Genomic DNA, 70,222 nt, shown 5'->3' with positions numbered 1-70,222 from the left:
CACACACACACACACACACACACACACACACACACACACACACACACACACACACACACCACACACACACAGAGTAAGTACATATAATAAAAGCTATAGGACAGTATTTTAACTTTCTCAGACTCAATATTTCATATTTTATGTGAAATAGTCTTCTGGTTACAAATGAAAATCTCTGCACAAATAAAATTGTCATATTCTATTTCATTAAATTAGAATTCAGGATATTTTAAACAAAGCATCTCAAAGATTTCTTTGAAGAAAAAAATCTCAGCCTCTTCCAGATAATGCTTCAGGAGTACAATGGGCCAAGGTTTTGCTCAATGGGATGTAGGTAAGAATTCTAGTCACTCACCTAGGGCTAGAGAGATGGCTCAGCAAGCAGTTAAGAGCCCTGACTGCTCTGCATTCCCAACACTCACACGGTGGCTTCCAACTGTCTATAACTCCAGTTCCAGGGGATCTGGTACTTGCACACAGACATCTATGCAGGCAAAACACCAAAGCACATAAAAATAAATAAATCTTAAAAAAAAAATCTAGTCTGTCACTTAAGTCTACATTTAAAATGGGATATAGGGTCAATGGAAGAGATAAAATGCATATTAAAATGTTCACTTAAACCCAGAAAGAACAAGAAGGGGAGGGGTAGAAAGCAATAGCAAGTACGGTGACTAGGACCTTCTGGCAAGACAGTAGAATTTATGCTAATGATATCCCTAATCTAAATGTAAGTAATATCCAAACACACCATTTAAAGATTTAGACTTCTGAATGGTGTGTGTGTGTGTGTGTGTGTGTGTGTGTGTGTGTGTGTGTGCGCGCCACACGTGTGCAGGTGACTACAGAGGCCAGGAGAGATCATCCCATGTCCTAGCATTAGAGTCACAAATGATTGCGGGCCACCGAGATGGGCGTGAGGAAGGGTCCTCTGCAACAGCAGCGAGGGTTCTTCACTACTGAGCCGTCTCTGCAGCCCTCACCCCAACCCCCAAATACATCATTAAAAACAAGTCCAGAGATTACCTAATTGAATTAAAACAAGGCCCGGCTACACATCATCTAGAACAAACCCACGTTAAATCGGAAGACTTGGATGGAAAGCAGGACAGAACAAGATCTGATGTGAGAACACAGAGTGGAAGCATGAGTGGTTGGTTATACTCAGACCAGTGGACCCCAGAGTACTAAAGATCACAGGGGTGGCTGCCCATGGTGAAACACCACCGTAATCCCAGCACTCAAGAGGCTGAGGCAAGAGGATCAAAAGTTCAAAGCCAGCCTGGGCTACACAGTAAGAGCTTGTCTTAGTCAATCAATAAATGTAAGTGTAAAGAGACCTTTTCTTGAGTCAGGGTCAGGCTATGTAGCTCTGGCTGCTCTGGAACTCACTGTGGAGACGAGGCTGGCCTGCCTTTTTCTCCCTAGTGCTGGTATTAAAGGCATGTGCCACTATTCCCAGCTTAGAGAGACTTTCTTTTTCAGTGACAAAGAAGTCAGTTCTCCAAGAACACATAACAACACTAAACTGTACATTCCTAACAACAGACCTTCAAAACAAGCAAGACAAAGACTGACAGAAAAAAGCACAGAAAGGTTGGGGAAACGGCTCAGTCAGTATAGTGCTTGCCCTATAGGAGAGAGGGCCTGAGGAGTAAGCTCCACTCACCCCCATAAAAACCTAGGTGCAGAGCCTGGGCTTGGCTCAGTGAGTAGAGGCACCTGCCAACAAGCTTGATGACCTGAGTTCAAAACACACAGCGGAAGGAAAGAATTGAATCCTGCCAATGGCCGTCTGGACTGCACAGGTTCACAGTGGCATATGCACAGCCTTTCCACCCCAAACAAATAAAGGATTGTAATTTGGGCCTGGCAGGAGTTGGGGTGGAGAGGGAGAGCTGCTGGGATGGGGGAGAAAACGCTGGGGGCAAGGGCACACACTGTCATCCCAGCACTTTGGAGGGGGAGATAGGAGCATGCCTAGGCTGAGTTGGTCATCTGGTCTAGCCTAGAGAGCTAACTAACATAAACCATGCTCTGAGCTATAAAACAGATCTCATCGACATGAAGGGATGAGAAATCACATAAAATCTGTCAGGAGAGCATGATGGAATTAATGTGGATGAAGAAGAGAAAGCTATCTGGAAAAGCCTAAGATATTTTGAAGTTAGAAGACACATTTGCAAGTACCATGTAGGTCAAAGCGGGAAGGGAAGACCTACCTAGAGGGACACCAGGACAGGGTGTGGCCCAGAGGAGCTGCCATAGCTTGTCTGTAAAATAAAAACAGAAGCCAGGTCCTCAGGGCCCCCAGGGAGAGGCGCTTAGACATGAGGCTTAGGTAAGAGAGGAGATGACTGAGGACTGGGGCAGAGTTGGGGGTCCAAGACCCTGCGGAGACCCTATCTCCCCAGTGTTCCACAACTGCTCAGCTTCTCTTCTTCTATGTGACCTCTTTACAGAACATAGTAGCCACAGTGCATCGGTTCCCAGGAAGAAAAAAGCCAAAGGGCAGGGCCCAATTTTCAGGATACAATGCTAAGTTCTTTGTATTTGATCTCTTCCTTCCAGTATTTAAAGTACCCTCTGCTTTCCCCCACTGAAGTTAAATCTCAAAATGAAAACTATGGCTTGTTTCCTATGAGGCAGACATTGTGCAAAGCATTTTGAAAATTTCATTTTATTTAATGGACACACACACACACACACACACACACACACACACACACACATCACACACATATATCCCTCCTGTCAGAGAAGTATCCTTACCCCTGTCATGGGGGGATAAATGAATATGCAAGAAGATTAAATAGGTGAACAGCCTATAGACAGGAAAGCCGGTACTTTGTTCCTATTTTGTTTGATAGAAGTGGAGCGTAATGAGAAAGAACATTTGGTGTCAACTTCAGACCACACACACACATGAATGAATAGACACACACTTTCAGACACATATGTACCCCATTCATATGGAAACAAATACAAACAGGTACTACACACATACACACACACACACACACACACACACACACACACACACACACACACACACACACCAATAAAACCATCTATGAAATAGTTCAAGGCCCAAGGAAATTTGGGACAAAATGTTGACTCCTTTTCAAGACCCTCACTAAGTGTACTTTCCCCATGAATCCAAAGAATGAACCTTTGCTCTCACCAAACACTGAGTAATGACTGCTTAGCATTCACTGCATTTTAGGTAGTGCACAGACCGTCGTTTGTATGGAAACATCTCAGGATCTCCTTGACAACAGGGATGTGGTCTGGTTCATCTTTCTCTTTGGTCCTTCCCTGGTACTCCATGATTGGCAAAGGAGTTCAGTGACAGTTGGGTAACACTGGAAACTTGGCTGGCACTAAAGCAATGTTTGTTAGGTTGGGCCAAACTGAACTGATATGAGAAGATTGGGCCCGCCCAGGAGAAAGGAGAAGCTACCCTGAGGTAGTGCCATGTATCTGAATGGAAGGCAGCCCTGTGGTGCTGTTTGAGAGGTAACAAAAGCTTATTGAGTCTATTGGGGTGCAAATAATTCTTTAGGAAATATGATCTGGCCAGCCTTCATATCCTAGGCTCCAGTTGCAGTCTGTCTCAAGGGCAGAAGATCTCTAAGAACCACGTGGGTTGCTTGACTTGCATAAGTTTGTGTGAGCTAAAGCCAACTTTTTAAAATGGCCCGTGTTTTACTTGTTCATTCAATCCACTGAAGTTGAAAATGATACACGTATGCTCAGTTCTGTTATGTGCCAGACAGAGCAGAGCCAAGAAGTCAGATGCAATCTGTAGGGTAGCCATAAATCTTGAAGGTCTGACCCAAGAAGCATATCTCCAGTGCAAATGAGCACATGGACACACAGGGACACTCAAGCACACAGGAATCCCCAACATATGCACAGCCCCAGACTGTCTTTGTCAGAATTCACGTTCTCAGACATAGACATGTGTCTGCATAATGTCACACATACTCTGCCAGACATGGTGTCTTACATATTCACATACACACACACAGAGACTCACACACACGCACTCACACAGACTATATAAATACACACACACACACACACACACACAGATACAGATACACAGACACACACTCACATACACACTCTCATACACACAGAGACACACAGACCATACACACACAAATAGATACAAATACACACAAAGACACACATACAGACACATACACACACTCACAAACACTTATAGTGATTCCTCTGTCAACTGTGCTGCTGTCTGGGGACAGTGACCAAAAGGGATGGGCATTATCACTATAAGTGAATGGCTTTCAGTATCTGACTCCTAAACCTGAAGTTTCTCATTTTTAGGCTAGTCTGTTAAAATCTCCCACAGTGTTTAAAATGTCTTGCATGGAAATTTAGAGACTCTGACTCGGCATGTCTGGGCAGAGCCTTGAGTTCTTAAATCTTCATTTGACAGCCAGATCAATAAGAGGAGACCTTTGGATCTAATGACATGACTGCTTTTTAAGGTCAAGTAGAACTACTTACATTTTAGCATTGAACCAATGAGACCTCAGTGGATTTTGTAGCTTAGACATGGAGGTCTCTGTAGCCTGGTTGTCTTCTTCTGGAGGCTCTGGTGTGGCTCCCACATTTCCATCATAGGGGCTAACTTGAGGAATACCCTGACACAGTTATACCTGGATAAGCATAGATGTTCACAAATAGTATAGGTCAAGTGTTCTTCTTCTGAAATGTGTGGGACAAGAAGCACTCTGGCTTTTAGATATTTTGATTTGGAGATATTTATATTTATACAATGAGATATCCTGTTACTGAGTTCTAGGCCTAAAGATAAAATGTATTAATATCTCCTATTTGCCTTGCATCTGTAGACTAGTGGTAATTTTACACAGTGTTTTCAGTGGACCTGGCTCTGTATATGGATGTATGTGTTTGTATACATGTTTGTGTGTCTGTATGTGTATATGTGTTTGTGTTATGTGTTATGTGTAAGTGCATGTGTATATTTGTGTATACATACATGTAAATGTTGTGTGTGTGTGCACATGCACACTCGATTGTGTAGGCCAGATGAATACATTAAATGTCTTCTTTCATCTCCATTTTACTTCTTGAGATAGGGTTTCTCATGGAACCTGGAACTCACAGATTTAGGTAGACTGGTTGGTCAGGGAGCCCTGGGTCTCCTCCTAGCCTCACCTCCTTAGTGTTGGGATTGCGGGTATACCCTTAGTTGTTACCTGGCTTTTTAAGTGCTGCTGCGGATCCAAATTTAGATCCTCTTTTAGATAGCTCTTTACTGAGCTATCTCTGGACCCTGAACTTGTGCTCTGCTTAGAGCACATCACATGAGGCTACAGTGGAACTTTCCTTAAGGACATTTTAGGCTTTTAAATTTCTAGTAAGAGTGCTTTATTTACGTGTTGGCAGAGTGAGCATTTGAACACAAACTTTTCTTTTTAAAGACAAGATCTCATCATGTAACTCCAGTTAGCCTGGAACTCACAGCAACCCTCTTGCTTCAGCCTCCAGAGTGCCAGGACTATGGGCATGTGCCACCGCACCCAGCGGAACCCAAATCTTCTGATGCTGCCAAACCTAACATATGCGTCTCACTGAACCATAGGAGCCTCATAAGATGAAGTCTTCGTGGCAGTTGATAGTAAAACACTTGGCCTCGGAGCCCCACCTACCAATGATGATGGGAGAGCATCCCTTAAGAGGATATCACGGGGGATTCAGGCTCCTCATTAGGGAAAGGAAAAAAAAAGCAAATCACTTCCATCCAATTTCCAGGAAATGAGGACAGACAGACAGAAGATGGTACAAAAAATATAATGAATGTAACATGTAATGAATAACTATGTGTATTGCTCTTTCCTTGAGTCCAGATAGGTGGCTGAATTACAAAATTGATTCTCAGGATGGGACTTCAGCTCAATAACAGAGCAGTTGTCTAGCATGCACAAGACATGGATTTGATTCCCTGATATAGACAGACAGGCAGGCAGGCAGGCAGGCATGCACCCCCCGCCCTATGCCCAGGGGGGTGGGGGTGGGGGCGGGGAAGAAAGGAGTGGGAGGGAAAGAGAGAAGGGGGTTCTTGAATGAATGTAAAACTAACGATACTTTCCCCCCTCCTACATGTTTCAGATTCACAGTCTAGAGAGAGTCTTGATGTCTTAATTCATGACTATCCACGAAAGAATTTAGCTAGCAATTATTACTATGCTCTTAAATTTTCTTACTACAGTGTTCCTCTCCTCCCTGGGCTAAGACACAAACACCTGATGAGACCAGCAGCCAGCAGCGGAGAATGCTGGGAATGCCTGCAAGGGTAACTCATTATGTTTGAACTAAGCTCATAGTTTTGCCTGGATTCAGCCCAGGTCAGCTGTCCTTGACCTTCGTCAGGAGCCTGCAAAAGTCCCACGTGAGTCCCACGTTCTTTCCCAGCTGTGTAGCCAAAGCTCCAGTCCTCCGTGGGCCCCCACAGCCCCATCTCTACCTTTTCCACCTGATCGCCCCCCCCCCCACCGCGGGTTTTATAGTGAGTGTTTAATGCTCAGTCCTTCACAGTCTGCGGTTCTTCTGTCTTTTGTGCTGAAGTGAACTTATTTTGTTTTGTTAACGGCGGTTTCCAGGCCCCTTCCTTTCTTTGTATAACTGTTGTTGTAAGTACTCCATCCCAGAGCACTTAAAATGATTTCTAATTTCAAATCATGTCATTCTGATTTAAAATCCCACACTTAATTCAGCCATGCTTAATAACCATGCCCCCAAGGTATTTAATGTAATTGGAAAATATTTTGTTAGGGCCTCACTTCCCTAAAACCAATTCCAACACCACTCATTCAAGACGCCAAAATAGAAGCTTGATCTTCGAATTAATTAGGGATTAACACGGAATCTTAATTTTAAATGTACCAAAGGAAGGAAAACAATTTAGACCCCAGTGTACATCAAAGCAGAATTCCATCTGGCAAGGTACAATGGCTTTCGCTGCTGCCTAATCTCTCACCACACCCTAAGGCTTCCATGACTACCGCTCCAAGGAAGCCCGGACATCTCTGGTCCTACTTCTTCACCCATGGAGTTCTTGGAGGCTCTGTGGCTGGGATTTCGATAATTACAACTGTTTATAAACTCGCAGATGCTGGGGGGGGGCCCTAGCGGAATAATCTCTACTCTCTCCTCTAGCAGTGCCTTTGGCTGCCATTGATGAACGCAAGGCCTCTGATAACGAGAGCGGAAAACAGAAGGAACTGGTGTGGATTTGGCTTAGGGTTGCCCAGCTTGCCATTTCTGCAGTAGGAGAGGCTGGGGCACTGGGCCAGAGGCTGAAGAGAGAGCCAGTCTGAACAGGGTGGGAGAGAACGCAGAGGCCAGCAACCAGCTGCCTTCAGGGTTCAGAGCAGTGTCAAATGTCAGCACTCTGAAGCCAGGAGATTCCTGTGCACAGCCCTCTGGTAGGCAGGAGCTTACCTGCACTCTTCTCTTGTGCCACAAAGAAAAGGATTACGCACCGGCAGTGTTTCATTTTCAAATGTTTTTGTAGAGGGTTTTTGCCTCTCACCAAAACGGTGATCCCACAGTGCGAGCTTCCTCGTAGAGGGCGGGGAGGAGGAAGGGGTCATGTAAAAATTGAGCAAGTACCATAAAGTCAAGAGTGTTGGATGCCAGTGTCTCTGGAAAAGAGACTGCTGAACATGGAGAGGCACTCACCCGTTTTATTTAGGGATCAAGTTCTTCTGAAAATCACTCTCTCAACCTTGAGTCAACCTGCTTATAATTTGAGCCTTCAATAAGGATGTTGGAGAACCAAATTTTTATTTAACCAGAATGCAAACATTTTAGGTGTATTTTGCTGTCTGACCACAGCTCCTAAAAAAAAAAAAAAAGTGAATCTTTTCTATTTTTCTCCATCTTCCTCCTTCCCCATGTTCTCCTCTTTCTTTTCTAATAAATAAGCAAAGGTTTAAAGTTGTCCCCAGTACAACTAGGTGGCTTTCCATCCTCTCTGACCTTGCGAACACCCAGCTTCCAGTGAAGTACACGACTCCGCTGCTCCTAGAACAAGATGAACATGAGGCCCCCTTTTCTCTCCCCCCTCCCACCCAGAAGTCTTTCTCATTAGGATAACTGGTCCCTTATCCAGAGCTAAAGCAGTTACTGGTGCTGGAAACAAGACCTAAACGCTATCTGCCTGGACCCAGGCAAAGAGATGTTTCCATCCCTAGGAAGAGTTCTCAGTTTGAACTGATAAACTAAAAATATGTTGTTATATTCTCCGGCAGTATAGTATATCATCCAAAGCACTTTTCCTAAGAAGGAAATGGTCAGCTCTTGATAAATGAAATTAAACTCTACTCTCAAAGATAAAGGGTTGCAATGAGAACTCTTTCCTACGGTCAGATCCCGGTGCTAATCTTTGTCTCCCGGAGGTAAAATTCCCCAAACTGCTGAATGCATCCCATGCTTCTCAGACCTTGTTTTGGAAAGGACATGGGGTTCATCACCAGAGAGTGAGTGGTTCACCCTATCAGCCTTTCCGTGGGGCCTCGGAGATCTCTAAGCAATGTCATTTAAGTCTCCGGAACACCCAGAAGCAAGTCCTGGGTGTCTGGAGGGGAAAAAAACAAACAAAACAAAACAAAACAAAACAAAACAAAACAAAACAAAACAAACAACAAGAAGCCATTTTCATATTAACAAAGCAGAGAAAGACCAAGGCAGTAGTTCAGTTCAGATGAGATTGGAGATCTGAAAGGTAAGTTGAACTGCAAACGAGTTCCCTGTACTGGTAGAGGTCTGGCCTCCTTACCCCTCTCCCAGAACGCTCAGGGGTCAGAGGAGGTCCCGACAGTCTCTTCCTAAGCTTTGCCGAACAATGCAGTTATTCTTTCACATTTACAGATATTTTAAAATCACATCTTATCTTTCCTCTGAACATAAAAAAGTGGTTACCTACACTCAATGCCGTCTCTAGGCTGTTGGTAAGGAAGCCGCAGAACCGTCAACTTCAAGGGGACTTCCTTTCTAACTCTTTATTGCTCCTGTAATAAAGTTATACAAAAATTATACAAAGTTATACAAAACAGTTATACAATGAAAGAATACATAAAGAATCTGCAATGTCTGAGATGATCTACAACTGCTCCTAAAAGAAAGTCTTTTCTTTGGAAATGAAAGGAAGAAAAAGAAGGGAGGGAGGGAAGGAGGCAAGAAAAAGGAAGAAAGGCACACTACTAACTTTTTAAAAATATTTAATGCAATTTTATTTAACATTTAAAAATATTCTGATGGTGTTTGTCTCACTCTTGGGCGTGTTAAATCCAAACTTTGAAATCCACTTTGGTTTTTTGACTCTGCTTGTCTCTGGGTGGATTCTTTTTAAGAGAGTGGCTTTTCTCTACTCTCACTTCCAGGCATCAGGGTTCACGGTCAGTTTCCAGTTAAGATGCCCCTCCTCCAAGCTTCAGTACTTGTGGAACCCTGGACTGCTTTTGTGAAAACAAACAAACAAACAAACAAACAAACAAACAAAAATAAAACCAACCAAACAAAAACCCAGAACCCCAAACAAGAGAATAGGAGAATACTACCAGGGGTAGTACAGTGCTAGAGTAGAGGCAGCACCCTGAGGGAGAGAGGGAAGGCTTTGGAGTCTGAAGTATCCTTTTACAGATTCAGGAAGTCCCAACCAGGCAGTGCCTTGCTCAGGGGCCTGCCACTAGTGTAGGATGAAGTGGGGATTAGAACCCATTGAAGGTGCAATGGATTCTGGGATAATGAACATCACCACAACAGCAGACACATATGTGCTCTAGGAACCAGACAGAATCTCGAGCCTGAGACTGGCTGCATTTTATTCCAGAAACTACTGCCATCTGCTCTTTGTTGTTTTATTTTTATTCTCTTGCCTCAGACAAAGCAATGAACACAGAGACATGCTTCCCAACTGTAAAGAAACACAGCAATATCATAAAATCAATTTACAGCCAAGGACCCCAGAGCCTGAGGGAGGTGGGGGCACCTAAGAAGGGGGAGCCACCATATCTCAAGGGACTGCCACACTAGTCATTATTGCCATCTAAAGCATTCTACCCCAGCATTGCCAGACCATATGACTTCACAAGAGACGCAAGAAATGAAGATTTAGAGTATGTGAAATATCTAATTTTAAAATGTTGGTGCAAATTTACCAATGTACTTGTCAAACAAACAAACAAACAAATAACAAGCCTCTTGGGATCCAGAAAGTTGTCATCTTTAAAGGAGGATGCAGAACCAGCCAAGTAAACCAAGCATCAGAAAAGAAAATGCTGTAGAGACCCTGGCGACAGAGGGAAGAAATGCTATCCCCATGGTTCACACTGCTATCAGAACCCAGTGGTACTTGGTAGTCATGGATACACAGGGAACACTGAGCATGCTGGACATCTACTCTCTGACTTCCATATTTAACCAGGCTTTCTGTCTCCTCTTTTCCAAAGAAATATGATTTCAGTGGTGGCATCTTTAGCTTATAACCAACATGCAAACAGGGGAAGAACTGTAGGCTTAGATTTTTCAAAACCTACTTTAATAAGGGTTCTTAAACATTTTAACCATCCTCCTAGCCTCATGACCAAAGGTAGGGGAGAAGAAAGTTTAATGGGAAATGGAGGATATGGACCTGTTTAGAAGTAGTTCTTTGGGGTGATTCCAAACACAAATCAATAGCAGCGGCTCAATCCAGAAGAAACCGTGAGGCTCTGTCAACTTGTCTTGAGTCCGTGGAAGTGAAGAATCAGCCAGAATACCACAAGAAGATCAGTGAAGAACAGCAAAGTGTTGCAAGGTGAACCGATGCAAGAGCATCATTCAGTTTCCCTATTGGGTTCTACTTACACTCGTTCCAAACATCACATGTCCTTTCAAGTATCTGCTTCAGCAAAATATCCTCTCATAAGACAGCTCCCAGAAAAGCAGCACAGGACACCACTGAGTGTCCAAAAGAACCAAAAATGTCCACGACACAGCAGACAGGAATCTATATGTTTCAATGTGCACCTAACATATATGAGTTGCTAAGATGACCTGTGTTGTCATGGACAAGAGTCTCCTCACATAAGTCACCATCCACCTGTCATTCTCATTTAGGAAAAAGAAAAATGTTTGACCTTACAAAAGATCTTCTTTGTTTACTTATTGTGCCTAAAATTTGTGTGTAACAAGGAAGCAACCCCTTTCTATCATTTTATTTCCTTCTATTGATTAATTTTTGTGTGTATATGGAATATGAATATGGGTGCATATGTGAAAGTGTACACGCATGAAGGCCCAGAGGTTGACATCCTGTGTTGTTTGCCACCATTTTATTTTGTTTTATTTTGGGGAAATGTCTCTCACTGAACCTGGAACTCACTGATTGGTTGACAAGGCTGATGGACCACTGAACCCTTAAGAACTTCCTGTTTTGACCTTTCTATACTTGGTGTGCGTTGTGAGAGCCGGGGATTTGAACTGAGGACCTACTGCTTGCATGACAGGCAGTTTTACCACTAACCCATCTCCCAAGCCTCGAATTCCTTTCTCAGTTAAACTCATAAGACTGGGCATTGCTTTGGAAACAAGGACATGGAATTTCATTTTGGCAACCTAATCTGGACCTAATGATGAAAGTAACCAGCATAATGCTTTTTTTATGTTTCCATTTTGTCTGAATTTTCTGCAGGAGTGGTAACCATCTTTCTACACAGAGGGAAATCAAACTGTCTCCCTGAAGTGCTCAGGGTAACCATCAGGTGACTTAAGAAGCCACCCAAGAGCTACGAAGAGCCTGAGCTAAAAGGTCAGCACCCTGAGTTTAAAGTCAACGTTGGCCTTGAACTTAACTCTGAGCACAGTTTATTTCTTATTTAAAATGAATATGATGATGAATATGTGTCAGAGTTATTGTCCAGCTTCCTGGTATCAAGTGGCACAGGATATAGTTGCGAATAAAAGGAAGCTATAGTATCTGTAGGTGGTCTTTAATGTTTCTCCTAGGCTCTGTGGGAACTGTGGAAAACTGTGACGAACATTCGAAATCGCATGAGCTCATGAGACCCAAGCATCCTGTGAGCACCAGGCAGCTGACAGCTTCATCCCATCTCTCCCAGTGATGTAGGAGACCTTCATGCATGCTTTCAAAATTTGGCTTTGTGTTTGGTTCTGTTTGAGATGTTCTGTAATTTTCAAAAGAATCAAGGGGTTAAGGTTTCAAAATTGCTTTTGAGTTCAATTGCTTTTACTCTTCAGATGTAAGAATCAATCAGGCATCATCGAGTTCCCTGGGGCTCTTTAGCACAGAAACAAATCTTATGAGCAAACTTGAACCTTAGGCTAAAAACCTTTCTCCCGTGCTCTGCAGTGTAAATATTCAAAAACCACTTGTTACTCATGACTACAGGCTTGTTCCCCTTCTGAAACATGGCCACAGTTCGATAGAACCCAAAGGGAAGTTGGAAACACTGCTCTGGATGAAATACCTCGGTTGCCAGACTGGGTTTAATTCTTCAAACCCTCTGCAGTCAGCTAAGATTACTGCTGTGTGGGAATTGCAATCTGATTTACTATGCTGGTCACATTTTCACTTTCCTTCTTTTCTTAAGTGTAGTTCGGTGATTAGAGACTGTCCACTGTCACCAATGCTCAGCTTATTACGGCCCACACTGGGCTTCGGTTTCTGGCCTGGCCTGTTGTGGTTTGCTCAGACTGGACTTGCTGCCTCATAGTGTTTTGTCCACCCACACCACTCTCCAATCCTAACTTGACGCTGACTGGATAACAAGCTCTGATGTTTATTGAGCACACTTACTACGCTTGTCACTGTGCTAAGTACTCATTCTGTCACCCAACACTTGTAAATCCCTATGAAATTGTTCCCACTTAACAGAGCAGCAAAGGGAGGCTCAGAGTGGTTAATTCAATTGTGCATTGTTTTGGACTTCATTCATCCACTGAATCGCACGCATTCTTCCCGATAGAGTTCAGGGAGACGGAAGAGAGAATCTATCACATGAGATGACATCTGTCACATGTTTTCTTCTATCCAGGGTGCCCTTCTCAGCCTTCTGAAGGTTCTTTTAAGGTGCCTTTTTCCAGGATCTCCCTCCAGCTTTCCGCTTAGTTTCAGCAGTTATCTCTACTGTGACCAACTCACCTTTGTCACCTTCTCTATCTTTCACTTTCACCAAATGCCTTCAGGGTTGGGAGTGAGCTCCATTGCCTTTGAGTGTCCACACCGCCCAGGGAGCAGTAGACATTCAGCAAGTATTTACAAGTGAATAAACTGGGAAGTCCTCAAGTTTATCTCCCTTATCTTTACAGCCTCCAATCCAAGCAGCAATGGCAGGAGGTCTTCTACCGGATGTGCTGAAGTTGGCTCCTCTGTGTGTGTGTGTGTGTGTGTGTGTGTGTGTGTGTGTGTGTGTGTGTGTGTGTGTGTGTTTGTGTGTGTGTGTGTGTGTGTGTGTGTGTTACACGTATGTGTTTGTGCATATTGTTGGAGGTGCCAGAGTCTACACCCAGCTCCTTCCACTACTGCTTGTCCCTCAAGCTATTTATTTTGTGACAGAAACTCTCCTTAAAGCTGCTGCCCACTGACTGAGCTAGGTGAGCTGTGCAAGGAGCACAGGGGATCCAGGATCTATCTGTCTGCCTTCACCTACACCACACCCCACCCCAGCTCTGGGATTCAGACGTGTGCGCCTTTGCTGACTTTCATGTGGGTGCTCGGAATCTGAACTTGGCTTCTCATTCATCTGCAACACACACCACTGAGCCACCTCTCCAGGTCTCCATGTTGTCGGACCCAATGCTTCTGCTCTGACAGCCAGTGGTGTAAGGAGCACAGCGTCTTGTGCCACTCAGCGCCAAAACCTCATGCTTTTTCCTCTCTTCCTGAAACTTCCACGGACATAAGCTTTGTCTTAGAGTTATCTCTCACCGGTCCTTCCTCTTGTTCCCTCCATGACTAAATTTGAACCAACACCTGGTACCCTCACCTGCCTCCTCCTTCACTGTCCGTCCATTGCAATTTTCCTTGATGGCAGCTCTCCAGGTTTTCAAGAAGAAAAAACCCAGGGAGAAGGAACTACAGTCCGATGCAAAGGCTTTTAGGGTACTGATTTTGAAGCAAAGAAAAATATTCCTTGATTCAATTTTTATATTGCATGTGAGCAATGCAGGAAATTTTTATGAGTACCTTTTAGATAACCGAGAAATTGTTGTATATATCAAAGTATCCATGCATATGTATGCATTAGAGCAGAATATTACACCAGGAGATCAGGCTTCACAGAGCAATCATCAAAATTGTCCCTCAGACTCTGATCCAAGCACTTTCTCTTCTGTTGCCCAATTCATGATTTCATATGAACAGTATTCACAGATCATCACCATTTCCTACTAAATAAGAAGTAGGTTTGGGGTTTATATTTTGGCAGTGTTGGGGACTGAGCCCAAGGCCTAATGCATACTAAGCAGGTATTCTAGACTTGAGCTATCCCTCTAGAGCCTACTACAGAAGACAAGGTCATTCTTGTTTATTTTGTTTTCCTTCCCTTCTTTTCTTTTCTTTTCTTTTCTTTTCTTTTCTTTTCTTTTCTTTTCTTTTCTTTTCTTTTCTTTTCTTTCTTTTTCAAGACACAGTCTGTCTCTGTAGCTCTGGCTGTCATAGTGTCTGGAACTATGTAGATTAGGCTGACCTAAAACCCACAGAGATCCACCGACCTCTGCCTCCAAAGTGCTGGAGCTAAAGCCCTGTGCTACTATACCTGGCATTTGAGGGGTTTGTTTGTTTGTTTGTTTGTTTGTTTGAGTTAAGGTCTCACTCTAACCTAAGGTAGCTGGAAACTCAAGGTGATCCTTGTCAGGCCCCAAAGAAACCCAAGACTTACTCAGTCCCTGTAGCTCCTCCCAGCTCTCTTCACCCCACCCCTACCCTAAACCTCTCCAGTCTAGGCTTCCTTCTCTTCTTCCAGTTTCTCTTTTCTATATAAACCAGCCATTTTGGCCACTTGCTCTCTGGTCTCCACCCTTAGTGCCCATCAACATATTAAAGTAGATGATGGCCAGCTCTCTCGGTGTCACTCAGTAAGTAACCAGGGACTCCTTTCAGCACTTCTCACCCTGCCCCCACCACCTTAGCTTCTCCCTCCCAGGGGCTGGGCTTCCGCTTCCCTTTCCTTCTCCACCCTGCCGCCCCTCACCCCACCCCACCCCACCCCCACCCCCTGCTGATCTCTCTATAACTCAGCCTTTTTGACTATGTCTTGGCCTCTAGGTCCTGGCTGCCCATATTGGTCTGCTACTCCCTCCCAGCCCCTCCTCTCATGCCTGGTTTAATCTGTTCACCACGCTCAGCCTGGACTCTTCCCTCTGCCTTTTTCTCCCTTATTATCTACAATAAAAGCAATAAAAATCTTCTTCATACTTTAGGAGTACTCATGCACTCTTCCTTCCTTCCTTCCTTCCTCCCTCTCTCCCTCCCTCCCTCCCTCCCTCAATTCCTTCCTTCCTTGTATTCAATGGCAGGTATATTCTGCTAGCCTGGTTCTGTCTAGAGTCTTCCAGATGCCTCTAGCTGTTCTTTCATTATCTACAATAAAACCCTTTCCAGAAACTTGACCTAGGAGTCCTCATGTTCATTCAGTTCTCCCATTTCGGCACTCCTCTCCCCACCCTACTTCCACCTCCAAACCCCATCCCTGCCCCATGTCAGGATTACACCCCATCACAGCAGGCTAGAAAAAGGCCCTTCACACTATAGTCTCTCCCTCCTTCTCCATATTCCAGGAGTAACCACCGCCATTAATTCTACTAATTCAAAATGCTTTGGGCACAGTAGTTTAAGCACAGAGCTACATTTCTTAAATAGTAAGTACTTAAAAGAGGTCTGAAGACCCTGTAGGGCTGAGACTGCTACTCAAAAAAGGGACCAAGCTACTCCTAGTTTTCTGTGGCTTTATTCTTCTTATCACCTCGTGACCTTGAGATTCACTTCTAAGAATCTAATCCACAGTCTTAGAAGAAAAGAAAGACATCAACAGGTAAAAAAACAAAAAACAAACAAAAAAAAAACGTTGGAGGAACACACATTCTGGTGGAGCCTGTCATGTTTGTGTGGGCGAAGACTTTCTGGTATTCTCACCTAGCAATCTACTGCTTATGATTCAAACACTTAAAGAAGGTGTCAGAGGTGGGCAGTGACTGGACCAGGTGACGCTGTGGGGGTGGGGCTCGGAAGTCTCCTGGTCTGCTCACCTCACTGCATCTCTGCCCTCACCTCATCTCCACCTCAAGTGGCCTATGTCCCTCATCTCTGTTCATTTAAGTCCTCTCATTAGTTACTGTCCTAAGAAGACTCTGCATGTCCCTCAGTCTTCATCATCCTCTAAAGCTCTCTGACAGAAATATCTCCTGAGATCAACCCGTTTCTGCCACACACAGAACTCCTCAGTCTGCCGCGGTTAATTATGTGTGTTGTCTCCTTGTGTGTGCTGCAGTGTCCGAGGGGACAAGGAATGCAACCTATTCATCTTTGTATTTAGAAAGCAACTCAGCACAGAGTAGGTATTCAATAGATGTTGGATGGAGCCATGCATATTCTGTAATAGTCCGTCTGTAACACAAAACGTCTGCAGAACCCACGCTGTCCATAATGGCCCCTCTGATCCACGGTCAAGGGAAACATCTGCAATCCGCTGTGAATATTGGCTGCTGTCTTCTGTCTTCGGCCAAGGCAGGGACATCTGTGGTGGCGGCGTGACTATCTGCTTTTTATGTCTCTGCTCCAAAATGCAGCTGTTCCTTGGGTGGGAAAGAAAGAACACTGGAAATCAGACAAAACAACAACGGGTTCAGCAGGGGATTTGGGGCTTAAGAACCTCAAAATTGTGTTACAGCATAAAACACAGTAGTATCAATGCCAATGAATAGCACGTATCAACAGCTCTGTGTACCAGACACCGCACTTTCTATGCATTGCATCTGCCAGCTTCTCATGAAAACACACCGCATTCATCTAAGCAAAAAAAGACTAAGTCTCAGAATGCAAGTCCTAAAAGGTTACATAGTTCATAAATGGCTTATGAGGGAAAGGTATGAGCTCGTATTTCCAGACTAGAAAACTAACCGGAAGTCAAGTGCTTTGTGCAAAGTAGAGCATTTGGCCATTAGGAGGATGGGATCTCGGTTGGACTGTGAGCTTCTGAGTCCCCGGGCTGTCATTTGTCAATGTGCTGGTAGAAGTTGTTTAGTTTCTGCACTTGTCTCGTCATCTGTAATATAGAGACAACAGTTGCTTTAGAGTTCAAGAAAACAACCGGTTTAAGTGCAATGACAGAGTCCTGCCTAGCAACAGGTCCAGAACAAACATTCAATAGCTCTGAGTCAGGGTTGCTACTTGCCCCTCTGACACAGCAGCCATATCATAGGCCAGCACACCCTTGGTGTTCAACAAAATCTAGTGGATGAGCAGATGTAGTTTGGTCATTCTAGAGACAAGTTTTTGTTTTTTTAACAAAAAACAAAAAAAAAATGCTTTCTTAGTCCTAGTAGCAAAACAAAACAAACAAACAAACAAACAAACAACTTAGGCTTTGCAACTCCACCATGGGAGAGAATACTTTGGGAATACAAGGAGCCTAACTGCATTTCTTCTCCACTTCTGACCTTAACAGGACTGTCATTTGGAACCAATTTGAAAAGGGTTTTTCATGCTGAGCTCTGTGGATGGCCATTGATATTTCAAATTCATTTTGTCTAGGACACATTTCCCCATCATGGTACCATCTTCAGAGGGGTGATTCAGAGTAGGCCCCTTGGTACTCTCACCTGTGTAAACAGTCCTGATACCCTAGGTCTAAATGGTTTCTGCACAGTCCATGAAACACAGGGCAAACAACATCTGGTGATTTCTGAGGCAAGGTTGGAGGTAGACCAGTAGCCTCTATCCTGCATCTTTAGAAAGCTTTCTTTGTGGGCCAGGCATGGTGGTATATACCTTTTATTTTAGGCAGACACAGCTAAATCTCTAAGTTCAAGGCCAGCCTGGTCTAAGGATCAATAGTTCTAAAACAGCCAGGGCTATCGAGAGAAACCCTGAGTCAAACAGAACAGAAACAAAAAACAAAACAAAACAAACAAAAGTTCTCTTTATGTGTGCTAGCTCCAACAGTTAGCTGCTACCAGGCTGTAGGAAATTCCAACTACCAAAAATGAGAAAGGAGAAACCAGGTCACTTCTGTGATCCAGCAATTTATGGGATCTAAACATTGGAAGAAGAAGGACATTCAATTCAGGTGAGCACTCAGATGTCTGCCTCACAGTCACCATCAGAGGACAAGTACCCAGCTGTGCCCAGTCAGCCTGCAGAGCCATAAGAGATGGTAACAAGTTGTAATTTTACTCGGCTCTATTTGAGGATTACCTACTATGAAGCAGTAGAGTATAGAAGCACTGTTAGGGCCCCAAAGCTGTTGGTGCAGTTTCAGCCTAGTCAGTGAAACTTATGTGAGGGTGGGAAGCTGTTTGACACCATGAAATGTGGAGGTAAATACACAAACCAAACTTGGTAGGAGATGGTTTGCAAACTTTTAAAAAGTCTGTCTGGTTTTCTTTTTTCCTTCTTTCTTTCTTTTGTTTGTTGTTTGTTCGTTGTACTTTTTTTTGAGACAGGGTTTCTCTGTGTAGCCATGGCTGTCCTAGAACTCTCTCTGTCGACCAGGCTGTTCTGGAACTCAAAAGATCTCCTGCCTCTGGGAGTCCTGGGATCAAAGGTGTGCACCACCACCACCACAGCCAGCTCTGCCTTTTGCTCTTTTCTATCCTCAGTGCTAAGAGCTGTGCTTACTTTAATGATCTGTGATCAGATTCTTTTTGAATTCATGAAGAAAAAGGAGGAGGAGGAGGAGGAGGAGGAAGAAGAGGAGGAGGAGGAGAAAAGGAGGAAAGGAGGAAAGGAGAAGGAGAGAGAAGAAGAAGACGAAGAAGGAGGAGGAGAAGGAGGAGGAGGAGAAGAAGGAGACTATAATAGGAGTCAAGTTAAAATAATCTGACATGATGATACTCATATTTTAATTTTTAAAAGCAAATTTAAACAAAATAAAACAAAACAGACTGTAGCCAGGCAGTGGTGACAAAGCCTTTAATCCCTCACTCGGAAGGCAGAAGCAGGCAGATCTTTAGGTTTGAGGCCAGCCTGGTTTACAGAGCAAGTTTCAGGAGAGCCAGGGCTACACAGAGAAATCCTGTCTTGAAACCCCTCCCCCCCCAAATCAGATTGTAAGCTATTAAGGAATGGATTGTTCTAGTTAAAAGTGTCTTAGACTTATTTATTTTATATGTATGAGTGCCTGTGATTGTATGTATGTGAATATATATGTAAGTCTATTCATCAAGTACATACCCTTGGGGTCAGAAAAGAGTATCAGATATTCTGGAGCTAGGGTTATGGACAATTATGAGCTGCCATATGGGTGCTGGGAATCAAACCTGGGTCTTCTGAAATAGCAACAAGTGCTCTTAACCATGGAATCGCCTTTCTAGCCATTTAAAATTTTGATATGTATATACGCAAATAATGTGGCCAACAGCATTTTATCAGGAGGTAGCTACTTCTACTTGAAAGTCTTACAAGAGTGTGTACCCCCTTCTCATGTGTTTTCTAAATTGAAAAAGAAACAGTAGTGTTAGTGTAATAATCTGGAAAAATAGTCTTTAATAAAGCTCCAAATATTGATATATCTGTTTTCTATAAATGTATCATCTAAAATCTACAAAATTAAAGTCCTTGAGTTCTTCTCAATTAAACCTGTCATGGCTACTGCTCTCTCTATTCAGCTTTTCTGTCTCATAGTAGAGCTAATACACTGCACTTCTGCCTGTCGGCCTGGAAGAGAAAGTAGGAATCACCCTGTCATCCCCAGGTAACTTGGGACAGTCACTCCTGGAAATCAAATCTACAGGGGCTGATCATTGAGAAGGTCACAGACACTTGTTAGTTGGAAAGCTCCTCTTGCTTTGAGCTTAGCTTTCCAAATACACCAGGAAAGTCCATGTTTATAATTATGTAGAAAGAAACTTTCTAGCCCACAACAATTTATCCCAGAAATGAAACCAAATGTGTTTATGGTCACAAATTCTTATGCCTGTTTATCTCTCAAGTTCTCATGAGAATGCCAATGCTTTGAAACTCGCCAGGCGATGGGAAAAATCATTACCTTTTCCATGAAGGAAGGTTTTTACCTAACGCACTGGGACAGAGTGTCCTATTCTGAATGCCTTCTTAGCACGGGAGGACATTGCTCATTGCACCTTCTCCTCCTTACTACTCAGCTCTCTCTAAAGGACTGGAACTGATAGAATAGATATACCACAAAGAGTCTTTAGACTCCTCTACATGATATAGTGGCCAATCAGAAGCTAGCTGGAGAGGCTAAGCACCCACGAGGCTGAGTGCAGCTGGCACTGAAGGCCTGAATCATTCCAGGAGAGGCTAAAGAACCTGGTCTCTGATGTCAGTCAAGAACGGAAGCAGCAGCAGCAGCAGCCACGGTGACAGCAGCAGTGGCAGCGGAAGGGTAGATAAGTTAGACAGCGAAATACAAACTGGGTAAATGAACTTGGCCGGAAAGATAGAAGGTGCTGTGAAGGCAAGAAAGCAAAGACTTGCTTCTGCTGCACTTCTTAAAGATGCTACTCACACTTAGAGTAAGCCTTCCATTCTGTGTCATCCAATCAGAAAATTCCTTTACAGGCATACCCAGTGGTGTATCTTTTCGTTGATTCCTGATCAGTCAAATTGAGCCAAGATTAGCCATCACATCCTCCAGGACTCACTGTGGTGAGCGGAGGCTGCCAACTTATGTGATATTGTGCTGGCCATGATACATGAGACTGCAGAGTGGAGATGCTCATGGAAATGGATGTTCGGAGTGCCACTGTATAGAGTGTGTTAGTGACCTGTCACTGTGACTAAACACCTTATGAAATCAACTTAGAAAGTTGATGTTGCCCCATAGGTTCAGTAGTTTCAGACCATAGTCCGTTGGGTCTGTTGTTTTGGTAAATGTGGCAACACAGACTATTATGGATGGAAGTGTGTGGCAGAACAAAGCAGCTCACTTCATGGCACCGAGAAGCAAAAAGAGAGCAAGGAAGAGCAAGGGGCATCCTGAAATCCCCCTTGAAGAGTATATCCCCAGTATCCTTTCTTCTGCTAGGCCCTACCCCCTAAAGATTCCACCACCTTCCAACAGACTGAGGACCAAACCTTTAACACAGGTCTTTGGGGGACATTTATGGGTTATTCTGCTATGTCTTGATCATTACCCAAGTTTTAAGCATAGCACAGTAAAGGCACTTGTATTTCTTTTGCAGTATATAGGACCTCAGATAGATAGGCTTGAAAGCTGGCATGCTGACTGGTCTTATGTCAACTTGACACATAAACTAGAGTTAATTGAAAGGAGGAAAACTTAACTGAGAAAATACTTCCAAAAGATTCAGTTGTAAGACATTTTCTTAGTACTTGATAGGGAAAGACCCAGGCCATTGTGCCTTCCCGGGGCTGGTGGTCGTGGATTCTATATGAAGCCAGTAAGCACCACTCCTCCATGGCCTCTACATCAGTTCCTGCCTTCGGGATCCTGCCCTGTTTGAGATCCTGTCCTGACTATCTTTGGTGAAAGTTTGGGTGGAATAAATCCTGTCCTCTCAAACTTGATTTTTGGTCATGGTGCTTTGTTGAAGTAATAGAAACTCCAACTAAGACAACTGAGGTTAAGTGACAGCTATGTTTACTCAACTGAATGATGTTATCTTCTGAGTCCACTTGACTGCTAGCCAGGACATAATGACACATGGCCTCTCAAGGGAGACTTTACTCTTGGTCTGTATTGGGACTCATGATAACATGGAGAGGCCACTGGGCTCTAAAAGTAAGTGACCTAAGATAACCAGATGAAAGAGATCACATCATGAGCTAGCCTTGGGTATTATACACCATCAATTCTTTTGTACTCAGATGTTTTCTCTGATTGTCAGGAAGAACAAATGGTCCCCTACAAAGTCACATCATAATCCCCAAACCTGTAAATATGCTACCTCATCTGGGAGAAGGGAATTCATAGATGTGATTAAGTTCAGAACCAAGCCATGGGGAGAGTCCCCTGAATCATCTAGGTGGACACTATATAATCCCATCAGTCCTTACAACAGGTATTCAAAGGGGTCAGAACCTGAAAAGGAGACAATGATACAGAGGCCAGGGTGATGCTGTCCATGAACCCAGGAATGCAGGCAGCCCCTCAAAGTTGGAAAAAGCAAGGAAACAGACCAAAAAAGATAGCTTTGTCAGCACCCTGATTTTACCTGGCTAAGACCTGTTTTGGAACTTCAAACTTCTAACTGTAAGAGAATAGAACTGTGTCACTTCAAGACATGTTGGTTATTTGGTAACGCTATTATGAAAAACTGATATACCCAGATTCAGGCAGAAGAACGTATCCTCTTGTCTCTGGGGAGGAAAAGTACCAAAGTTGTGTTTAAGAACATGTGGAGAGCTGGGATCCGAGGCTCACACCTGTAATCCCAGCATTTGGGGAGCTGAGGCAGGCAGGCTGCAATGAGTTTGAGGCTAGTCTGGGGTATTTAGTGAGACTCTCTTATCTCAACATATGAATTTGAATGATATATTTAAAACGCTGTACCGAAGATGGCCAGTAAGCCAGTGGTGTCCAGGAGCAAGGCAGGCATTCATAGTCCCCACTACAGACAACTACATGCGAGTTCTCAGACTCATAGCTTCCCAACAGACACAACAGATCTGGATTATTTAAGCCATCCTTGGTGGTACTTTGTCATGGTAACCTTAGAAAACAAATACAAATAGTCTATCTATGTATCTGGAAGCAGCTGTAGAGGAAGGAAACAATGGAGGAAAGAGGAAGAAACAATGAGGAAGACGGTATGTGCCTCTCAGAGCATAAACCAGTGGTTTTCAACCTGTGGGTCACGTGACCCTTAGAGGACAAGTGACCCTTTCACAGGGATCGCCTGAGACCATTAGAAAACCCAGATATTTAATTACAATTCATACCAATAGCAAACTTACGAAGTAGCGATAAAAGTAATTTTATGGTTGAGGGTCACCTCAACTGTATTAAAGGGTCGCAACATTAGGAAGATTGAGAACCACTGGCTTGAACATTCAGTACCTAACCCTTTCTAGTGAAAGGTTGCCAACTCTTGAAGTTCAGGACTCATTTAGCCCATGGAACCCATGAAGAAATGAGTATCTAAAACTACAGTCACATGGAACAGAACTCCAGCTGGAATGTATTCCTACAGGTCAAGTACTGGAAGCTTGACTCCCAAGGGAGTGGTGTTAGGAGGCGAGTAGGTTCAAGGCCTGTGTGCTCATGAGTGAGTGAATTCCATCATGGGGGAGGAAGAGATAACTCAAGAGTAGAGGTATCCTCATAAAGGATAAGGCGAGTCTCCCCCATCCCCACCCTGCATCCTCCACACAAGGCTGTCTTCTTCCATGCTACAACGTGGTGAAAGTACCTCACCAGACATGGTCCCTTCATCTTGGATTCACAAGTTTCCAGAACTGAGAGTCCAGTGAACTGTTATGGTTTCCCACGTACCCAGCTGTCTTAGTTAGGGTTTCTGTTGCTGAGAAGAGACATGGCCAAGGCAACTCTTATAAGGACAACATTTAATTGGGGCTGGTTTACAGTTCAGAGGTTCAGTCTATTATCATCAAGGTGAGAGCATGGCAGCATCCAGGCAGGCATGGTGCAGGAGTAGCTGAGAGTTCTACGTCTTCATCCAAAGGCAGACAGGAGAAGACTGGCTTCTAGGCAGCTAAGATGAGGGTATAAATCCCACACCCACAGTGACACACTTCCTCCAACAAGGCCACACCTCCTAGTAGTGCTACTCTCTGGGCCAAGCATATTCTAACCACCATACCAGCCTATGGTATCCAGGTAAGCAAAACAAAACATACTCAGACATTATGAGTATGAACTGGTTTCAGCTAAACCCCACACCTAAGCTATCTAACTTCAAGTCTGTTTTTCCTAAAGATTAAATATACTGATGACAGTCCTATAAAAGTTCATTTCACCAGTCTATTCCTGTCTTGGTTCCAAAATATGATGAAGGAACACACTATTCCTGGTTTTGAGCAATTTTTCTCTGTTGTTGTTTGTCTTCTTACCGTTGCATTCTAGTAGCCTATTCTTGTGATACTCGTTCGCCAGATAGAACTACAGCATAACAAAGGGCCAAGAGCAAAGGTTGGCTTCCTTTCCGAAGCTTCCACAAACTATTTTATACTGAGTTTGCTATTGTGCATTTTAGATTAAAGAGATAAAACTAGAGAACTGCCCGTCAAATGAGCCCACATTTCAACACTAAAGTCGCAGGAAGCAAATGGACCTTCATTGGCTCCTTCAAAGAACCCACTGTGGTTTTCTCCATTCAGCAGTTTGAGTCTATAGACCAGTGGTTCTCAACCTGTGGGTCACACCCCCCCCATGATATCCTGCATATCAGTTATTAATATTATGATTCATAACAGTAGCTAAATTATCTTTGTGAAGTAGTGACAAAGTAATTTTATGGTTGGGGGTCATCACAACATGAGGGACTGTATTAAAAGGTGGCAGCTTTAGAGAGGTTGAGAGCCACTGCTCTTGTTAACCTTGACAGGGACGGCTGTATAGAGTGTTCTGTGTTTGAGGTTCCATTGGTTTCTGGAGATGGAGGTTCCTGGAAGGGTTTGCAGGAGTGGAGACACAAGTTCTGAAGCCAGCTTTTAAAAGACCTCATTAGTATAGTTGGATGTTAGTTAAAGAAGCTAACAGCTACTAATAAGAAACTATGTGTACAAGTCTCAGTTAAGGTACTAGTAACCTGAACCACAGAGGAAATGAAAAGAAAGCAATCAGGTTAAAGATAACTTCCTAGGGCTGGAGAGATGGCTCAGTGGTTAAGACTGCTCTTCTAGAGGTCCTGAGATCAATTCCCAGCAACCACATGATGGCTCACCACCATCTGTAATGGGATCTGATGCCCTCGTCTAGTGTGTCTGAAGACAGCGACAGTATATATATATACATACACTAATTTACCTAAATCTGAATAAAATTTCTCCTTTTCTAATATTCTTTCTTCAAAGAAGAGACATCATCTAAAATTAAAACCTGGTGTTTGTTAGCTAAGTGACTTTAGATGTTTTAATCTCTCTCTCTGTTTCTTTCTTCAAAAATCTAAAAGGTGCATGTTGGGAGTGGTGGTTGGGGGGTGGGGTGGTAACCATAGCATTAAATATAAAGCCATACCATATTTCAGGGATTAAGTGAGATCCTGATAATTGTCAGGGATCCAAAGTATGTGGACTTTTCCTTGTAAGTATATGGTTGGAGAAAACATGCAAATACTCATATAATTATAATTATTTCCATAATTGTTCATTTAATTGTAACTAGCTTGTGGAAGCCCATCCGCATTTCTTTTCACAGGTGCCACTAGCCATGTATTTTGTGATTCGTAAACTGGCTACACACAGACTCTAGCTTTTGATATCCCCGCCCCCCCCCCCCCATGCTAGCAGTCACACGTGTAGGTGGATTAGTGGCTGATCCAGTTAACATTGGAGTTGAGCTGAGTGATCCTGGCCTCCTTTCTCCTGCTGGTGCTGACTCTGTGGCTCCCACATAGGTCAAGGACATTGTACCATTGAGTGAGAAAGCTGTGCCCCACTGAATCAAAGCTGTGTGCTGGACTTGGAGGCATAGCTCTCCAGGAAAGAGCACATGGGCTGCATTCCAGGGTAGACTGGGTCATGACTTTTGTTTTGTTTTGCTCTTTTTTTTTTTTTTTCATTTTCATTTTCTAGTTCCCAATTCACAAGGGAAAAGATTTTTACAAACTTTTATACCTGCAATTAAAATGATAGGCATCACTGTGAATGCTGTCACAGATTCTCTCTAAAATGCATTTGAATTATTAATAACATATCAAGACAATAATTATTATCTATTAATAATTAATAATAAATTATTGGGGGAGGCAGACAGGATGGCCTCAAAAACACTTCTGGGATTACCAGCATGTTCTACCATGCCTGGCTTTGTGCAAGACCCGGGGATCACTCTATCAGCTGAACATATCCCAACCAGATTGAAGAGTCTCTAATGTAAAGAGATTGACATTTCATTTAAATGTAACAAAGGAAGCCAACACCCATTACTATTTCTCCTTAATAGTAATCCTTCAGGTCCCAGGGTGTGGTGGCAAATGCCCTTTATCCTAGCAGAGGCAGGATCTGTGAGTTCAAAGACAGCCTGGTCTACATGGTGAGCGAATAGTTCCAGAACAGCCAGGCCATTTTAGATTTAGAGAGAGCTTGTCTTAAAAACCAAAAAAAAAAAAAAAAAAAAAAAAACCAAACCAAAAAACCCACAAAACGAAGCAAAATTAAATTAAATTAAATCTTTAATTTAATATTAATAGGCTAGACCTTCAGCTATGTGGTACATCACAACATTCTAACTATAAAGCTGGAGACAGTGGAGATTGTCCTATTGGTCCCTGTAAAACCAATGAGAGCCATTGCAGCAAGGGTCTTTGGAGTGTACTGAAGAGCTGCTCGCTTATCACTCTGGTCGACACCCTCATATGCAGAAAAGGAGAAAGTATAAAATTCAGACTGAAGTCAGATTCTGAGGCACAGGCTCCATACCTTAGCTTGTGGTTCTTTTATGCAGAATGAAGGAGCTTTCTTGTTAGGTTTCATTAACTAGATCGAAGGAAGGCTCAGGCCCCTAAGGACCAGCTAGCCATGGTCTGAAGCGACCTCTCAACCTCTTGGCTTCTTCTCTCATCGGATCCCTCCGCAAACTTCCTCCAGGCCTTACAAATCCCACTTTCTAGGAAGACACCAAGGTAGGGGTGGCTACTGGGCTTGGCAAACTGAGAGTTCTTGGAAGCAGGAGGTGGAACACTTTTTCTTGACTGGTGGGGACTACCTGCTGCAAGATGGAATTAACAGAGGAGGGCCGGTAATCATCCTGGTCCCTGTACCCTGCAGTCCAACCTCCTGGGAGATCATCCCCCGCCGGGGGCAAAATCTTTCCAGGAGCGGCTTCATCTATGGCAGAGGAGTCTCACCGTAGGTCTTTCATTCCACTTTATTTATTTATGACTCTGGGAGACCAGTCTGGGTTTCCAAGTGGCGGCAGACTTCAAGGGGGTGGGAACGCCCAGTGCGTCGGTAGTCTCTCCTGCTGTGGACGCAGTTCGGTGCGGGTGGTTCAGCGGGATCGTCCCGCAGCTTGCTGTTTATTCAAGTGTGGGTCAGGTTAGCCTCCTGTGGCCCAAATCCTGCAAAACAAGTCTGTGAGCAAGGCGAGCTCTTGCAGGTAGAAGGGTGCAGCCCTAGAGCTAAAAATAACAAGGGCAGAGAGGCGGGCGTGCCGCGGTCGCTGAGGCCGCTTGCTGGAGGTGTCGGGGAATTGGGAAGAGCCCCAGCGGGTAGTGCGGAGTCGTCGGGGTGACCCTGTACCCATCCAACCTGTGCGAAAACGCAGTTCACTTAGTGTCTTGGTAAAGACTTCCAAGGAGTGGGGGCAGCAGCTTCTCGGAGTCCTTGGTCCCTGTGGCAACCCTGAGGTCTGGGGAGCAGACAGGTTTCTTTATGTTAGCGAAATTCAGCTGAGAGTCTGACCAGGGGAGGTCACGAAGATAGAGAATGGGAAAAATGGCCAGGTCAATTTGCCTAGGCAGGGCTGGGGAGGCTCTGACCTGGTATGCCCGGTGAGGTCTTGTACTAGCCAGCCTACTTGCCATCGGAATTTTTTTGGCCATCTGTCTGGAAGGTGAGAGAGCACTGGAGGTGTTTGAGCTGCTCCCCGAGAGCAGAGCTATTTGCCTCCCTCCATCTGCCCCTCACGTTTTCTTTACTGGCAGTTCAGGCTCTAGCATCACTTTCGTTCGATTATTTTCAGAACGACATGAGGTAAAAGTTACTCTAGGGTCATAGACACTTAAAGAAACCGAGGCACTGGAGGGTGAGCTACGCTTAAGTAACCCTAAATTAGGAAACCGTCCCCTCAGAGGTAGCTAGTGCCTTTGTTAAGATCACAACCTTTTTGCTGGGGTGATCACAGATTAAAAAAAATCTTGCTTAGGGAAAGGATCAAGAAAATAACTTATTCACAGCGCTATTTTATTACTGACCTCCGCCCTCCTCTCCACCCCCCACCATTTCCCCAAGCTCAGAGCTTTCAGAATCTGGAGTCCAGGAGCTCATTTCCAACTCTGTTACCTGCCTCTTTGGCTTTGTACATTCCTGTCTTAAGATATACAAACCCTGCGGGGTTGCAAAGCCCTGTTAGAACCTTCGAGCCAAGAGAGCAGCGGAGAGAAAGAGTCCAGCATGGGCTGGTGCCTGCACAAGCTCTTTTCTGGCCCAGCTGGTACCCTGTCCTCCAGAATCTGAGAAAAGAATCAGGGATGCAGCTGGCCCTGGGCCATCTACCATGGAATGTTCTAGTGCCTAGAAGCCAGGTGTTGGTTGGTTGAGCCATTCTTTCTTCCACAGGCTAGAGTCCTCGAAGCCTTGAGAAGGTGGCTTTAGGTGGGTTTCTCAGAAGTTACAGCCACCAGGATATCAAAGTTTGGGCTCCAGCTAGCTTGAACCTGTATAAACAATGACTGATTTGGTGATACGTACTGCCCTTTGTCCCTTCTTGCCGGAGGGTTTCAAAGGATGGTCAATGATACTTGTGAAAAAAAGAAGTCATTGCAAGGGCTGGAGATATATTCAGTCAGTACAGTGCTTGCCTCACAGGACCAAACTCTGGGTTCTGTCTCCAGCATCTCATAAAAATGGCATGGTGTCACACACCTGTTATCCCAGCACTTGGAAGTGAAGACAACAGGGTCAGAAGTTTGAGACCAGCCTCCAGTGGCAGCCTGGGTGACAGAAGACCTTGTCTTCAAACAAACAAACAAACAAACAAACAAACAATCTCCAAACAAACAAATGAATTAAAAAAACTGATAAAAATGATAGAATTATATTTAAATTAAATAGAAAGTAAAAAGAGAGAGAATTTTACAAATCTCAGATACTCAGTTCAACAAACTGTCCCAAAGCAAACATTAACAACTATTTTTGACATACTCTTGCTGTGCATACTCTCTGATCCTTGAACTGGACACCAAGGAAAGCGGGCCCTCCCCACACTAAAATTCTCGCTCTTTGAGAAAAAGTCTCCAACTTTTATTTAGATGATAAAAACATTCTAGCATCACACTTCTCTTTGGAGAAAGCTTTCCTTGTGAAGTACTAGGAAGCATTTAGCACACACTGAGGGGAGAATGTTAGTTATTCTGACACAGCTGATCTGTCATTGAGAAACCACGATCGTTCACTAGGTAGTCAGGCATCCGTGTAGGAGTAGGCAGGGCCTGTTTCTAAAAGGTATCCTCTAGTGAAGCTACACTCTTGTCCGGGTCTCACGGTCATGTACACCAAGCAGAGAAGGAGAACGAGAAGGACCTGTGGGCTGAGAACAAAGACATTCCAGAGTTTTAAACATTTTCCTACACTGGATGGCAAGGATTTATTTCTCCACAGGGTGTCTGCTATGAAGTTAGGTAGGGACAGCTGACCATGTTTGAAGAGAAGCAGCCTCAGAATCCTTCATTATGTGAGGACCAGTTTTGGAAAACAAAGAGCTCCTAAATGTCACCTATGCATCACATGTTAGCATAGTGTCTTGTTTTATGCCTGAAATCACTAGGGCTCCAATTAGAATTTGCTGTCCTTTTTTGATGTTATAGTTTGAAAGAATTTTTTGTTTTGTTTCACCTTTGTTTTGTTTTGAGATAGGGTTTCTCTTCACAGGCCCGGATGTCCTAGAACTCAGGTCTGTAAACCAGGCTGGCCTTGAACTCAGAGATCTACCTGTCTCTGCCTTTCCAGTGCTGGGACCACCATTGCTCAGCTACGATTCTTTGTTTAAAGGAATCATATTCCTTTTAAAAACAGAAGGACAAAACATTTTAAAGCACAGGACTGAAATACTACTATTACCTTTGCTTCTCTTCTCTTCTCTTCTCTTCTCTTCTCTTCTCTTCTCTTCTCTTCTCTTCTCTTCTCTTCTCTTCTCTTCTCTTCTCTCCTCTCCTCTCCTCTCCTCTCCTCTCCTCTCCTCTCCTCTCCTCTCCTCTCCTCTCCTCTCCTCTCCTCTCCTCTCCTCTCCTCTCCTCTCTTCTTTTCTTTTCTTTTTCTTCTCCTTTTTTTCTTATGGTGTGAGGATCAAACCCAGAGCTTAAAAGATGCCAGATAAGTCCCCTGAGTTATACGCTCAGCCTCTATTATTTAATTTGGCTAAGGTAAATCAAGGGTTGACAAAAATTTTAAATGCTGTGAGGAAAAAAAAACTGTACAACTGGGGTTAAATTTCTTCTTGGGGCCTGAAATGTAGTTCAGTGGTAGAATGCTCACCAAGCATGTGTAAGACTCCAGACTTAATTCCTAGCACTTACACAAATACTTTCAGAGCCAGAAAAAGGGAGAGAGACATTTCTTAAGTGAGGGTTTGTAAAAATCAGAAGTGTCACAAGAAGATATTTTGGACATCAGGGGGCCTATCATTTCATGCTTTTTGGTAGTTGTGACTGATGGCTATGGGTTATCTTGCCAGAGATATTTTCATGGATCAAATCTACATAGACATACCCCATGAGTAGCAACTTAGGGAATGTTAGTCACGCAAACAACAGCTTTTGTTCAGCAAATACCCGAGATGTCTGCAGCACCAGAAAGATCAAAGTATGCGAGACACAATCCCTTCCTTTAGAAGCTTCTGGACAACTTCTTTTTTTAAATTGCAATTGTTGTCATATTAATTGTACAAGTGAATGTGTATTTGCACACGTGCATATTTCCTTAAGTAAATTTCTTCAGTACAATTTTTAAAACTTTAAATACATCTCTTTATGTTCGGCCTTGTTCAGTTGGTCAGTACCCTGTAAAGAATAATACTAGCTAATATTTACTGAACCATGCTGTTCCTGCCATTTTATTTTATTAATTCACTTAAGCTTATAAGAACATTATGAAATAAAAATTATTCTCAGACTATGAAGGAGGAAATAGATGTGCTAGGGGTTAAGCAATTTGACTATGGTTTAACCAAGATGAATCCTGGGCCCTGAGAAATTTGTATGGAACCTGCTGGTCCCTACATTTTCATGAGGAAACCCTGACCCACAGAGAAGATTGGCTTCTTTCTTAAGACCCCAGCCTGTTTTTAGGGGAGGCCAAAGGAAAGTCTTGTCCTAAGATGGGCTGGTTATATGGGAAGAATCTAGCTTCCTCAGTCTCTTCCATTTCCTTCTGCCATCTGATAACTTGGGAGCCAGGCAGGGTGGCAGACTCCTACAGTGCCAGCACCAGGGCAGGGTCACTCATCCCTACAATCCCAGCACCAGGGAAGCTGAGTCAGAGACACAGCAGGTCTGAGATCACCAGTGGCAAAGCAGCAACTGATTCCTTGGCCTGGGAAACCCCTGAAGATGTGTCTTTTTTTTTTTTTTTTTTTTGATCCCGTGTCATGATGAAGTCATCTGCAGAGTTCTTGTTGGAAAATCATACAATCACAGCTGGAAAAATTAAATTCAAAGGGGGAAAAAATCCCATCATGTTTTAAGCAAGTTTATGGGTTTTTGTTTGGCTACGCTCATAGTTACCCTGGGTGCATGCAGCCCACGGGCTGCAGGTTGGATGCACCTGCTGGGACAAGTCTTGTTTAGCTGGAAGCTGTGGCCACAGGCATCCACATTCCTGCTGGTCCTGTTCAAGACTTGTGGAGGAAGAGACAGATGATATGGTCTGAATTCGAGGTCCATCACTTATGAGCTCTGAGACCTTGGAGGATTTTGTTAAGTTTAGAATCTCATCTGCAGAAGAAGGGTTTGAAGTGGGTCGTTGCAAGGGCTCAAGAACAAAGGAGAAATTATGGTAATATCCACGTGAGAGAACTAAGGATCTAGGTTATTACAAAGATGGCTTCTAATTTCGTTTTAAATTGATCTGTTTTATTACTTGCAAAAGTTAGCCATGGTGCTGGAGTGTCCTTCAAAGTATTCCCTTATAGTTAAGATAGACATCTAAATGGCGATGTTTGAAGACCCCATGCCATTTGGGACCTAGAATCAAGGTACTATGCCTGCAGAATCAGAATTTTTTTTTTTTCCTGAGCCAGGGAGTATAAATCTTTAACCCTAGCACCCAGGAGGCAGAGACAAGTGGATCTCTGTGGGTTTCAGGCGAGCCTAGTCTACAGATCAAGTTCTAGGACAGCCAGGGCTACACAGAGAAACCCTGTCTCAAGCAAACAAAACAAAACAAAACAAAACAAAACAAAACAAAACAAAGCAGAAATTTCTTCACTGCTATAGACCTATTTCTGGACGTAATGATAACTGTTTATAAAGCTTTACTCAAAAATATCCCTTACCTACTTAAGAATGTCTTTGTTTCTATTTTTTAATGGTACTTATTAGCTCTGAAAGGATATGTAAAATAACTTTTAAAACAGGAGTATTCATTGGCCAGGCATGGTGGTATATACCTGCAATCACTGTCTGGTTAGACTTTGCTTCAAAACCAACCAAACCAAACCACACCAAACTTAATTTGTTACTTAGCATAACTGGGAGGTGGGGGCTGCGGGGCGGGGGGTGGGGGAGTGGGGTGGGGTGGGGAGACAAGGAAGACTAGGTTTGCTTGGGTCAGCAAAGATGCTGATGGGTAAGGTTTTGTTTGTTTGTTTGTTTGTTTGTTTTTTGTTTTTTGTTTTAAAGTTGGGTCTTTCTCTACATAGTCCTGCTTGTCCTGAATTCGCTAGGTAGACCAGGCTGGCCCAGAACACCTAGAGATCATCTGGCTGCCTCTGTCTCTTGAGTTCTGGGGCTAAAGCATGCACCACTCTACCTGGCTAGTTTGTATCCATCTAAATTGGGGAAGAAAGAAGTACAGCTGTCCCCAGAGATAACAGCTGGGTTTTCCCATCAAACACCTAGAAATCCATTTTAGATTCTAAATAGGGTTTGTCAGGTAGCTTAATTAGAAACTTTCAGACTGGGTTTCACAGACTGGTTGGGCCAAAGGTCACTTTATTGTCTGGGTTTCAGCAAAATGAGACAATAGCTGTTATTCAAACAACATTTGGGTAAGGAAGAAAAATGAACAAACACCACTCTCCCTCCCCCCGCTCCGTGCCTCCAAATCCATTAAAGGCAAAGCTGCACCCCTAAGGACAACGAATCGCTGCTGTTTGTGAGTTTAAATATTAAGGAACACATTGTGTTAATGATTGGAGCAGCAGTGATTGATGTAGTGGCATTGGTGAGCACTGAATCCGTCCTTCAACCTGCTATGGGAGCACAGAGCCTGATGCCCCAGGAGTAATGTAATAGAGTAATGTAATGTAATGGAGTTTTAATTTTGTGTTGTTGTTTTAAATAATTAATTGTAATTTTGGCTGTGTTAGAAGCTGTGGGTACGTTTCTCAGTCATCTTTTCGGTCTGGTGTTATTGCCATACCTTGATTAATCGGAGATTAAAAGAGAAGGTGTACTTAGAAACGATTTCAAATGAAAGAAGGTATGTTTCCAATGTGACTTCACTAAAGTGACAGTGACGCAGGGAATCAATCGTCTTCTAATAGAAAGGGCTCATGGAGACCTGAGCTGATCTTTCTGTTCTGGATGAGAGAGGTGGTACCCATTGGAATGAAAGGACTTAGTCAGGGGCATACAGTGTGCTCCAGGCTGGGGATGGTCAGGATGTTGTGCTCAGCCTCTAACACTCCTTCCAACCTGACATTCCTTCTCACCCTTTGTCTCTGGCCAGTAGAATACAGGAACTCGTTCCTGTTTTTTTTTTTTTAAATTCTGAAGGTGTGTAAGTACAAAGGTCAGATGAGCGGCCCTAGGTCAAGACTGCTTTGTGGTGACAAGGGAGTATAACACCCACCCCAGAAACCAAGAACCGGAAATTGCTATCTTCCAGCCCTTTGAGAGCTACCTGAAGCTCTGGGCTGCTGGCCTCACCCCTTCCCTGCAGCTTTCCCTTTAGCAGAGGCTGTGATTTCCTTCAGCGCTCTGGGCAAATACTCTTAGCCTGGCTCACCTTCCCCATCCTCGTTTGTAAAAACAAAGATGAAGCTGATAGTTCCTTCCCAGCTCCATCAGAGGCAGGGTGTGAAATTAGCTCCTGTTTGGGAAGGTTTAAAAGCCGGCCACATTCCACCTCCCAGCTAGCATGATTACCAACTCTTGTTCTTACTGTTGTTATGAAAGACTCAATTCCTCATCTCCCTTCTTTTAAAAAGGGGCCAAAGGGCACTTTGTTTTTTTCTCTACATGGCCTAAAAGGCACTGTGTTACCTTCCTGGAAGGTCCCAAACAAACAAACAAACAAACAAAATAACCATCTGGCAGTTAAGAAGGCTTCAGAGATATAAATAGGATTTTCTAATTGTCTTACAAGGCCTAGGCCTGTTTGCCTGCCAAGTGCCTGCAAACTACCTCTGTGCACTTGAAATGTTAGACCTGGGGGATCGATGGAGGGCACCCAGTTTAAGGGGGGTTGGTGCAATTCTCAAATGTCCACAAGAAACATCTCACAAAAACTTTTTTGGGGGGAAAGTCACCTCCTAATAGTTGAAGAGGTATCTCCTTCGGGCACACAGCCCTGCTCACAGCCTGTTTCAACGTTTGGGAATCCTTTAACAGTTTACGGAAGGCCACCCTTTAAACCAATCCAACAGCTCCCTTCTCCATAACCTGATTTTAGAGGTGTTTCATTATCTCTAATTACTCGGGGTAAATGGTGATTACTCAGTGTTTTAATCATCAGTTTGGGCAGCAGTTATTCTAAACTCAGGGAAGCCCAGACTCCCATGGGTATTTTTGGAAGGTACAGAGACTAGTTGGTGCATGCTTTCTAGTACCTCTTGCACGTGGTCCCCAGGTGAGCCCCGGCTGCTTCCCGAGCTGGAGGCATCGGTCCCAGCCAAGGTGGCAACTGAGGGCTGGGGAGCTGTGCAATCTTCCGGACCCGGGCCTTGCCAGGCGAGGCGAGGCCCCGTGGCTGGATGGGAGGATGTGGGCGGGGCTCCCATCCCCAGAAGGGGAGGCGATTAAGGGAGGAGGGAAGAAGGGAGGGGCCGCTGGGGGGAAAGACTGGGGAGGAAGGGAAGAAAGAGAGGGAGGGAAAAGAGAAGGAAGGAGTAGATGTGAGAGGGTGGTGCTGGAGGGTGGGAAGGCAAGAGCGCGAGGCCTGGCCCGGAAGCTAGGTGAGTTCGGCATCCGAGCTGAGAGACCCCAGCCTAAGACGCCGCTGCGCTGCAACCCAGCCTGAGTATCTGGTCTCCGTCCCTGATGGGATTCTCGTCTAAACCGTCTTGGAGCCTGCAGCGATCCAGTCTCTGGCCCTCGACCAGGTTCATTGCAGCTTTCTAGAGGTCCCCAGAAGCAGCTGCTGGCGAGCCCGCTTCTGCAGGAACCAATGGTGAGCAGGGCAACCTGGAGAGGGGCGCTATTCTGAGGATTCGAGGTGCACCCGTAGTAGAAGCTGGGGATGGGGCTCAGGCTGTAACCGAGGCAAAAGTTGGCCTATTCCTCCTTCCTTCTCCAACAGTGTTGGAGGTGGGATGATGGAGGCTAAAAGGCACCTCCATATATGTTACTGCGTCTATCCAACCTACTTTAGGGAGGTGCGGGCCAGGAGAGGCGGGAAGGAGAGAAGGCCTTGGAAGAGAGGTCATTGGGAAGAACTGTGGGGTTTGGTGGGTTTGCTTCCACTTAGACTATAAGAGTGGGAGAGGAGGGAGTCAACTCTAAGTTTCAACACCAGTGGGGGACTGAGGACTGCTTCATTAGGAGAGAGAACCTAGCCAGAGCTAGCTTTGCAAAAGAGGCTGTAGTCCTGCTTTGCTCTAAAGCGCGACCCGGGATAGAGAGGCTTCCTTGAGCGGGGTGTCACCTAATCTTGTCCCCAACGCACCCCCTCCCAGCCCCTGAGAGCTAGCGAACTGTAGGTACAGAACTCGCTCCCATCTCCAGGAGCTATTTTCTTAGACATGGGCACCCATGCATTCTGCCTTCTGGTACTCTCCCCTCCCTGGGAAGGGGTGTAAGGTTCGACGGACCGTGGCCAGGATGCCGAAAGGCTACCTGTGCGGGTCTTCTGCCATGCTGTGTCTGTGCGGACATGCCAGCAGGGCTAATGAGGAGCTTGCGATACTCCAAAGGGTTCGGGAATTGCGGGGTCCTTACACGCAGTGGAGTTGGGCCCCGGGGACTCAGAAGGTTTCCCGCCACGGCTTTGGTTGATAGTTTTTTTAGTATCCTGGTTTATGAACTGAAGGTTTTGTGAGATGTTGAATCACTAGCAGGGTCATATTTGGCAAACCGAGGCTACTATTAAATTTTGGTTTTAGAAGAAGATTCTGGGGAGAAAGTGAAGGGTAACTGCCTCCAGGAGCTGTATCAACCCCATTAAGAAAAAAAAAAATACCAGGAGATGAAAATTTACTTTGATCTGTATTTTTTAATTAAAAAAAATCAGGGAAGAAAGGAGTGATTAGAAAGGGATCCTTGTGAAGTTGAAATTGAAACAAGTCCTTCGTCTATTTACTGGGCTTTAACGTCGAGAGCGCTCCACACACCGCCAAAGGCACAGGATTGTCCGGGGATCCTGAGCGTCGGCGGTTCCACGGTGCCCTCGCTCCGCGTGCGCCAGTCGCTAGCATATCGCCATCTCTTTCCCCCTTAAAAGCAAATAAACAAATCAACAATAAGCCCTTTGCCCTTTCCAGCGCTTTCCCAGTTATTCCCAGCGGCGACGCTGGTCGGGGAATAGAGAAATCGTCTCAGAAAGCTGCGCTGATGGTGGTGAGAGCGGACTGTCGCTCAGGGGCGCCCGCGGTCTCTGCACCCAGGGCAGCAGTGTGGGATGGCGCTGGGCAGCCACCGCCGCCAGGAAGGACGTGACTCTCCATCCTTTACACTTCTTTCTCAAAGGTTTCCCGAAAGTGCCCCCCGCCTCGAAAACTGGGGCCGGTGCGGGGGGGGGGGAGAGGTTAGGTTGAAAACCAGCTGGACACGTCGAGTTCCTAAGTGAGGCAAAGAGGCGGGGTGGAGCGGGCTCTGGAGCGGGGGAGTCCTGGGACTCCGGTCCTCGGATGGACCCCGTGCAAAGACCTGTTGGAACAAGAGTTGCGCTTCCGAGGTTAGAACAGGCCAGGCATCTTAGGATAGTCAGGTCACCCCCCCCCCCAACCCCACCCGAGTTGTGTTGGTGAATTTCTTGGAGGAATCTTAGCCGCGATTCTGTAGCTGGTGCAAAAGGAGGAAAGGGGTGGGGGAAGGAAGTGGCGCGCGCGGGGGTGGCGGTGGGGGTGGAGGTGGTTTAAAAAGTAAGCCAAGCCAGAGGGAGAGGTCGAGTGCAGGCCGAAAGCTGTTCTCGGGTTTGTAGACGCTTGGGATCGCGCTTGGGGTCTCCTTTCCGTGCCGGGTAGGAGTTGTAAAGCCTTTGCAACTCTGAGATCTGAAAAAAAATGTGATGCGCTCTTTCTTTGGCGACGCCTGTTTTGGAATCTGTCCGGAGTTAGAAGCTCAGACGTCCACCCCCCACCCCCCGCCCACCCCCTCTGCCTTGAATGGCACCGCCGACCGGTTTCTGAAGGATCTGCTTGGCTGGAGCGGACGCTGAGGTTGGCAGACACGGTGCGGGGACTCTGGCGGGGCTACTAGACAGTACTTCAGAAGCCGCTCCTTCTAACTTTCCCACACCGCTCAAACCCCGACACCCCCGCGGCGGACTGAGTTGGCGACGGGGTCAGAGTCTTCTGGCTGGAAGTTAGATCCGCTAGGGGTCGGCTGCCTGTCGCTAGAAGCATTATTTGGCCTCTCGGAGACCCTGTGGAGGAAGTGCTGGAGTGTGCGAGTGTGTTTGCGTGTGTGTGTGTGTGTGTGTGTGTGTGTGTGTGTGTGTGTGTGCGCGCGCGCGCGCGCGCGCCCTTGGAGGGTCCCTATGCGCTTTCCTTTTCATGGAACGCTGTCGTGAGGCTTTGGTAAACTGTCTTTTCGGTTCCTCTCTCGGCTGCACTTAAGCTTTGTCGGCGCTGTAAAGAGACGCGTCTTCAAGTGCACCCTGATCCTCAGGCTTCAGATAACCCGTCCCCGAACCTGGCCAGATGCATTGCACTGCGCGCCGCAGGTAGAGACGTGCCCCACGTCCCCTGCGTGCAGCGACTACGACCGAGAGCCGCGCCAGTGGCTGGTGTCCCGCCGAGAGTTCCTCAGAGCAGGCGGGGACAACTCCCAGACGGCTGGGGCTCCAGCTGCGGGCGCGGAGGTTGGCCTCGCTCGCAGGGGCTGGACCCAGCCGGGGTGGGAGGATGGAGGAGGGGCGGGCGGGCTCTTCGGTGAGTGGGGCGGGGCCTCTGGGTCCACGTGACTCCTAGGGGCTGGAAGAAAAACAGAGCCTGTCTGCTCCAGAGTCTCATTATATTCAAATATTCATTTTAGGAGCCATTCCGTAGTGCCATTCGGAGCGACGCACTGCCGCAGCTTCTCTGAGCCTTTCCAGCAAGTTTGTTCAAGATTGGCTCCCAAGAATCATGGACTGTTATTATATGCCTTGTTTTCTGTCAGTGAGTAGACACCTCTTCTTTCCCCTTCTTGGGATTTCACTCTGTCCTCCCATCCCTGACCACTGTCTGTCCCTCCCGTCGGACTTCCATTTCAGTGCCCGCGCCCTACTCTCAGGCAGCGCTATGGTTCTCTTTCTGGTCCCTGCAAGGCCAGACACTCGAAATGTACGGGCTCCTTTTAAAGCGCTCCCACTGTTTTCTCTGATCCGCTGCGTTGCAAGAAAGAGGGAGCGCGAGGGACCAAATAGATGAAAGGTCCTCAGGTTGGGGCTGTCCCTTGAGGGCTAACCACTCCCTTCCCAGTCCCGTCCCACTAGCCTGGGAAGGCCAGTTCCTTGCCTCATAAAAAAAAAAAAAAAAAAACCAAAAAAAACAAAACCATGTTCGTTTTGGAATCACCCCTACCGTTCCCTGGGAACAAGACTCTTTAGTGAGCATTTTCAACGCAGCGACTACAATGAAATAAATCACAAAGTCACTGGGGCAGCCCCCTGACTCCTTTTCCCAGTCACTGGACCTTGCTGCCCGGTCCAAGCCCTGCCGGCACAGCTCTGTTCTCCCCTCCTCCTGTTCTTAACCAGCTGGAAGTTGTGGAAATTGGGCTGGAGGGCGGAGGAAGGGCGGGGGTGGGGGGGGGGTGGAGAAGGTGGGGGGGAGGCTGAAGGTCCGAAGTGAAGAGCGATGGCATTTTAATTCTCCCTCCCCCACCCCCCTTTACCTCCTCAATGTTAACTGTTTATCCTTGAAGAAGCCACGCTGAGATCATGGCTCAGATAGCCGTTGGGACAGGATGGAGGCTATCTGATTTGGGGTTATTTGAGTGTAAACAAGTTAGACCAAGTAATTACAGGGCGATTCTTACTTTCGGGCCGTGCATGGCTGCAGCTGGTGTGTGTGTGTGTAGGGTGTGAGGGAGAAAACACAAACTTGATCTTTCGGACCTGTTTTACATCTTGACCGTCGGTTGCTACCCCTATATGCATATGCAGAGACATCTCTATTTCTCGCTATTGATCGGTGTTTATTTATTCTTTAACCTTCCACCCCAACCCCCTCCCCAGAGACACCATGATTCCTGGTAACCGAATGCTGATGGTCGTTTTATTATGCCAAGTCCTGCTAGGAGGCGCGAGCCATGCTAGTTTGATACCTGAGACCGGGAAGAAAAAAGTCGCCGAGATTCAGGGCCACGCGGGAGGACGCCGCTCAGGGCAGAGCCATGAGCTCCTGCGGGACTTCGAGGCGACACTTCTACAGATGTTTGGGCTGCGCCGCCGTCCGCAGCCTAGCAAGAGCGCCGTCATTCCGGATTACATGAGGGATCTTTACCGGCTCCAGTCTGGGGAGGAGGAGGAGGAAGAGCAGAGCCAGGGAACCGGGCTTGAGTACCCGGAGCGTCCCGCCAGCCGAGCCAACACTGTGAGGAGTTTCCATCACGAAGGTCAGTTTGTGCTCTTAGTCCTGGCGGTGTAGGGTGGGGTAGAGCGCCGGGGCAGAGGGTGGGGGGTGGGCAGCTGGCAGGGCAAGCTGAAGGGGTTGTGGAAGCCCCCGGGGAAGAAGAGTTCATGTTACATCAAAGCTCCGAGTCCTGGAGACTGTGGAACAGGGCCTCTTACCTTCAACTTTCCAGAGCTGCCTCTGAGGGTACTTTCTGGAGACCAAGTAGTGGTGGTGATGGGGGAGGGGGTTACGTTGGGAGAAGCGGACTGACAGCACTCAGACTTCTGCTAGCCCCAGCGGTGTGCTTTAGCTATATCAAAGCCAGGGTTTCTGCCCGTTTTGTTCAAAGCACCTACTGAATTTAATATTACAGCTGTGTGTTTGTCAGGTTTATTCAATAGGGGCCTTGTAATACGATCTGAATGTTTCCTAGCGGATGTTTCTTTTCCAAAGTAAATCTGAGTTATTAATCCTCCAGCATCATTACCGTGTTGGAATTTATTTTCCCTTCTGTAACATGATCAACAAGGCGTGCTCTGTGTTTCTAGGATCGCTGGGGAAATGTTTGGTAACATACTCAAAAGTGGAGAGGGAGAGAGGGTGGCCCCTCTTTTTCTTTACAACCACTTGTAAAGAAAACTGTACACAAAGCCAAGAGGGGGCTTTAAAAGGGGAGTCCAAGGGTGGTGGAGTAAAAGAGTTGACACATGGAAATTATTAGGCATATAAAGGAGGTTGGGAGATACTTTCTGTCTTTGGTGTTTGACAAATGTGAGCTAAGTTTTGCTGGTTTGCTAGCTGCTCCACAACTCTACTCCTTCAAATTAAAAGGCACAGTAATTTCCTCCCCTTAGGTTTCTACTATATAAGCAGAATTCAACCAATTCTGCTATTTTTTGTTTTTGTTTCTTGTTTTTGTTTTGTTTGTTTGTTTGTTTTTTTTTTTTTTTTTGTCTCAGAAAAGCTCATGGGCCTTTTCTTTTCCCCTTTCAACTGTGCCTAGAACATCTGGAGAACATCCCAGGGACCAGTGAGAGCTCTGCTTTTCGTTTCCTCTTCAACCTCAGCAGCATCCCAGAGAATGAGGTGATCTCCTCGGCAGAGCTCCGGCTCTTTCGGGAGCAGGTGGACCAGGGCCCTGACTGGGAACAGGGCTTCCACCGTATAAACATTTATGAGGTTATGAAGCCCCCAGCAGAAATGGTTCCTGGACACCTCATCACACGACTACTGGACACCAGACTAGTCCATCACAATGTGACACGGTGGGAAACTTTCGATGTGAGCCCTGCAGTCCTTCGCTGGACCCGGGAAAAGCAACCCAATTATGGGCTGGCCATTGAGGTGACTCACCTCCACCAGACACGGACCCACCAGGGCCAGCACGTCAGAATCAGCCGATCGTTACCTCAAGGGAGTGGAGATTGGGCCCAACTCCGGCCCCTCCTGGTCACTTTTGGCCATGATGGCCGGGGCCATACCTTGACCCGCAGAAGGGCCAAACGTAGTCCCAAGCATCACCCACAGCGGTCCAGGAAGAAGAATAAGAACTGCCGTCGCCATTCACTATACGTGGACTTCAGTGACGTGGGCTGGAATGATTGGATTGTGGCCCCACCCGGCTACCAGGCCTTCTACTGCCACGGGGACTGTCCCTTTCCACTGGCTGATCACCTCAACTCAACCAACCATGCCATTGTGCAGACCCTAGTCAACTCTGTTAATTCTAGTATCCCTAAGGCCTGTTGTGTCCCCACTGAACTGAGTGCCATTTCCATGTTGTACCTGGATGAGTATGACAAGGTGGTGTTGAAAAATTATCAGGAGATGGTGGTAGAGGGGTGTGGATGCCGCTGAGATCAGGCAGTCCAGAGGGCGGACACACACACACACACACACACACACACACACACACACACACACACACACACGTTCCCATTCAACCACCTACACATACCACACAAACTGCTTCCCTATAGCTGGACTTTTATCTTAAAAAAAAAAAAAAAAAAAGAAAGAAAGAAAGAAAAAAAATGAAAGACAGAAAAGAAAAAAAAAAACCCTAAACAACTCACCTTGACCTTATTTATGACTTTACGTGCAAATGTTTTGACCATATTGATCATATATTTTGACAAATATATTTATAACTACATATTAAAAGAAAATAAAATGAGTCATTATTTTAAAGATAAACTAAGACCTTTCTATCTTATTTCCTCTTCCATACTCTTGAATGTCGAGATGGGGCTGTGGGTAGACTGAAAGTCAGAGGTGGCAACTGGAGGTGTTATCAGCTGTGGGGGCAGGAGCCAGTGATGGCAGAGAGATGGCAATGGCCAGGATGGATTGGTCTCCATTCTTATTTAATGTTAACAAGGAAGCAGCACCCTCTGCCATCTGGAGGACACGTGCCCTGCAGAAACAGTGGATGAAAGGAGTAGATCAGGTGAAAGAATTTGGTTTGGGACTTCCGGGCTCATCTTAGCTCTGCTCACCTGTTGTGGAGTGGCAGCGCCTCAGCCCTGTGGAGGAAGAGATCTCGACTCTAGGAGACTCATTCCCACCTTTGGCTTCATGATACCCCAGAGTGTCTTCAGTCCTGGCAGGCATCTTTCTCTTCTTGAACCAAATCCAACCTGTACATACACAGTGTCCTTTCAAGCAGGGCTTTGTTTTTACTGTTTCTGCGCCCCCTCCCAGACAGGGTCCCACTATGTAGCCTTGGCTGTCTTAGAGCTCAGTATGTAGCCCAGGCTGGCCTCAAACTCACAGAGATCTGCCTACTTCTGCCTCTCATGTGCTGGGATTAAAGCTAGCTCTCTTTCTTTCTTTCTTTTGTTGTTGTTGTTGTTTTGTTTTGTTTTTTCATTTGTTTTTTGTGCTGGATTTTATCCAATAAAACAAACAGTAGGCCCTACCTTGAAAAAGTTTAGTGACTACTCTGTACATATAACGTGTGGTAGGAGTCTCCATTGTTAAGGGACTGTTAACCTTTATCCTTTATTCCTCACATGAAGGCTTTCTTTGAGCATCCCAGGACTGTGTTAGGGAAAAGGAGTTGGCAATAGGATGAGCTACTGAAGGGTCAGTGTTTAAGCAGGCTCTGTGAAAGTGTTTTGATATTTCTTGGCATTTACTGAGTCATGGATCTCTTGTCTTTTGTTTCTCTGATAGCACCTCCACCATTCTCCAGGATCAGACAGAATATGATCTTTCCTGTGGAACTGAAATTTGCAGCAGGGGCTCTTCAAGGAGAAAGACTAACTTGGTGGCGCAGTGCAGAGAATGCTCTTAGCTGGAGATGTGGTTCAGTTGGCAGAGGCTTGCTGGGAGGGCAGGAAACCTTGGGTGTGATTCCCTGCTTGAGTCAGGGTGTAGTGGGAGAGGAGACACACACTGGGGCTCCTGACTCTCTAGTAGAGGCTAAAGGAACTCAAGTTCAAGGTCATGCTCAGTTATATAGCAAGTTTCAACTAGCCTGGGACAAATGAGACTAAGGTCTTAAAAAAAATCAGAGAAAGAAACAAAAGGAAGAAAAGGTGGAAAGAAGACATCAGTGGGCTTAGAGGTGGGAGATCCCTTTAGTTAAGGACAGGAAGAGCTTTCTGAAAGGATGTGTTTGTAGGAGATGCCTTTGACTTTTCTCATTACCAGCAGCTAAATTAAGTCCTCCCAGCTCAGGCCCACTTCTTAAGTGTCTCCCTGCTCTGGAAGGGTCAGCTGGGTTTAGGGTAGAAATAGTGGGGATTCTGCTCCTGCAGAAAGGGCCAGGAGAAGGGCATTCCTCTGGATCAGCATCTCTCTCTGAAGGTGAAGGTAGTCTTGTTTGGGAGGTGTGTCAGACTCAAGGCCCAGGCATGGGTGAGTAGCTTAACTTTCTCTCTGTATCACCCTGCATTCTTCTACAGCAGCATTGCATATGCTTTTGGAAGTCTGATGGATGAAGCAGGACTCGTTTTTGTTTTTAATTACTGAAGTCCTACAGCCCTGCAAAAGGAGCAGCTTAGTGGAAACCAATAAAAATAGAAGTGGGGTGCTTGCCAAAGCCTCGGCTCCCTGGAGAGCGCAGGTGGAGAGAGGAGATCAGAGCCCTGGGCCAAGGCAGCAAGACTCCACAGCTCCTCCAAACTCCTTGCAAAAGAGGCCTCTTTCCCATTGCTCCAGCCCCACAGGTCGCTGTCCCTTATAGTCAAGGTATGGCGCCTGAATCAAGCATTTGGGGACAGCCCATCGTGGATTCTCCTTTGGGAGACCTCATTTTGCTCTGCCTGGTCTTCAGCAAATCTCTGAGAAGCCTGTGTTCTCTAAAGAGAGCCCCAGATCACCAGCACTTAAACTGAAGGTCCTAGCTTGATGGCTTGTCAGCTCAGGTCGGTTTTTTCTAGCAAGCACTCCCCCACCCCCAACCTTCTTTCACTGGCTTATTTTCAGGAATGGATAATGTTGTTTATTTGTTCAGCCAAATATTTGGTCTGGGGAATTTACCGTGAAATTCTGTGAATTGCATATACCTAGTTAACAAAATAGTCCAAGTGCCACAAATGTCAGCGTGGAAAACAAGGCGCCATGATCGGCTTTAACCCTTTGGACGGGTGCTTGTTGAAGCACAGTGAGGAGGCCTAGGGGAAGATGAACTTGAATGTGAGGAGATTACCTAAGTTAGGTTTTGCCTTAGACTGGGCCCCAGAACCTTATGAACGCTTGCACTTAGCTTGGCATCTCTCCTTTTATAGTCTCCCCCACCCCCACAATGATTCCATTACTTAGAGAAGAGGAGGGGAGAATCGCCCTCGAGGAGGAGTTTAGCAAAGTCTTAACCACATTAGAAGAGCTGCTGACTCGATCCCAGCCCACCCTTAAACTGCAACCGGCTTCCTTGGAACTTAAGACCAAAAAAAATAAGAAAAAGTGGAAAAAAAAAAAGTTTGTGTGGGGGCTTTCATTGCGTAATTCGCTCAGAACCTGCCAGGTGACCTGCTGACTTTGTTTTCAGTCTTGACGGTGCTTCATTCCACCGCCCTTCTTGCCGCAGGCCAGCGCCACACTGCGAGGGCCCCGCGCAGCCGCGGAGCTGGCAGACCCCACTCGTCACCCCAGGCTTTGGACAGACTTCAAGATCCGGCTTCCCTCCCGCTCCCGCTGCAGGCCGGCAGCCGCGGGGGCACCAGGGGGCGTCCTTCCCGCCCCACCCAGCCCCGCCCCGCGAGAGCCTGCACCTGGTGGCACCACCCCTGCCCCCAACTGTGGTTTCAGGTCCCCCAACTCCAGCCCACCGCGCCTCTGGCTCATCCACCCATGGCGGCGGACCAGGCTAGGTGAAGCTTACGGAGACAGGCGGTTCTGATTAGAGCATGCTGGTCCTTAGGGCTATTGCTTGGTGTATTTAACATGAAATGGGGTCGCTCGGCTGCGTAGAGGAGCGGAGACTGGGGTCCTGAGAAGGGGAGAAGGCAAGGCTCAATGTGTGGAGGGGTGAGAAGGTTTCGAGATCTTTAAGGGGTCTCAGTGGGGGCAGAAAGCGGGGATTAGAGAGTGAGCTTTTGGCATTGACTCACAGTGGTTCAACATGCTACAGTGACTTAAAGCAGACCCGCATGACCTTGGGAACAAACCTACTGACTGGGGACCCTATGCAGCAGGCCTCAGCTTCTTAGGGCAAACAGAACTTAAGTTCCTGGCTGAGCTTCCTGAGAGCCTGGCTGTACTCTTCCCAATGAGAGCAGGAGAAAGGGAACAGGTGGGGGCCTCGGGTGGGTAAGAGCACACAGAAGACATGCTATAATGAGCAATACCAGCACCCTACTTGACCCGATCTAGAAGCCACAGCACCACCCAGCTTTCTTCTCCACAGGTGAACTCAGGAAAGAAGAAAGCTCACCATGAGGCCTACGTGGGCAAATAATCAGCGTTGTTTTCGTAATGATGCCTCTGCCTTCACCCAGCACAAATTTTACACTCCACACACAGTCTCTCTGAGAATGAAAGCAAGCCAGAGCAACAGGAACGAGGCAGCATTATGCCAGCATCAGAAGACCATTGGTACTTCCCGGAGGGTACAGGATGAGGCTTACCTTGTGATCCAAGGAGCACGGTTAGGAAAGCTACAACTAGACATAAACTCCAGGAAGGGCCCACGTCCGCCGAGTGGGAGGATCCCGTAACACAGTAAGCAAGAGTTCCCCACTCAGCAGAGGGGGAAAAGTGTCCGGTTTTAGAAAAGATGTTTGAGTGGCTTGAATGTGACATCACAGCAGCACAACACACAAGGACAGAACACTAAGAAGTCAGAAGTTCAAGGTGTGTAATGTTTAATCAGTTCTTGAAAAAAAAGGAGTTAATCTCCTGTCAGCCGTTCGCTGTTGGTTCAACACTGCCCTCACGATCGGAAGTTTCCAGTTACCTGTGCTTTTTCTTCCTTCGGAATAGCTCCTGAAAAACGTTGACTGCAAATCCAAAATGTGGTGCAATATGCTGCTCAGATCAAAGTGCTCAGAAAATGTGAGGTTAGAAAAATCCAGAAACGTTCACTTTTTAAATCTAAACAACAACATGTTCAGTGAGGAAGGGTGACAAGATGGGAGAGTGATTTGCTGAGGTGTCACTAAGGACAGTCTCTCCAGTCTAGCTTTTGGTGAGTCTTGCCCTTTCTCAAAGAAATCATGATCTCTCTTAAGTTTACATAACTTGATTTCTACCTACAATATTTAAAACAATGAAGTGTCTCTGTCCCAAACTTCTGACTTCCTAAGTCATGGTACCTTAGCAACAGCAGGGGCATATTTGTATTATAACTTTAGTGTATTTATCCCCACCCCCACCCCTTTTTATTAACCAATACTTTGGCCAACACACAGTTTTTCTAAAGGATGGAAGCCATCCTTCCTAAATTGCTGGACTTGATTGCTTTCTCCTGGAATTATTTCTCTCCGCTTAAGATAGCAGCAACCAGCATGGCTGCTCATGGCTTCCCAATTTCAGTAGAGAGCATGGACTGTGTTCAACTCAAATGTCATGTTGATTTAATCACTTAATCCTTCTCACTGGGGTTTCAAAGCAGTTTGTTTCAAGATAAAGGCCTGAAGGAAGGGCCAGGAGAGAGACAGAGACAGAGACAGACAGAGAGATACAGAGACAGACACACAGAGACACAGAGAACAGACATAGGGAGAAAGAGCAAGACAGAGAAAAAACAGAGAGAGGGTGAAAGAAGAGTCAGAGAGAGAAAGGAGGACGGAGAGGAGGACGGAGAGGAGAGGATGGAGAGAGACTTTCCAAGCCTACTTATTTCAGTATTATATCAGTTGTTACATGGAAATCATTAATGCCCTTTTAAAGGACTAACAACAGGTATGGTCAGTGTTATACCTAGTACCCTTGAATTTCGCTAGAATCCAGAAATAGAAAGCCACACCTCCTTCTGAAGGCTGCCTTATAATGAATGCCCTTTCATTTGTCAGTGAAAGTTATGAAGTCCCAAGTGTTCACCCCCAGAAAGCTCAGACTGAAGGAAGCTTGGTCATTGGTCAGTGTGCAATCTTTCAACCCGGTCATAGAGTTGCAAATCTCTCTTTCTATTTTTTTTTCATATCTAGTCCTTACTTAAAATAATATTTAAGAAAATTTTATGAAAAAGCAAGTTTATTTAAAGCCACATCATCTTAAAGCAATTATTTAGGCTTTTTGGTGTTTTTGTCTGTATATCCACATGGTTTTGGTGTACTGGGTTTTTGTTGTTGTTTGTTTTTTGTACAGTTTTTTTTTTTCTTAATTTCTGATCAGGGTTATAACCTTGACATATTTAAACCCTATCTGTGCAGTTGGCACCTGTGTCAATGTGGATAATCTCTGCTCCTTTGAGCAGAGTAGGAGTGAGTAGGAGGCTGAGTGTAGAGTTTAAGTTTCTAACCCTTGACATTTTTAAAGCATCCTCAAGATTCTACTAGGACTTGAGACACCATTGTCAAACCTTAGTAAAGTTCCTGCTGGCCCTCAAGGCTTAGCTTGTGCACTGTGGGTCTGGTCATAAGCAACCGGTAATAAGCAGAACGTTCTTTTGTGTGTTTTAAGCATCCTGAAAAGTGGGCATCCTACATGAGTTGTTTGTAGGCATATTTCATTGGAGAATTAGAATCCATATAATTTGATTTTCAAAATGTGCTTTCTCTGGACAAAGTCCACTGTGACCAACCTGAGAGAAAGAAACATACTAAGGGGGGTGGGTCTCAAGCCCTCAGTAGTCACAGACTCCATCTTCACCCTCATGTTCCTGTCTTGACTTCTTATACTTGTCTTCTTGGACAATGAGCCTTGTGAGAAAGGGAGCCATATTTACAGAAATGCAGTATTACCGAACTGCTACTTATTCAGACAGGTGGGTTATTAGGCTCAGATTGACCTTGGACACTGTCAACCTTCACATTCCGATTGGTTAGGGTCAGACACCAATGTCCAGTTGCTGAATAGCTTTCACAAGTTTCTTTTGTGTGCCTTCATAGGGGCAGACAAAAGATGTTTTCCCAGGGGGACTCCTTCTTTATGAAGCCTGACCCTCAAAGAAGCAAGCTAATCTCAAGTGACTTTGAGGTTTTGAGGCCACCAAGAGGCTGTTTCTAGCAGGGCAAAGTCATTTGTTCAATGATACCATAGAAGAGCTCATTTACCTTCAGAAGGTAAGCTCTCTTCTTTAAAGTCCTTCTCATACCCTAAGCCCAGACTTGTTTGCAAAGGGGAGCATTCCCTTCATCTTCATCCCCAGGGAGTGGGGCTGTTGGCAAGGGAAGGCACTTTTCATTTTTTTTTTCCCAAAAACTAGCGGTGTGGTGAGCTTCATCAAACTTCCTGTTCCCCTAAACCCCGAAACCCTGAGACCCCAGGCTCTTTTGCTCACTATCTTGAGGCCAACATGCTTTTCAGGTTGCAAGAGCTGTAGAATTTAGCATCTAGTTGCCAAGAGGTCAGTTTTGCTAACATTGTTTATTTTGGCAAGTCTACATAGACTTGCAGGAGAGAACTGGGGAAACCATACACCAAACTCCACCAGCGACCCTCTTCCCTCTTCGCTCTCCTCCCCCCCCCCCCACATAACTCAAATAGATCAGGATGAGGAAAGAGCTGTTTCCTACATTGGCCACTTTGCATGGGAAGGAGTCGGGTTTATCTTGATAGTCTGCTTGCCATTTGGCTACCCTGCTTAATCTAGGAGGACTCATCAACCCATCAGTCCTGATGTCTGGGGCCTACACTCATGTGTAGGCTACTGTTTACTTGCTTGTCACTTATCGAGTCTCCAGAAATAATAGCTCATAACTTGTTTTCGCCAAATAGGCCCCACTTTAGAGACCCAAAAATATAAATAAGGGGTGTTTTACAACATTCTAGAAGACTGACCACCCCCAAGGTCTAATTAGTGTGGGGTCTTACTGGTAGCTCTTTGAATATCTGTTCTTTCCAAACTGGAAGATTAGTCACGGGAATCTGAAGGAAGAAACCAAACCTTTAATAAGCTCTGCAGGCAATAAGGAGCTACTGTGGAAGTAGAGCACTGTTAACCTCGTGAGTGTCTGTGGAGGTAGAGCACTGTTAACCTCGTGAGTGACTGTGGAAGAATCTGCTTCTAGCAATGTCGTCCAAAAATCTCAGTGACACGAAGAAAAGGAAAGTGAAACATTGGGGGAGGAAATGGCCACAGCCTGCCTTGGTCTAGGAGACAGGGCCTGACAGGGTAGGGCAGGCAGAGTCTGCAGGAGCTGCTGCTTTCCTGAGAGGACCTCACAGGGAAAAGGCCTTCGGGTTGGGTGTTTGAACCAAACTGAAACTTCAACAGATAGATAATGTACTTAGTAAAAAAGTGATTGAATCTTTTGGTGTAATGTTGGAATCACCCTCCCTCCTTCCCTCCCTCTCCTCTTCTTCCCTCCCCTCTCTCCCTCCTTTCATCCCTCCCTCCCCTCTTCCTTCCTCTTTTTCTTCCAAGTAGATTTAAGATAAATAGAAGTGTTGCTATTGATAGGAAAAATATGGTTTTCATAAATGAAAATACTCCCTAGTTTAATTTAATGAGACACTAATTAAAATCTTAAAATATGGAACATGAAAGAAGCTCAAATAGGCCAACAGAATGTGCAGAATAGACTGGCCTGGCTAGGGACGATATAATTAAAGAGAAGGAATAGGAAAGTAAATTGCCTGTTATCCGTGCATTGAATGTCCTTAGAGAGGTCAAGAACTGGACATCATATGTAAACATTTAAAATGCATTAAAATATAATGAGAATGACACACAAAGGCATAGTTCATAGTCCAAAATATGGTAAAATGGATAAATATTGACTATCAATAAGCAAATTATAGCTATAGTTAGGAAGGTTTTATAGTAAAGGCAAGTGAAGAGGTGCTTCAAACAGAGGTTGGCAAAAGTTTCCACAAAGCCCAGGTGGTGATGCCTTTCAGCGTTGTGGGTTGAAGGTCTTGGATACAGACAATTGTTTGCTTGTTGTTAAAGCAAACAGGCAGAGAAAGAACAGTGAACGGGTGCACATTGCTGTGTCTCATTAGTTAGGAATCATGGACATTTGAAGTTCATACACTTTTGCATTTTGTGAAATGGGCTTTTTGATTTTTAAAAACTATTCAAAGGTCTTAAATAGTGGTAGTTTACCAGCATCATAAAACAAAGAATAAAGCAAGCAAACAAGCAACCAGCCAACCAGCCAACCAACCAACCAACCAACCAGCCAGCCAGCCAGCCAGCCAGCCAGCCAGCCAGCCAACCAACCAACCAACCAACCAACCAGAGGTCTCCATTAAAATTTACAATTAACACCAACATTTTCAAAGCTTTGAGAAGTTCTATAGTGAGAACCCAGTTTAAGTTGCTCAGTCAAAGGACACCTTAACCCATTTACCCCAGGACTCCTTCTGTTCCTCAGATTTTCAACTCTCCAAGGTCAGTGAAGTCTAGCTAATAGCTGTCTCTCTGAGGGGACTTGATGCCACTTTTCTCTTGTCCAGCTGCATACCAGCCACACTGGAATTTTTTTTTTCTATGCCCACCATATAGACCTTTTCTTGTCTTAGATATTCATGTCTGATGTCCCCTTTGGCTAAAAGATCTGCACAAAGATCCACCCCTCCTTGTTAATCAGTTTTCGGCTCAACTATACATTCCTAAAGTTTTTTTTTTGTTTGTTTGTTTTTTTGTTTGTTTGTTTGTTTTTCTGGGGCTTTGCTCTAAAACAGTCCCCACTCTATACCATCAGACTCAGCCAATTTATAGTCTTGTTCACTGAATGTTAGGGATGGGGAAATGGTCCCCTTGGCAAAGTGCTTGCTGTACAAGTGTCTGTGTCTGGTTCTATGTACTTACATGGAAAAGGTGCATGCTTGTAGTCCTAGTGCTGAGGGGGCAGAGACAGGAGGATACCTGAAGCCTGCTGGTCAGCCAGTTAGAAAAAATGCTGATATCCAGACTGTCTCCAAACATAATGTGGAGGGCAATACTCTATGTCAACCTCTGGCCTATGTACACACATACTCACAAGCACACAAACACACATACACATCACACACACATACACACTACACACACATACACACCACACACACATACACATCATACACACATACACACAAACCCATATACACAAACACACACATACACATCATACACACACATACACACACACACATACATACAAGCACACACACATACACCCAAACCCACACATACACACACAAACACATACATACACACACATGTACTAATGAATGTTACAGTACTTTCTATTTTTGTATGTAATTATGTAATTGAGTATGAACACATTTCATCTCTTTTTTGTAATGAGTTTGACAAAATCCTCACCTTCACTACAACAGCTGTCTTTCAAAGTACCTGCCACAGAAAACAAATACACTTTTGTTCAGAAGGGTTGGGAGGGTGGGGAGAGGACAAAGGAGAGAAAGGGAGGTAGGGGAAGAAAAGAGGGAGAAAGAATAAGAAAGCATGTTATAGATAGTATAGATATTAGAGGCCAATCTTGGGAAATATTGTGTTATATCAAAGAAAAGTACATGTGTTAAATTATCTAATTATCTCATGGAAAAAACAAAAACCTTACGGTAGTTTAGCAGTCACATGTGAATTAGCACCTCAAGTCCTCAGTACAACTCAAGCCCAGGATATGCTAACCACTCATGGAATTACACCCATCGCTTGTTGATGTGTCAGTAAATGGTTTCATCTATTTGTCTTCTGGGACATGGGCAACTTGACATAAGAACTATAAAATTGCTTATGTGTTTTGACATCTGAAGAGTAAAACATTGTTTTTTTGTTTTTGTTTTTTAAAGAAATTGATATCATAGCACAAGCTTGAAAAAACTTTCTCTGGGCTATTAAAAATGGCCAGAATGAACTTGGTGTCCACACCTGGACTTGTGTTAGTCAAGCCAAGTTAACAAAAAATCAGAACAGCAAACTATGTGTCCTCTGATTGTCTCCCTAAAAGCACACACCTCCACTAAACCTCACCTGCCTTAGCCTTGCCTGAGCAATAAAAAAAATCGACAAAAGAGAGGGTACCAGGCTGAGACAACCGGTTTTGGACATGCTTTAATTTGTCTGAGGTCAAAGAGAGGAGACTTAGCTATCCTGAATCAAAGGTGATAAAGCTTGCCTCATTTGGCCTCAAGATCAGTCTGTGTTTGGGGTCCCAAAGACTTTCCTATTTCTCAGCTAATTTCACTTCGTCATTCTCAAGGTTTTTTTTCAAGGCAGAAATGCCTATACAAGACAAGGTATTTGTGCTAATTAAGCTATATTAGCGAAAATTATATGGAAGACATTCAAGACCTTGAATTTATTATCATTGTTCTGATATATATATATATGCATTTAAAAAGATTAACTGAAGGGCAAGAGATTGGCCTCCTGTTTATAGATGCTATGTGGTCCTGTTGCAGTCAGGCCCCGATGGTGAGCTGCCTGCCTGTCTTACTCCCTGCAGACAGGGCTGTTTGATCTGCAGTGCGAGCGTCCATTGGAATGTGCATGAGCTCTGCGGAGGAGCCCTGGTAAAAGGAGGACTGTTATGTAATTATAGCATCCATAGCGTCCGACGCGCCTCCCAGCCCAGCCTAATAGTTTGTACTGTGAAGTGGGCGTCATAAGGATAGTGAGAATTAATTAATGTTTATGAAGACTTGTCCAGATTCATGGGAGGAAAGTGCTTTATAGGCAAAGTGGTTCAGTGTTTGGGAAAAGATGTCTTCTTTTTTCCCAAACTGCAGGCCGGAGCTGGTTGAATAGAAGTCCGGTCATTTCAGAGATGACATTTGGTTTGTCTTTCTTTCTTTCTTTCTTTCTTTCTTTCTTTCTTTCTTTCTTTCTTTCTTTCTTTCTTTCTTTCTTTCTTTCTTTCTGAGAACTTTGGGCACATTACTTACTTTATGAGTCAGATTTATCTGGAGTATCTTGCCCCCATAAAACGTGAAGAACTGATGTTTGACAGGGCTTAATGTATGTCAGGTACCGCCATCTTCATCAATGACACATATAGCTGATTGCCCAGCACGTAGGCCATCCCACCACTTCTTTATAGTGTGTATAGTAAAAAACAAAACAAAACACACACACACCTATAAAACACAATGATTTATAGTTCAGGAATAACTTATACCTGAGCAGGAAGCAATACAGTCAGTAAAAATTCACATCTGAGTTAGTCAAGTATAATTTTTTTATCTTGTCATCTTTTCAAAATTAAACCATTTTGGGTCATTGAGATGGCTCAGCAGGTAAAGGCACTGGAGACCTGAGAGTCCTCCCTGATACCCACATAAAGGTGGAAGCAGAGATCAACTCTGAGAAGTTGTCCTGTGACCTTCACACCTCTGTTGTGGCCTAGGTATCTCCCTCTCTTCCCAGGTAAATACAGATACAAAAGTTAGAAATGAAACATTAAAAAAAAAATTCGCAGCGTTTTATATTTTAAGTGCTAGCAGTGTACTTCCACATAATTTTGATAGGAAAACGATCCTTGTATACTGTGTTATAAGACACTTTGGACCCTGAAGGCAGAAAACGCTCACAATTAAAGTCACAGAGTAAAAAACGTCCGTGACATCCTTGACTTGCCTACATGATGTGCACACAGAAACCTTTTTTTTTTTTTAACTAACTTTTCAATGTAACTTATCCTGGAAAAATATCATGGTGGATGGCGGTTCCTCACCCTGTATTCTATGTGGTGTACAGAGCACAGGGAGCATGACTCTCTCTCTGCCCTCTGTTTGCTGGTGTCCTATCAAACGTTATCAGGTAGACACGAAAGCACCATCCTGTTTAATTTAGAATCTATGTATGTATGTATGTATGTATGTATATATGTATGTATTTGAGAATGATCGTTCTTTGTTACTAAAAGAGATGCTTAGAGTATCCTTAATATTATGTTGTCATTTTCTTGTAAAAGATGCTTAACTTGACAGTTCATTATTCCCAAGTGTTTCATTAGGTTAAGATCCTTTAATAATGGACCTGTAGAACAAAAGGCCTCACTCTAGGACTGAAGATCTGTGGCATTGAACACTTTCCTGCCAGTCTTCAATTCTGCGGACATTTTGTTTGGATTTTTTGATAGCTCCTTATAGGTCCTTTTAAAACTATGCCAATCATTTCCCTTTTAAAACTGTACATTCAGTATAAGAATGCTGGCTCGCCTGTTAAGCTAGAGAAATGGAAAATCGCCACAGTGGGTCTTGTGCCATTGGCTTGCAAAGTGATTGACTTACAGAGGCACAGATTCCTTGGAGATGGGCTTGGTTGCACACTGCTCTTTAGTTAACTGTGTTGCTGTGGATTGCATCTAAGGATTTATGTATTTTATACTAGTCTTTTAACAACTGAGCTAGAATCTCAGCCCTATTGCATTACTTTACATCAATTAGAACATTAATCTACGGTATTTACATGTTTCAAAATTAACATTTCTGAATATTAGCTTTGGAATGCCTCATAATGGGAGACTAGGCCAAATTAAGAGGAGATTCATGAATACCATGATTCTTCTAGGTGGGAAGTCTGAATATTCCTAGGGGAGAGAAGAGCCAACCAAGAGACAATCCAGATGTCCCCACTGATGGGATAGATTAAGTGGTAACAAATAACTAGGGTATTTGGGTTTTTTTTTTTTTTTGGTTTTTGTTTGTTTTTTTTTTATACTTGGTCACTGTGATTTAGAATCTAGAAAAGATAACAAGTATGATGGGGTGATGGGAAAAAAGCAAACGTACATAAATAAGGATTTGTGTATAATCAATACGGCAGACCCAAATTTGTAGGTGTTGATGAAGGGCAGCCTAGGATCAAAGTGTTAGGTGATGCCAAGTGTGAAGCAAACATTCTGAGAAATTCAGAGCTGACTGACAGACATTTAAAGAAAATAATACATGCATCTGTAAGTAGGAAATTTGTGGGTCTGACAGTTCAAGATGAGCCTGCAGAAATCCTCAAGTTTATTACAAGTTGTCTTCAAGCTAAGCTTCTGTAGGACAAGTGAAATATGAGCCCGTCTTTAAAAGTTTCTGATTAGGCCCTGCACTGGTTGCAAGCTTGCCTGCCCTTTATTCATAAGTTTTGAGTCCTAACCCACGATGGTCAATGGTCTACGTTAAACCCACGATGGCAGATGTTAATGAGGGTTAGTTGAAGTTCCTTTCTCTCCACCCCCATTCCTTCCTCTTGGTCACATGAGGACCTAATAAAAATGTTTGTCAGAAAATCTGGAAGATGGTCTTCTCTAGATACCAGATCTGTTGGTGCCTTGAGCTTTAACTTTCTGGCTTGCAGAGCTGTAAACCACCAGGCCATTCTCACACAGGTATGTGGCAGTTTGTCGTAGCAGCCCAAGGTCATTAGGACTGACCCTCTCAGAAGCTTTCGACCTTCAAGACCAGGCGTGGATTCAAGGAACATGCCCGCCAGCTACTTTGGCTTAAGTTGCCTGTTCCAGGTGGATTTGTTCTCCAGGTTCCTCCTGAGATCCAAATAATACTGAACTGTTAGGGCAGTAGTCTGTGACTGTGTCACTGAAGGTGAGGAACAGATTTGGTAAATTGACACCTTGACCTTGCCCCTGAGCGGACAATGCTAAAACCAACTTAACTAACTGGTCACAGACCTAAGCAGATGAGCTTGGTTGAGGGAGAGGAAGTAATAAATTATGTTTGTATTGACCTTAGTAAACCTTTTAATTCTTTCCCACATGATATAGTTCTCAACAAATTGGGAAAATATGGCATAGAGTCTAGGTAATTGCACAGCGGCAGATCAATGGCTGAGGCCCACGGCTTGCACTTCATGCCTTGGTATACTTGAACAGTTTTTTTTTTTTTTTTCCACCTGTAGGTAGGTAATGGGCAGGGCCTTCGACTCTAAAGAAGATTTTGGCTTTTTCTCCCCTATTGTGGTGAGGGAGACATAGCTGCTTCCAATGTGACTTGAGGAGACTTGAAGTCCAGTGTAGCATTCTAGAATCTGGTCTCTCTGAACGAAATATTGAACCCACTTTTCCCCTTTGTACAGTTAGCATGGCTCACAGACAGCTCAATGCAAATCTTCTAAACGGTTCTGCCTTTTATCTCCACCCTTCTGCCTGATGAGCCTCTTAATCAAACCCATAGTTGTAAAGGGGAAAGCCCTTAAGCCTTCTGGCTGCCCAGTCATACCATCTAAACAACTGTAGAAATTCTTTTACCCATTCACTCAACATGTTGGGTGGCTACCTCCACAAACTGGTACTGAACAAGGCAGTGAGCACCCTGACTGAGTTTAGCCTCTACTCCAGAGGTAGCTGGGTCTCTGTGACCCACAAGGACCATAACGGCTATGTTAGTTTCCTAGGGTTTACACAACAAAACATTACAGAGGGGTGGTTTAAACAACAGAAATTAATTTCTCCACATTTCGGGAGTCCATAGTCTAAGAGCGAGCTGTTATCAGGAAAGGTTCTCTGAAGTCTTACTCACAGATCACCTTATGTTCTCACGCAATCCATCTGTACTCTGTGGATGAGTAGTCTCCTGCTCTCTGTGTGTGTTCAAAGTTCTTTTTCTTAAAAGAATACACATTAGATAAGTGCATACCATAAAGGTTTGTCTTTGCCTACGGCTCCTTCCTCTGTTCCTCCCTCCTCCTCCTGCTCCTCCTGCTCCTCCTCCTGCTCCTCCTGCTCCTCCTCCTGCTCCTCCTATCCCTCCTCCTGCCCTTCCTCCTCCTCTTTACCTTCCTCTACCTTCTATTCCTCCTGATCATCCTCTTCCTCCCATCTTCCATCTTCCCCTTTCTCCTTTTTTCTTCCTTTTTTTTTTTTTTTTGGACAGCTGTGGAGCAAACCCTAGACCTTGCAAATGCTAAGCAGGTGCTATGTTCCTAAACTTCATTCCCAACCCCTGAAAATGTCACTGTAACCTGCTTGCCTCCCGTGTCCAAGTGGAGTCCTATTCTGAGGTGCTAGAGCTCAGGGTTTCCACACATGAATTTTGGGAGGGTCACAGTCCAGCCCACTGGAATGACACAGTGGCGGATATAAGCGTTAGCTTATAGAAGGTTCTATGTGCATTTTATATGCATTCAGACATTATCTTGGTACCAGAACAAACATCAATTCTTAGTATCACCAGAGTCGTAAAGCAGGTGTAACTTTGGCAAGCCAGAGTTAGAACTGGGCCTTAAAGACACCATCTCTTTGAAGCAAATGCTAACTCTGGAGAGTTTTAAGGTGGACACTCATTTGTCTTGTCTCCAGACTTATGGTACCTGTTTGGCTCTTAAGAGGGATCCATATTTGCAATTCCTAGCTAACTCCATCAGCAGGAAACGAGACACTTTCAAAAATCCCCCATCATTTTCCTGGGCTCCCAGCACACAGACTCGGTAAACCACATCACGCATGCTGCACCTAAATATTACCGTGCAAACATTCTTTACTCATATCTTTCTCCATGGCTGTTTTCATTTAGCTGTTTTCGAACTCCACCAAGAGTCAGTGGGCTCACACTTGGCTCAAGCTGTTCCTTTTGCTACTTTAAGACTTAGCCAGCTTTGAAACCTGCCCTCTATGTCTTCCTTTTCTTGTTTCTCTTTCTTTCTTTCTTCCTTTCTTCCTTTCTTTCTTTCTTTCTTCCTTTCTTTCTTTCTTTCTTTCTTTCTTTCTTTCTTTCTTTCTTTCTTTCTTTCTTTCTTTCTTTCTCTCTCTCTCTCTCTCTCTCTTCCTTCCTTCCTTCCTTCCTCTCTCTCTCTCTCTCTCTCTCTCTCTCTCTCTCCCTTCCTTCCTTCCTTCCTTCCTTCCTTCCTTCCTTCCTTCCTTCCTTCCTTCCTTCCTTCCTTCCTTCCTTCCTTCCTTCCTTCCTCTCTCTCTCTCTCTCTCTCTCTCTCTCTCTCTCTCTCTCTCTCTCTCTCTTTCTTTCTTTAGACAGAATGTCTCTTGGCTGTCCTGGAGATTGCTCTATAGGCCAGACTGGTCTCAAACTCAGAGAGATCCACCTGCCTCTGCATCCTGAGTGCTGGGATTAAAAGCATGCACCACCATACCCCAGCTTCCCTTTTCTTTTTAAAATTAGATTTATATATTTTATTTTATTTGACAGTGTTTTGGCTACATGCATTTGTGCATCACATGTATATGCTTAGTCCCCTTATAGGTCAGGAGAGGATACCAGTTCCCCTTGACTTATATATAGATCATTGCGAATTATCATATTGCTGCTGGAGATTGAACTAGGATTCTCTGCAGGAGCCACAAGTGCTCGTAGCCACTAGGCCACCTCTCTAGCACCCTGCCCCCCCCCCCAAGTTTTCTTAAATAAGGCTTTCGCTTGATAATGTAAACTTGTATCTGTGTCTTCTTATGTCTTTTAACATGTATGATGATGTCAGTGCTGAAGACCAAACTCAGGGCCTCAGGCATGCTAAGTATACTTTCTCACATTTTTTTCACTGAAAATTCCCCTGCCCCCTCTTTTCCAATTTTAAAATGTTCTTGACCATGACTGTTGATGTATGACAAACCTCTGGTGATCAGCTCCATGGTCAATGGCAACTTCTCTGGGGACAGCTAACTTAAAATAGCAGGAGGCTAGATTTTGGTTGGCTTATTTCTTTTGTGGGCAGGTCGTAGGCTATCATCATTTCAATATGGATGAAGTTAGGAAGTTTTACCATAAAGGAAGAGTGATTAGGAAGGTTCTATTTAGATTTCTGAAGTACTTTATGATCTTTTGATTGCCCGTTTTTCTGAACAGTTTAGAAATAACATCTTCTTGCAGTGAAAATTTAAAAAAAATATATATGTTTTTTAAAAGTGTGAACAAGGTGGAGAATGTCAGTAGAAAATGCAAGCAGAATTCAGGTCCTGAGAACACTGGTTGTTGAAACTGAACTTGGTTTAGCAATGATTAAACACTGGTGATCTGATTGCAGGAGTGTGGATAGGTGGAACGTCTCCCATGATGTGGTATGAAGTGTTTGGAGGGTACCCTCCTATGAGTTATCACAGTTTGCATTTCTACTTCTAGCGATTTATCTCAGGTGCACGTATATATTCCTACATATATTACTATGAATTATCACGGCATCATCAGTGACTGAAGAAAAGAAATAAATAAAGAGTTACAGACTGGTTCAGAGTCAGCATTGTGCATTCACAAAACAGAACTGTATGTTGCCATTATAAAAACGGGTTGAGCCATGACTAGACATTGGCATGGAAAAGTATTTCAATATGTGTATTGTCTAGTGGATAGGCCAATGTTGAAAACTGCTATGTAAAATAATCCTATTCATATTAAATTGTGTGGGTCTGCACAGGCATGTGTGAATGATGTGTGTGTGTGTGTGTGTGTGTGTGTGTGCACATGCATCTGTATGGTGTTCAGATGCACGTGCACAGAGAGATAATATAGCTGAATGTTCAGATGTTCATAATAATAATGGTGGAAAGTAGGGCCTGGGGGTAATTTTTACTATTTTAGAAAAATTTTGTGTTTTCATGTAGAGAGTAAATATTTTCAATGTGATATCTTTATTACTAGAAAAAGTAATCTTACAAAGTTTGGGTTAAAAAGTGCATCTGAGATATTTACTGAAAATTCCATTTAATACCTGATTTTATGAGAACAGCTGACTTACTTAAATATTTTGACTTTGTGTATAGGCTGATTCTTGCATTTAGGGTATTAGTATATTGTAAATTTCACCTTAACAAGTATCAAATATTCCAATAGTAGTCAATATTCTAAGAAATTAGGAATATGTCACAAATTCATCAAAGACAAGTGTTATAGGCTGAATTCTAGCTCCCCAAAGTCATACATGTAGCTACTAACCCCCAATACTTCAAATAAGGCTCTCTTTAGACAGTGTCTTTAAATAAATTAATTAAAATAATGTCTTGAGCCTGTGACCACAGGTCATTGATATCATACTAGCCTACTATATATGAGGACCTGGATTCAAATCCTAGCTTCCTTCCAAATCAGTTAATTAATTGAGATAAAACAATGTCCTAAAATTGGCAAATACAAATGACTGATATTTTTATAACGGAAAATTTGAACACAGACCCATACATGGTGGGGGGTGACCCATACATGGGGGGGGTGACCGATACAAGGGGGGGTGGGAGAAGACCATCCTTGCAAGGAGAGAAGCCTCAGCAAACCAGCCCCACTGACATGTTGATCTTAGACTTTGGCCTTGTAGGATTGTGAGAAAGTAGAGTACTGTTGTTTAACAACTTTGTGGTATTTTGTTATCAAAGCCCTAGCAAACTATATAGCAAGCAGACTTACCTCACAGCCAGGTATGACACAGGCCTTTGCTCCCAGCCCCTGAAAGGCAGAGGTAGGTAGATCTCTGTGAATTCAAAACCAGCCTGGTCTACATTCCCAGCAGTCAACCAGGAATACATACTGAGATGAGCCTCAGACCAAACCAAACCAAAGAAACAATCCTAACAAAAACAGAAACAAATTTCATCTACAATCTCCATTGACATTCTTATCTTGACTTAGTAATATTTTGAAGTTACTTATGTATATTTTACATGAACAACCTTGAAAGCATTTTATTAAGCTATTCAAATTAGCAATATGGTGTGTGAATATATAGGTGTGTATACACATATGGTTATGTGTGTGTAGCAAGTACAGCTTCATAATGTTATGCCTGTAGATGATAATCAAGGGTAGAAACCTAAAATTAGCCCTGAAGAAATGTTCTAAGGCCACCCGTCGAGTGGGCTGGATTGAGCAAGGCAAGGTCCATAGCAGCCGAGCACCTCCGCAGCACTAATTAGGTGCAAATATTTGGAATAGAAACACAGCTTCATCACACTTAGCCTCAAAAGCTGAAGAACTGCTGTTTCCTTCCATGTATTTCTATAAATGTATATGACTCACTAAAAGAAAAGCTCACAGTGCAAAGAATTTAAAAACCGCGAAGAAAGGGAGCTGCCCTTAAGTTGAAGAATGTTTGAAGACTTGGAGTGAATAACAAAGTTTGCCCAATACTTTTTATTTAACAATATCAGAAAGTTTTAGACAAAGATTTGTAGGTTTTGGATCCTAAAGGCATATTGGGGGTTGGAGGGTTGACTAAAGGTCTGGTTAGCTACTTGATAGTTATAAAGTATGAAACCCTTTGAGGAGGGGAAAGTTACTTTTAGTTAACTGGGATGGATCTTATGTATTTATAGGAAATGTTTCCATTTAAGACCATTGATACATTAATAGTTTCCAGGCACATTTTATGGCAGAGCTGAAGTTTCTTCTCTTTTGAACATCTAGGAGAGGATGTTTTTAAAGTAAGCACTTAGATTTGCCTGGATTTCATTTATAAAGCAAGGGTCTTAGCTCCAAATGCTTCTGGAATCGGGCTATGCCCGGGAGTAGTGAATTCCCCAGAGATGACCTACGCATCTTTCACTCAGTTTCTTTCTAAATCTCTGTACTTTGCCCGCGTTTGTTCTTTTGAAGAGTAGGAATGGATACGGCTCTTGGTTACCTCTCACATCCTCCGGATTTGCTCCTCAGGGCCGGTGATTTTCCTCTGGTAGTCCCTTGTTGATGTCGCTCATCATAATTCTTTATGGTAATGCTGCTGTACAACTCAATGCTAAAACTTCGATGAAGCTAGACTGCTGTCTTTAGCGGGTGAGGTGAGACCTTCAGAATCTGGGCGGATTCCATTAGGTGAAATCATGCTCTAAGAGCATGCCACCTGGTTCTTTTGTCTTTCAGTGTGTCGCTAAAGCCCCCTAGTGGCCAGGTGACCCCCGTCAGGTGCGGAGGGCCCCCTCCTCTGTAAGTACCTAAAGTCTTTTCCCTCTCTTCAGACCTCTCTGAACTATGGGGGAAAAACTCTTCGGTCTCCAAGCTAATGTGATCCCGTGGTTTCAGGAAGTCTCTAGGAGCACTGTCTATCCACTTCCGGTGCTTCCAGGTGAACGAAAGGCTTTCCCCCAGCAGAGGACCAGCTGGGTCTCTGAAGCCTCTGATTCTACAGAGAGCTGTTGGGAACTGCCCTGCAGACTGGCTAGGCTGTTAAGTCCTTAAGTAGCTCCCTGGTTTGGGTGTATTATCCTGTCTGTGGCTTCAGAAGAAGACACACCCACATCTCTAGACAGGGACCACGAGGAAGCTCAAAACATCCTTGGACAATTATATCCACACATCTCGATTAACTTTCTGTTAAAATAAATGACCCATAGACTTAGGCTCTACCTTGTAGACCCTTGAGATAATCCATTTCTATCAAGAACCTGCTGTGTTCCTAGGGCCCATGTTGGTCATAGCCATTTAATAAACAGGCGACAAAGATACCATGTCCTCTCTGTATACACAGGGATGAGCGGGTATGTGGCATACTGCAAGGGCACACTTGCAGTTTGGGGGATTAATGAAAGTAGTCAAATCAAGGTGCTGTCTCTGGGTTTTGAAGATTATTTTGGAATTGTGAAAGACGCACTTTTTAGTGTTTAAGATCCTATTTGCTATGAGTGAGGTATGTGGGTGACAAGAGGCTGGTGCCCTGGAGAACACAAGCCCTCTTAACCCAGTCTCCTTCCAGCCCTGCTTAAATTCTCTACCATCTCCAGCCTGTCTTGTCCCTGTGTTTGGACCGTTAACTCCACAGAACCTGCTCTTGCTTACGATCACCATGGAGTGAATTCAGTCTTTAGTGCAGGGCATTTTAGTGGGCCCCTGAGTCACTGGGTGTGAGCAGCCGCTTCCTGCCAGCTCCCTTCTCCCGTGCTTCTGGCAGCGTTTTAAAAATCTGCATTCATCCTTTCTCTGTGATCCACCTTTGAGTTCTTTGCTCAAGTTTCCCCCCCCCCTTGGGTTATTTTAATCATGGATATACATTGGAGCGCCTGGTAGGATGTACTTTTTTTTTTTGTTTTTTAAGGCACATTTATCCAAACTCTAAAAATTTATTGAGCTACTGGTTTGTATTTTGGAAAAGAAAAATTCACAGGTGAATTTTTTTAAAACAAGAAATTATTTATTTATAGTGTGTGTGTGTGTGTGTGTGTGTGGTATAGTGTGTATGCCATGCCATGCATGTACAATGGTCAGTCCCACATGAGTCTAAGGGATGGAACTCAGGCCATCAAGCTTAGCATTATCCACTGAGATGAACCTCTCTTTTTTAAAAAAGATTTTATGTGAATGAATGTTTCTCCTGCTTGTATGTATGAACACTGTATGTGTGACTGGTATCCCAAGAGGACAAAAGAAGGTGCCTGAGCTCCTGGAGCTGGAGTTATGGTCAGTCCTGAGCTGCCAGATGGATGCAAAGCTCGTCTTCTGCATGAGCAGTAAGTGCTCTGCACCATGGAACCATCTCTTTGTCCCACCGAGATGACCCTTAGTAACAGTATCTGCAAAGTGTCCACTGTTCTTCTACTCCCTTATCTCCTATGGCTTCTAACTGATCATTTCCAAGCAGAAAGTCTATCCTTGAGCTTGCTTTGAATTCCAGATTGAACTCAGAGGCTTCACGTGAACCTGGCCTGTCTTAAACGGAAGCCCTGGTCTTTCTATAGACTTGCTTCTCCTCCATCTCTTCTATCCTAGTAAGCAGCAGCATCATTTGTACACACAGACAAGACACTGTCCCCTTGCCTCCTTCGTCCATGTTCCCAGAGGAGCGCCTCACCTCAATTACTATTACTGATAAGTCATCCTGTTTTATTAGATATTTACTGTAAAATTTCATGTTAAATGATTAACACCAACAGTTGTCAACACCCCACCCCCCACCCCCCCACCACCACCACCATAGGCAGCACATTGATCTAAGTATTGGCTCTTTTTCTCCTGGCCTTTCTACATCCCTGTCTGTTCTTTCGCTGTCTTCAGGACGAGTTTTAAAGGGGCATATCCAAGTACATCAAACCTTCACATATACCATTTGAATGGCTCTCAGTGTACTTGGAATAAATGTTCCAAGCCCTTGTGATACCTGGTCCTCTTTTCTCTGTAGTTATATTCTTAGTAACTTTTCCCCTTCTGTTCCTTTCTATGGTCAGATCTCGCTGGGCCCCTTAAGTAAGGTTCTTTTGGTTTTAAAGTCTTTTTTACACATAATTTTCTTGGCCTTGGATGTAATTATACTCAGCCTTTCTAAACTTTTTTTTTTTTAAAAAAGATGCATGTATTTATTTATTTTAATGAGTACACTGTCTTCAGACACACCAGAAGAGCCACCACATGGTTACTGGAACCATGAACTCAGGACCTCTGGAAGAGCAGTCAGTGCTCTTAACTGCTGAGCCATCTCTCCAGCCCCTTAAACTTTTGTTGTTGTAGTTATTGTTGTTTTCTTCCTTCAGCTCTTTCTCCTTTCTTTTTGCTAGTGCAGAACTCCTAACTTGACACATCCTAGGCAAGTGCTCAGCCACACCTCCAGTCCTTCATTCGAAGTTTCTTCAGGTAGCACCTGCAAATTTTCCTATCTCACCCTGAATATTATCTAGGTCGAGGGCCCTGATGATGTAGCCTGAAAATCCCGGATTAACCGCCACTATTATTCATCATAGAATTATTTCTATAACTATTTTCCCAATAAAGAATTCACTAGTCTCCCTGTGAGACAAGAGCTCCATGCCCATTGCATCTCCCCCGCATCTTCAGCTTTGAGCAGAGTGCCTTAACTCTGGTAAGTGCTCCATGTGTAATGCATTGAATGTATGAGTAAGACGGGATTCAGACACAGGGCTGAGATAGGGCAGTTACAGAGAACTTGGCCGTGTAAAGATGAGGACTTCAATCCCAGCCCCCAGCAGAGTGGGGTGTGTTGCAATTCCAGGGCTGGGGAGGCAGAGAGGAATGGACTTCTCCAGTTTGCTGGCCACCAAGTCTAGCTTAATTGCTGAAAACCGGGTCTTAGCAAAAGACTCTATTTCAACAAAACAAGTCGAAAAACCAAGGAGATCTTTTTAGAGGAATGACAACCGAGTTCTGCCTGCACACCCATGTTGCATTCCCAGTTGTAGGACGTGAGTGCAAACCCCAATACCAGGAATTACTTTTGAATCATCATAGCTAGATGATGAACAGTACCTAGTGGATGTTTGAAGAGGAAAGAGGATATTCTGAATTTCCTTTTCGTGGAAACTTTCACATAGAGACAGTTGCTGTGGTTTTTAGATACGAAGTACTTCCACCCCTAAGGCTAGTGTGTTAAAAGATTCCCTCCCCCCATCAAATATGCCTCATACATTATAGCTCCTCCCTGCCCCTCCCACCAAGCCTCATGTAACTAAAGTTTTTCCTACCCCATCCTCCCCAAGGCTTATGTACTGAAGGCTAGGCTCAGTGCTCCTGGCAGGTGACTTGATTCTGAGAGCACTAGCCTCATTAACGGCTGACTCCATGGATGGATTCATAACTTGGGTAGCTTCGTTTGGATATACTGAAAGGTAGGAAGTGGAGTGGTGGATGAGAACAGGCTGTGTGGTCTGTGGTACCCAGACCTTAGATGAGAGCATTTTATCCCAGCTCTACCATATCTTTTTGCTCCACCACATTCTGTGCTGTTCCATTGCACCAGGCACAGAGTTAGGGAGCTGAGTAGCTATGGACTGAGATCTTTTAGATCATGAGCCAAGGTGAATCTTCTCTTGCTTGTGATGGTCTGAATATACTTAGTCCAGGGAATGGTACTAGTAGGAGGTGTGACCTTGTTGGAGTAGGTGTGGCCTTGCTGGAGGAAGTGTGTCACTGTGAGGGTGAACAAGGAGATCGTCTTCCTAACCATGAGGGAGTCAATCTTCTCCTAGCAGCCTTCAGATGAAGATGTAGAACTCTCAGCTCCTCCTGCACCATGGCTGCCTGGATGCTGCTATGCTCCCACCTCAGTGAAAATGAACTGAGCCACTGAACTGTAAGCCAGTCCCAAATAAATGTTGTCCTTAGAAAAGTTGCCTTGGTCACAGTGTCTGTTCACAGCAGTAAAACCCTAACTAAGATACCCCCCCCCAATACACACACACCCTTTTTTTTTTGGTATTTTTGGTCACAGCAACAAAAAATGAATAGTCCTTCATAGATGGTAAAGTTTTCATAGATGGGGAATGGGCTGTGGGGGAATAGCTTATAGGTAGGAAAAGATAAGGTCAGTTTGAGGGCTAGCTAATGATGCTTTTATTTCTAGGGTAGATTCCAGGAAGGAGAAACCTAGAAAAGGGGTAGGTAGTGGGGCACACTCCAGAGACCTTTAAGATTTTAAAGGTGTTGTATTGGCTGGTTTTGTGTCAACTTGACACAGCTGGAGTCATCACAGGGAAAGGAGCTTCAGTTGGGGAAATGCCTCCATGAGATCCAGCTGCAAGGCATTTTCTCAATTAGTGATCAAGGTGGGAGGGCCCCTTGTGGGTGGTGCCATCTCTAGGCTGGTAGTCTTGGGTTCTATAAGAAAGCAAGCTGAGCAAGCCAAGGGGAAGCAAGCCAGTAAAGAACATCCCTTCATGGCCTCTGCATCAGCTTCTGCTTCCTGACCTGCTTGAGTTCCAGTCCTGACTTCCTTTGGTGATGAACAGCAGTGTGGAAGCAGAAGCTGAATAAACCCTTCCCTTCCTAACTTGCTTCTTGGTCCTGATGTTTGTGCAGGAATAAGGAGTAAACCCTGACTAAGGTGTGATGTTGAGTGGTATTCTAAGGGAATCCATCTGGCTGTGGTGTTCATGGAAAGCGTTGGCATCCCAAAACCAGCTTGAAAGGGTGCATCCATCTTACCAGTGATAGGAAAAGCCGGAACTCCAGTCAGAGCAATGAGAAAAGGAGGGAGGTTAGGCCTAAATCTTAGAGGACCAGAGCGGCTGTAGCTGGGAGTTTAGTGACTAATTCCATGTCATGGTTACAGAAAGAGAACAGGCCCAGATGACCTTCGCATCCAGGTACCACAAGAAAGGCAGGAATACTGTGCCATAGCCAGCAGTTTCAGAGTGGTTAGAGACCTGAGGGAGATGGCACTGCACTGTGTCCCTTCTGAAAAAGCTACAGGGGTTCATTTCTACTAGCAGGGGATGGTTAGGAGAGTTTCTAAGCAGATTTTTAGATGGAAAAATCAAATACAAGTTTTCTTTTTCATTAATTTTTTTTTTTCCTTTTCGTCTTTTCCCAGATGGCTGTTACGGTTCAGTCCACTTCACAGGTATGCCCCAGGACTGCAAATGACTATTTCACGTTTTGCTATGTAAACTAGTGACTCAGTATGTTGCTTCAGAACTAGATACGTGTGGTTTTGCTTCACTTGAGGAATTCAGTAAAGAACATACTTCATGTCAGCAGAAAGCCTCGTAAATCTCTGTGAAGGACATGACCAGACGCCCCTGCTAATCACGTAGCTGTATGGACTTGGTTTCCCTTTCCCGATGGGGGACTTCTCAAGTCTTCCCTGTGGTCCTAGAAAGACAGGAACAACATTGGGGTCTTTTTTTTTCTTTCCTTGAGTCTACTCTTCAAGGTTAAAAAACAGCTGAAGGAGCACATAAAATTGAGCAGAGTGGTCTTTTGCTCTGAACGTAAAAACTATGCATGTGTCCCCTCCAGATGGGTCCTCCAGGATGCTTGCCAGAAAAAACAACCAAGGCGACAAGACCCTAGACAGCTTCTCTTTTATAATGGAGAGCTTCTGTACTGGCCCCGTGTCTACAAACTGTGAGTCCCGTGATCAAAAGCTTCCCAGAAGCGCACAGCACAGACAGGAGAGGTAGGAAACAGACATTAGTGTTTTCAGTAACAAAAAGGGGATTTGAATCATCACTGTTTTAACTTGGGCAGAGATGCAGCTTCAAAGAGCTCGTATGACTAGCACCTTCCACTTGTGTTTGGCAATGAGACATTGGGATTAGGGGGACGCAGTAAAAACAGATAAAGGCTTCAAGTATGAGAGCATTTACGCCGAGCACACCAGCTCAGCAGGGAATGCTGGGTAAGAGTCTGAGCTTCCGGCCCAGCAGGGCATGCTGGGTAAGAGGCGGGGCAGAAGCTTTATTTGAATGTGTGGATTAGGTTGATGACCTTTCATAGCCTTTGTGGCACAGTGTAATTTCTTTCTTTCTTTTTTTCTTTTTTTGTTTTTTTGTTTTCTCCCCCAAGTGGCAGACTAGATGTCTCTTTAGATTTCTTGATACTCTATCGTCTTCCCCATTACCTTTACCCATAGACTTGAGAGATTCCTGGACATGCATGAAGCTTGATGCCAATCTAGGTTTTAATATTTAATTTTTCAGTAATAAATTTTCCCTAGGAAGTTGGTACATTACTTATCAACATTTACACACACACACACATACACACACACCACTGAGACTTGTTTATTTTGTGTGGTGGTGATATTAGAGGGCTTTTGAGACTTGAGACTATTTAGCACATCTGTTCTGGAACCACATACCCCAGGGTGGAGCTGAGGTTGTCTACTTTGGGTTCGCAGTAGCCTGAGCACTCCCCACGGCAAGCAATACTTTGCTGGATGAGTAGACTAATAGACACTGCCCCTTTAATTCATAGATGACGGTGTCTTGGAAGGAAAAGCTGAAAGCATGCATTCGAGGTCAGGAGTAGAAGCTGAAGAATTAACAAGGGCAAAACTTTATCCCACAGCAAATACATCCTCAGGGTCATAGTGACATCTCTTTGCCTCCTGCTTTAAATCAAAGCTGGCTGCTCCGCAGTACTCCTTCTGCCGGGGTGAGGAGGCCTGTTCAGGCTCCTGTCCACTCTACCCTGTCATGCTGTCTTCTCTTAACCATTCTGACTGCTCTTCTCACTTTCCACACCCACTGATGGCTATGGCATGGACCCGCTTCACTGTCTCTACCTCTTGTTCCCTATCATGATTGAGAGGATGTTCTGCCTACCTAAGTTTGAGCTTGACTTTGACTTCTAGACTCCAGGTCCCTCTCCCCTAGTTTCCTTTTGGCCCAAGGCTTCTTTTCTACTAACATTGCTTGAAGTTTGGAGGAAAAAAAAGTCTGTTTCCAGTGCTCTGTCTTAATTCTAGACAGCATACTTATTTCCAATCTCTCTGCTCCTTTCACGAATTTCCTTGCACAAAGCAGGACTTTTTTTCTGTGGTTATCTGGATTGTAAATGGGAGCATTTGTCTAAGTTCCTTTCCCTTCCATGCTGGGCTCATGGCGGCTGTGAGATAAGGCACAAGCTCCCATGCACATTCATGGCCTCTGTTTAGCTTTGGGAGAAGACAAAAAGCCAGTGTTTGACGAGGTTAGCAGTAACGCAGATTCATGACTCTCTAATATTAATTAATTAGCCAATGAATCAATTAGTTGTTGTGGTGTGTTTTTCTCTGTGCGTGCTCAAATGCCATGGCATGACTATGAAGGTCAGACAACTTTTGGGAGTTGTTCTTTCCTCTTACCATGGGTTCCAGGAGTGAGACTCAAGTCTTGCAG

General features: G+C 44.5%; 1 protein-coding gene and 2 long non-coding RNA genes across 7 annotated transcripts, besides 11 other annotated features; 1 reads left to right on the top strand and 2 right to left on the bottom strand.

Annotated features, from left to right (window-relative positions):
• Window positions 32,974-35,605: a promoter, noted in NCBI's record as "EcoR1/XbaI fragment for 1A promoter". NCBI's record gives the evidence for it as "EXISTENCE:reporter gene assay evidence [ECO:0000049][PMID:7499338]".
• Window positions 32,974-39,873: a biological region, named in NCBI's record as "Bmp4 promoter region". NCBI's record gives its function as "regulatory_interactions: Bmp4".
• Window positions 33,237-33,276: a protein binding site, noted in NCBI's record as "Cdx2 probe". NCBI's record gives its function as "mediates induction by fibroblast growth factor 4" and the evidence as "EXISTENCE:protein binding evidence [ECO:0000024][PMID:19890878]".
• Window positions 33,238-33,250: a protein binding site, noted in NCBI's record as "DR-1A Distal site". NCBI's record gives the evidence for it as "EXISTENCE:protein binding evidence [ECO:0000024][PMID:7499338]".
• Window positions 34,199-35,605: a promoter, noted in NCBI's record as "1.14 kb promoter fragment". NCBI's record gives its function as "drives expression in hair matrix, shaft derived from epithelium" and the evidence as "EXISTENCE:transgenic organism evidence [ECO:0001131][PMID:12054672]".
• Window positions 34,473-34,485: a protein binding site, noted in NCBI's record as "DR-1A Proximal site". NCBI's record gives the evidence for it as "EXISTENCE:protein binding evidence [ECO:0000024][PMID:7499338]".
• Window positions 34,799-35,318: a conserved region, noted in NCBI's record as "conserved_region; CNS3". NCBI's record gives the evidence for it as "COORDINATES:sequence alignment evidence [ECO:0000200][PMID:12054672]".
• Window positions 35,090-35,115: a protein binding site, noted in NCBI's record as "Hif1a site". NCBI's record gives its function as "mediates induction by thrombopoietin" and the evidence as "EXISTENCE:protein binding evidence [ECO:0000024][PMID:27447537]".
• Window positions 35,288-42,432, top strand: Bmp4 (bone morphogenetic protein 4). 2 transcript variants are annotated; one of them, NM_007554.3, is made up of 4 exons: window positions 35,288-35,653; window positions 38,677-38,801; window positions 39,863-40,242; window positions 41,245-42,432. In NM_007554.3, the coding sequence occupies exons 3-4, from the start codon at window positions 39,870-39,872 to the stop codon at window positions 42,096-42,098; spliced, it is 1,227 nt and encodes a 408-aa protein (NP_031580.2). In that variant the 5' UTR covers window positions 35,288-35,653; window positions 38,677-38,801; window positions 39,863-39,869; the 3' UTR covers window positions 42,099-42,432. The 2 variants fall into 2 exon arrangements, with proteins under 2 accessions (NP_031580.2, NP_001303289.1); NM_001316360.1 differs by lacking the exon at window positions 38,677-38,801.
• Window positions 35,656-37,613: a promoter, noted in NCBI's record as "1B promoter". NCBI's record gives the evidence for it as "EXISTENCE:reporter gene assay evidence [ECO:0000049][PMID:12640113]".
• Window positions 36,675-38,479, bottom strand: Gm15222 (predicted gene 15222). Of its 4 annotated transcripts, none has more exons than NR_166855.1 (2): window positions 37,820-38,479; window positions 36,675-37,693 (listed from the first exon to the last, which is right to left on the bottom strand). It is a non-coding gene; the product is annotated as a predicted gene 15222 (long non-coding RNA). The 4 variants fall into 4 exon arrangements; NR_166854.1 differs by having other exon boundaries at window positions 36,675-36,914; NR_166853.1 differs by having other exon boundaries at window positions 38,335-38,479.
• Window positions 37,706-38,704: a promoter, noted in NCBI's record as "intron 2 promoter". NCBI's record gives the evidence for it as "EXISTENCE:reporter gene assay evidence [ECO:0000049][PMID:12640113]".
• Window positions 38,257-39,873: a promoter, noted in NCBI's record as "+2900 to +4513; HindIII site to ATG translation start site". NCBI's record gives its function as "drives expression in pancreas and skin" and the evidence as "EXISTENCE:transgenic organism evidence [ECO:0001131][PMID:23626735]".
• Window positions 42,349-46,433, bottom strand: Gm15217 (predicted gene 15217). Its single transcript, NR_037981.1, has 4 exons — window positions 46,316-46,433; window positions 45,571-45,678; window positions 42,740-42,880; window positions 42,349-42,657 (listed from the first exon to the last, which is right to left on the bottom strand). It is a non-coding gene; the product is annotated as a predicted gene 15217 (long non-coding RNA).
• Between the last annotated feature and the right edge of the window lie 23,789 nt (window positions 46,434-70,222).

Source organism: Mus musculus, chromosome 14, assembly GCF_000001635.26.
Source record: "Mus musculus strain C57BL/6J chromosome 14, GRCm38.p6 C57BL/6J".
Classification (NCBI taxonomy): Eukaryota; Metazoa; Chordata; class Mammalia; order Rodentia; family Muridae; genus Mus; species Mus musculus.
The sequence above is the reverse complement of the archived record's forward strand: the minus strand, read 5'-3'. Positions and strand labels throughout refer to the sequence as shown.

Coding starts and splice junctions, on each gene's coding strand:
- Bmp4 (NM_001316360.1), top strand. CDS start 39,870: ATGATTCCTGGTAACCGAATGCTGATGGTCGTTTTATTATGCCAAGTC. Junction 40,243..41,244: donor GAGGAGTTTCCATCACGAAG/GTCAGTTTGTGC, acceptor AACTGTGCCTAG/AACATCTGGAGAACATCCCA.